At 36.6% G+C, this 72,089-nt stretch overlaps 1 protein-coding gene and 1 pseudogene across 1 annotated transcript; both read left to right on the top strand.

Moving 5' to 3' along the window:
• The first annotated feature begins 6,155 nt into the window (after nt 1-6,155).
• LOC110107572 (ABC transporter C family member 4) lies at nt 6,156-52,982 on the top strand. Its single transcript, XM_020837845.2, has 11 exons — nt 6,156-8,403; nt 26,090-26,410; nt 47,764-47,850; nt 48,347-48,970; nt 49,115-49,279; nt 49,367-49,661; nt 50,332-50,546; nt 50,654-50,959; nt 51,056-51,119; nt 52,172-52,411; nt 52,539-52,982. The coding sequence occupies exons 1-11, from the start codon at nt 6,214-6,216 to the stop codon at nt 52,637-52,639; spliced, it is 4,608 nt and encodes a 1,535-aa protein (XP_020693504.1). The 5' UTR covers nt 6,156-6,213; the 3' UTR covers nt 52,640-52,982.
• On the top strand, nt 31,171-36,760 carry LOC114580866 (annotated as a pseudogene).
• Nucleotides 52,983-72,089: the final 19,107 nt, after the last annotated feature.

Consider the following 72,089-nt stretch of genomic DNA (forward strand, 5'->3'; position numbering starts at 1 on the left):
AGGGTTCCATGTTAGTCATCTGAGTGAAATTTTGTGTAGTAATGCCGAAAGTAGACCGTTGATTCATTGAGCTTGGAACAAGAAGTAGAGGAGGTATGGAATTGACGGGAGACGGCTGTTGGTTATGCGGAATGTGTTGACGTTGTTTGAACGGGAAATAGAGTTCGTTGAAGCGAACGTGGCGGGAAATGTAAATTTTGTTCGACTGTATGTCAAGACATTTGTAGCCTTTCTGAAACGGTGAGTAACCAATGAAGACACATTCGGTGGATCTTGGATCGAGTTTGGTAGAAGCGTAGGGACGAAGCCAGGGAAAACATTGACAGCCGAAGATATGAAGATGATCATAGGCAGGTGTGCGACCATAAAGACGGTAGAATGGCGTTTCTTGGTTGATCGACGATGATGGGAGCCGATTAATAAGATAATTAGCCATGGAGATCGCCTCTGCCCAGAGTTTAGCGGGAGAACCGGAGTCGTGAAGGAGTCTCCGAGTGAGATACAACAAATGTCTATGCTTCCGTTCTGCTAATCCATTTTGCTCAGGTGTATGCGGGCATGTAAGGTGTCGTTGTATCCCGAGCTGATTCATGTATGAATGGAATTTGTTGCTGATGTACTCACCACCTCCATCTGATCGGAGAACTTTCGGTGTTTTGTTATGCTGAGTTTGCACAAATTGACAGAAAATTTTAAATTTAGAAAGAGTATCATTTTTAGATTTCATTAGATACATCCACGAAAATCTTGTATAGTCATCAATAAAGACTACATAATACCGAAACCCATCGATGGATTGGGTGGGTGCTGGACCCCAAACGTCGGAATGCACAAGATCAAAAGGGGAAGCAGAGATAGAACTAGTTTTATTAAAAGGCAGTTTATAACATTTAGCAATGTTACAAGAATTGCAAAAGAAAGAAGATGAAATGCTGCCCAGTTGCGGAATCGTGTGAGCGAAAGATTTAAGCAGATTGTGATGCGGATGTCCGAGACATTTGTGCCACAGGTTCTCCTGATTGAGACGAGTGTGAAGAGCCGTGGTGGTAGTAGCGGTCGGACATGGAAGATGATACAGACCGTCACGAAGATGCCCACGAAGAAGTGGAGTTCGGTCCTTGAGATCCTTAATTTCACAACCGTTAGCATCAAAAATTATAAAAATTGGATTATCTGTGGTTAGATTAGAAACGGAAAGAAGATTGTGAGATAAATTTGGTACGTGAAGAAGTTTTCGTAGAAGGAGCTTACGGGGCGTGTCAGGTAGAAGGAGAAGGCCTTGGCCAGAATGAAGTACCGGGAGTTGAGAACCATTTGCAATGGAGACGCTCTCCTGTCCTTGATAGGTAGTCGGGTGGCGCAAAGTATGGATGTCAGGCGTCAGATGGTTTGATGCTCTTGAGTCTATGATCCAGTCTTGATTTGACGATGAGTTTTGCTGGGCAAGAAACACTGGTATTGATCTTGGATTGGTGGGAGCGAACTTCGGATTGTTCCGGTGCCAGCAATTGAGAGCAATGTGGCCCAATTTATTGCGAATTTGGCATGTTGGTCTCGGTCCGTTAGAGGATGGAGCACTAACGGTTTGAGTAGGAGTAGCAGAGTTTGCCGTGTTGTCCGCCGAGAACTTATTCTTGTTGAATCTGCGAGATGACTGACCACAATTTTGAGTGATGGATGTCGTATAGAGAGCAGTTGCACCGGCAGTTGTATTGTTGTCACGAGCCAGTTCTTGAAGAACATTTATCTCTTCGCTGCAAAGAAGAGAATACAAGTTATCAAGATCTAAAGAGGTTGGATAGGTTTGGATGGCCGCCTTGAACGAATTGTAGGTTGACGGTAGGCCATTAAGAATGTGTAGAATGATGTCCTCCGCGTCGACGTGCGATCCTGATGCTGCAATGTTATCAACGATCGTTTTAACCTGAGATAGATATTGTTGCATCGTGAGGTCGAGCATTTGAATGTGATGCAGCTCGTTCTTGAGCTGGATGACACGCGAACGACAAGTTGGTTGCAGCCGGCGTTCGAGGATATTCCAGACATCTTGAGCAGTGGTAGAAGAAATAACATATGGCAAGATGGCGGGAGAGATTGTGGAAAAGAGGCGGATAGAAGATTATTATCGATGAGATGCCATTTGAGCGCTTCGGAGGAGGACTCGTCGGAGGGACAAGAACTGATGCCAGTGAGGTGTCCAGCATAACCGTTTGCGGTGAATTGTTGGAGGAGTTGGATTCTCCAAATTGCGTAGTTGTCGGCGGTGAGCGCATTCGGAACGTGGTTCTTGATGTTTGAGATTAGAAATTTGAGGGGTGCCGGAATGTGGAGCTTGGTTGTCGAATCGCCGGAGAGAACAGCAGAGGTGGGAGGGTGGGAATTTGCTGATTCTTGATCGGCCATGGGTAGGTTCCGGCTCATGATACCATGAAAGAAGATGAGCAGGGAGACGAGAAAGGTTGAGGAAGACGGAATGAAACAGAGGAATGAAAGTGATATTATTATCTCAAGTGAATAGTACATTACATTGTTAAATATATATAGCCTAAGTTACGGTAAAACAGTAAATAAACTGAATAATAAGAGTCATTCTTCACATAATCAAATTTAAATATATGGTGAAAAAATAAATTTTAATCCCTCATAATTTTTTTCATGAAATAAGTTGTTTAATAAAATAACATAATTTTTTTTTTTTTGAGAAATTTTGGGGCAAAGTCCTTTCATATATTAAAAAAGAATACAAGTAAAATAAGCAAAGAAACTACTGTAAAAATATGTTTTAGTCTTTGTAAAGATTCTTTTGACTCCCAGCAGAAACTTACCTGAAAAACATTGAGTTTTATTTTTGGTAGGTTACTGAAAAACTTTCTATTTTGATGTTTTGATCAAATTTTTATTTCGATGTTCTGATCAAATTCGAATCAAGATAAATATCTAAGTGATTATTTTTCTTATAAGATGTGCAATATATAAAAGTTGAATCAAAATTTGTCATTTTTCCTATAAAAAACTAATTAACTCAATTTTATATTCAAAGTTTAATCAGTATAATTGAATTAATTTCTCCTATCTAATTAAATTTATTCATGTTTGATATCAATTTGTTTTATCAAATTGATTAGATCATTGCCAAAGTATTTTTTTAATTCTAGATCATTCCATTGGTTATTCACAATGAGGTCTTTAACCCGAACCAAGCTGCCATCATGTGGAGTAACAAATGTTGGCCATTTGTTTATAGATTTGTCCATAATCCATGTGTCTTCAAAAGCATCTATTGATTCTCCATTAGCTATCTTCCATCTTACAATTGGTTTTAGCATTTTGAGCCCTTCTTTCAGTATTTTAAAAGCTGTGGATCTACAGCAATTTGAATATCCTCTTTCCAGTTTTTCACCATATTTTGAAGCCATGATCATATGTAACAAGGAATGCTTATTATTAATGAATCTCCAGGCAATTCATGCTCTCAAAGCCGAAGTTTTAGAGATGTTAGGTTGTAAACCGCGGCCTCCGAATTCAACAGGTTTACACAAATCTGGCCAGCTAATGTAATGCAATCCTTTTCTACCATTCTTCTTGTTCCAGATGAAATTCTTGCAAATTCTATCAAGTTCTTCCAGCAGCATTTTTGGAATTAAAGAGTGAGTAGCATGATAAGAAGGAAGAGCTAATAAAACTGATTTTACCAAAGTAATCTCCAAGAATAGAAAGGTTTTTATTCCCTTGTTGATTGTTTCTCATGGATTTATCAATAATGAATTGGAAATCCTCTCTTCTCAGGCTTCTTAGTGTCAACTTTATCCCGAGATAATTGAACTCCTTCACTTGTTTAAAGCCCATGATATTAGATATTTTTTTCTTTAATTTCTTTTCTTTCATGCTTCCCAAATAAACACATAGATTTTTCATAATTAATTTTTTGTCCTGTCCATTCACATAACTTATGTAGAATTTGCTTTACTTCCACCACTTCTTTTCTATTAGCTTTAGAGAAATGACCACGTCATCAGCATATAATAAAATGGGAAATTCTAGGACCATTCGAATTTACCTTGAATACCACATGAGCTTTGATGAAATGCATTGGATAGGAGTTGAGAGCATAGAATAAATAGGATGGGGGATAATGAACATCCTTGAGACGAAATCCATTTTTAGCTAAAATCCAATTTGTGCATTTTCCATTGATGTGATAGAGAATTTGGGGATCTTCTACACAATCCATTATTAATTTAGAAAATCTGAGAGAGAAAGTTGAAGTACTCTAATATCCTTTCTTAAGTGAAGACCAAGCCATGGAATCATAAGCTTGTTCATGTCCACTTTGAAATAAACAAAGCCTTTGGAAGCTTTAGAAACCACGAAGCTTATGAAAAACTTCTTGAAGCCACTAAGATATGATCAGATAGAGATCTCCCTTTGATGAAAGCTGTTTGCTCCATAGAAATAAGATTTGGAATAACCAATTTTATTCTATTCAAAATAATTCTAGCCACCACTTTGGTAGATCGTATTGCATAGACTTATAGGTCTATAGTTAGAAGGTATCATGGGGTTATCCACCTTTGGAATTAACAAATAAGCTTAGAAGACAATTTGGAATTGGATAAAATAGAAAATTCTGGATTGACAATTCCAGGATTAATCTGTAAAGCCGAAGCTGAACAGTTAGAAGATGATTTAAAATGGAGATGGATCATTAAAGCTAATCTGAACAATAGGGTGGAGTTTTTCTGGTGGAGGTTGAACAGAAATGCCATTCCAACTCTCCATTTTCTTTGCTACAGAGGATTAATCCAGAATTCAAATTGCCCAAGGGGTTGTGATGCTAGAGAAGATGTAGAACACTTAATCTGTGGCTGCAGCAAAGTGAAGGAAATTATCCAGATTTTAAATAATTGGGGATTCTACATTCCTTCATTTGAAGTAGAGAATCAATGTATTAACTGGATTGAATCCAACATTACGAAGAAAGGATTAATGGTGAGCTTATATTGTAATATTGTGTTTCTTGCTTGGAAAAGTAGAAACAAGTTTATTCATGATGGAGTTGAAGATAATTCAACTTTCTTAGCTTCTAATGTTATTTGCCAATCCATGGTCTCTCTGAAATTTAATCAATTCAACTTGGGCTATTGGGATGTTAATCAGTCGGCAAGACTGTCTAAAACTTGGCATCCTCCTCCACCCAATTGGCTAAAGGTTAACGTTGATGCATCTCTTTTATCCTCTTACAAAGCTGGAATTGCCGCTGTATTTCGTGATAGCTATGGAAGATTCTTATTTGCTTATGGAAAAACTATTCAACATTATGATATAGCTCAATTGGAAATGCTTGCCATTCATTCTCTAAAGGAGGAAATAAAAGATTGGATGTTCAAATACAAAGGAATTATCATAGAAGGGGATAATTCAAATATCATATCCTACTTCAAAAATGCTTGGAAAACAGGAAGATTCAAAGACGATGAATTTGCACTGTTAGCTTTCAAATTGTTTTGGAAAACAAAAATAAGTGCAGATTTTTCATCGTTTTATCTTCCAAATTGTCTTGCATTTGGGAAGAAGATGATTCATTGGGACATAACACAGCGGGAAATGGGATCAATTCTTTCAGTCAAGGATTATGTCAAAAGCTGGATGCGGGACTATAAAGGGGTGATTGTGGAAAGTGATAGTTATCACCTACATTCAAAACTCCTTGAAGCAAAATAAAGGGATTATGGACTTCAAATCGGTAAGGGATTCTTTATTTGTGAATGATTTCAATAAAGTTGTCTTTTTACATGCTTATAGGAAATGTAATAAGGTAGCCAACTTCTGTGCTACTATGACTTTAGAGAATAGTTTCTATTTTGATAGCTTTTCTTTTGATGATATCCCTCCCTTGATGGTTAATTTAATCAAGGAAGAATATCATCCTTTTGATGTTTGTAACTAGTTCTTTTTTTCTCAATAATGCATATTGCATTTCTTCAAAAAAAAAATTAAATTTATTCAAGATATAGATCTTTTTCTGTTGCAAATTCATTCAGATGGAATGAAATCGGTATATCTATTAAGTTAATAATTGGAATGAAATCGGTATATCTATTAAGTTAATAACAGTACTTGACATTACCAACACAGCTTTATAATCGAAGTCCGCACAGAATTATTTCTCGTTGTCCACGTCTTCTAGAATACCAATTGCATTGCGCCTCTCTAATGAAATCTCCGAATCTGTTTTCCTCCAACACATTAATTTATCATCGTCGATCTTCTCCTCTTACGGTGGGACGGAGTGCGCTGCAACCGGAGAACCCCTCGACGGCTAGCATGTCGTGGCTCACCTATCTTGCCTGCTCCCCTCCGAAAGGAGCTGGCGTCGGCGAGTGGCTCTCCTTCACCTTCCTTTCGCCATGTGCACAACGTGTCGTCTTCTCATTGATTGACCTCCTCTTCCTCATATCCCTCCTAGTCTTCGTTGTCCTGAAGCTCCTCAGCAGCCACCGACGCCCCAAAAAATCGATCTCCGACGCCACTAAACCTTTCCTTCCTGATTCCTTCACATCCTCTGACGTTCGAACAACCTGGCGCTTCAACCTCCCTCTTGCCCTCTCCGCCCTACTTGGCGTTGCCTTCTTTGTCCTTTCCATTCTCGGTATCCTCGACGCCTCCTCCCCCCTCTCCTTGCGCCTCGTTCAATCCATTACCCTCTTCCTCCAATTCCTCTCAAACGTCGCAGCCGTGGCCATCATCGCCCACGAGAAGCGCTTCCACGCCATTTCACACCCATTAACACTCCGCCTTTACTGGATCGCCTCCTTTATCATCTCTCTTCCTCTATCCAGCACCGCCATCATTCGCCTATCCTTCTCCTCATCCTCCTCCATTCTGCCTGACGACATCGTCTCCGTCATCTTCGTCCTCTTCTTCGCGGCTCTCCTCGTCTTTGCCATCTCCCCTTCTACCGGCATCCATCCTCTTCCATCATCCCCTGTCTCTTCGTCAACTGCAGAAATCTACAACTCCCAAAACAAAACCAATGTAACTGGCTACAGCACTGCTTCCATCTTCTCTCGACTCACCTGGAGCTGGATGAATCCCCTTCTAACCAAGGGCTACAAAACCCCTCTCAAGCTCGAGGACGTTCCATCCCTCTCGTGGAACCACCGTGCAGAGCGGCTGTACAACCTCTTCGCCTCAAAGTGGCCTAATCCCGCTATCAAATCCAACCACCCTGTCCGCGCAACACTCCTCCGATGCTTCTGGCCGCAGCTCCTCCACACCGCTTCTCTGGCCGTCGTACGCCTCTGCGTGATGTACATCGGCCCTACCTTAATCAGTCGCTTCGTTGACTTCGCCTCCGGCCAACGCTCTTACATCTACGAGGGGTACTACCTCTGCCTTGCACTCCTTTCCGCCAAGTTCGTCGAGGTCCTCTGTTCCCACCAATACAACTTCCACTCCCAGAAGACGGGAATGCTTATCCGCTCCACCCTCATCACTGCCCTGTACCGCAAGGGCCTCCGTCTCTCATGCTCTGCACGCCAATCTCACGGCCTCGGCATGATCGTTAACTACATGGCTGTCGACGCCCAGCAGCTCTCCGACATGATGCTCCAAATCCACTACATCTGGCTAATGCCCTTACAAGTTGGCGTCGCCCTCTCCCTTCTCTATGCTTATCTTGGTCTCTCAGTCACCTCCGCTGTAGTTGGTATAATCGCTATAATGGTCTTCGTCGTTTTCGGCACCAAGCGCAACAACCGCTGCCAGTTCTTCCTCATGGGCATGCGCGACAAGCGCATGAAGGCCACCAACGAAATGCTCAACTACATGCGCGTCATCAAGTTCCAGGCCTGGGAAGAGCATTTCAACAAACGGATACAGGGCTTCCGCTCCGAGGAATTCGGCTGGCTTTCCCGCTTCTTGTACTCCGTCGCCTCGAACATTATCGTGCTCTGGAGCGCGCCTGTGATCCTCTCTTCCCTCGTTTTCGGCACCTGCGTGGCCTTCGGTGCCCGCCTTGATGCTGGCATTGTCTTTACAGCCACTTCTTTATTCAAGATCTTGCAGGAACCGATGCGCAACTTCCCACAAGCGCTGATATCGGCCTCGCAGGCCATGATCTCGCTGGAGCGACTGGATTCCTATATGACAAGCAGCGAAATCCAGGATGCCGCCGTAGAAAAAGTGACTGGCTGCAACGCCGTCGACGCCCCAGCTGTGGAGGTCTGCGACGGCATGTTCGCTTGGGACGACGATATCGCTGAAGCCGATGCGGCGGTTCTAAAGGGTGTGAACGTCCGGATCCGCCGCGGCTCCCTCGCTGCCGTCGTTGGCACCGTCGGATCCGGCAAGTCATCCTTCCTCTCTTGCCTCCTCGGCGAATTGCGACGCATCTCGGGAAAGGTAAAACCGCTCCTGTTTCTCTCTGTCCCTCAAGTAGTTTTTGGACGTTTGCTGGTACAACGGTACTCAAAGGCTGATTGGTTGGGAGGAATAAGATTTAAATAAGTAGCATTTATGCAGGTTTATAAATTTTATATGGATTGAATTAAAAAAATTATTTAGCGTTATAAATATTATATTTAATTAAACTGAAATTATTTGAAATTCTTTGAAATTCATATAATTGAACTATTTTCTTATAACTATTTTATTTTTATTTTAATATGTTTAATTAAATATCATAAATAATAATACTTATTTATTTATTTATTTATTTTTAAACAAATTAATTTGATATGATAATAATGTCAAGTGTTTATCTCACTATGTGAGATTGGCTACATGCCTACATGAAATTTTTTTTTTCTTTTTGTCATTTCCTTTTAAGGTCAAATTGTTATTTAAATCTAGTTAAAAAAATTATTTTTACTAACTTTTAACCAGGTCTATCTAGGTCTATATTTATCTTTCTTAACATAAATTAGATCTAATAAGTCTTTTAATCGAGTTATTGAAAGGTTGATATTTTCATATGACCAAATCATCTCTAAAACGACTCTATCTAATCTTATCTCCCACTAGAGCTACTCCAACTTTATAAGATATAAACTCATTTTGCATTATGTCTCTAAGAGCAAAATCATTTATTCACCTAAGCATCCTCATCTCTATATCCCTTCATTTTATCAATCTCTTGTAATGGCCAACATTAAAATATAATATTCATTAACTTAAGATAATAATTTTAATTAACTTATATTAATTGTTAAAATTAATTTTTTTTTTAATTAACACATATCTATATATATCATCATTATATGCTTGAATATTTGCTGTAATAGAAAGATATAGAGTTTAACATCATAGTTTTGCATAAAGATCTGGTACACACATATAAGAAAGGATCTCATGAACGGTAAGAGACAAGAGATTTTTAATGTATGAAATTTAAGAAAGGGAAAAATCATAGGATCTGACATGTTAAAAATGATTCAACTACTATTTATCATTGATTACAAATGATGAACTTCCTTTAGAGAAGATATTCATACAATGCAAAGAACATACTATAATATTGATGTTGAAAGAGTCTTTTAGTAGAAATCCAATATAAATAGAAGTGTGAATGAGAGTTGATGTCGATGGTATACATCGATCCTATAAGTGATGGTATATGTTTGCATTATTTTTGATAGTAGGTAAAGAAGCCATTAGGCGTTGGAGTAATCAGGTGATAATAGCCAAAATATTATAAGCTAAAGGGATGCAATTGGCTGGCGACAAAGGTCAGAAGATCGTAGTTGGCTTGTGAAGTATGTCAAAAGTATTATTGTTGGTTAATGACAACGGTGGAGGACCACAGTCAATAGGCGAAAAGGTCAAAGCATGGTAATCAGTGATCAAGGTCGAAACACCATAGTCGATGGGTGATAATGGTTGTAAGGATTGTAGTTCAGTGACGATGGTCGAAGAATTATAGTCTGATGATGGTGGATCAAGTATCAAAGTTTGACAATGGTGTTCTAAGGATCATAGTCGGCAGGCGATGAAGGTTGAAAAGATTATTATCGGACACTGGTGATTGGAGGATCCTTGTTAAGTAATAGTTGTTCAAGGACTGTAGTCGATGGATGATTAAGGTCAAAGAAACTTATTTAGTAACATGGCCAATAAATAGGTGGAAGATCAAGGGTAAGTTTGGAGTTGTTTGAATAAACAGTCGATATTATGTGAAACTCTTCAAGTAAAAGAAAGCTAACTTTTAAATATTGAGGTGCCTTTTGGTGTAATGACTAGAATTTTTGTAAGAAACTTCGTAGTTAAGCAAGCTCATCTCAGAGCAATTCTAGGATGAATGACCTACTAGGAAGTTATACCAACATGATAAAATCATGAGGCTCTTTAGCTAAAGAGAATAATATCGCAATAGTTCAAAGTTTGGGTTGTTACAAATGGTATCAGAGCAATACACTTGCTGGAAGATGGGAGCTAAGTGTCATACAAGATAAAGTGCTACGCCATGGGAGCCACCTCTTGAATCATTTATGAGAAAAAGTGCTACATGATGGAAGCCACCATTTGAACTTGTAGGAGTCACCTCGAGAGTCCAATCTGCCAGGTAGATGATTCTGGGATACAAATGCTGACGAGAATGTCAGTTACTTAAGTGGGGGAGATTGTGAAACTCCTTAAGTAAAAGAAATCTAACTCTTAAACATCAAGGCGCCTTTGGTGTAATAGTTAAATTTTTTGTAAGAAACCCCGTAATTAAGCATGCTCTTCCTAGAGTAATTCTATATGGGTGATCTACCGAGAAGTTATACCAACAAAATAAAATCATGAGGCTCTTTGGCCAAAACAGACAATATCTCGATAGTTAAGACTTTGGGATGTTACATATTGATCCCCTTGATCATTAACTATTTATTGGGCATTTGAATATCTTAATTATAATAGAATTTGATGATCTTTGGCTCATTGGATTTGTCTCATTGAGCTGCTCGAATTGATTATAAGCATGTCACTTTTGAAATTTGTTTGTTAATCCAAATTATGGTTTGAACCTTCCAAAGGCATTTTGGGTCTTCGATTTTGGACCCATTTGGGTTCGGATTGAGTCAAATTTGGTGTCGTTGGGTTCATATTTTCTAAACGTTCAATTCAATTGTAAGTTTGTTGAAATCGAATTTTGGATGGTCTCAGATTTAATTTCGAAAGTTTTCAACTTAACTTTTCCTCGAGATTCATACCCAATCAAGATAATTTCTTTATGATATATAGATTGCCTCTTTTTTTTTAATGTCGAAACCCCAGAAGTGTGAAAATACATATCACAACTTTTCAAATTATTTGAATCACAAAATTATAATTTTTTTAAAATTAAGAGTGTTCACTCCCTCGACATCAGCGTGGATCTTTTAATGTGGCCATAAATCAAGTAAAATATCTTTAATTGTAAATGTTAGATGTCCTAAAGTATTGGTCGAAGCAATAATTATTAAAAAAAATAACTCTCTGAAATATTTAAAATTACTTGAATTTTATTATAAAGGCTCTGTTGAACTTTGAAAGTGCTAAAATAGGATTCAGAAAGTCAAAAAATGGTTCCATAAATCCCAAAAATGTCTAATTCAGACTATACAGTTATGGTGATTAGAGGGACAGTAATCGGCGGGACACGGTAATAAAAGGAACCATAGTCGATGGTCGAAGGGACCGTAGTTAGCAGGCGACGGTGGTTGGAGAGACCGTAGACGGTGGGCGATGGCGGTCAGAGGTAACATAGTTGGTGGGTAGTTGTGGATGGAGGTAATGTAGTCGACGAGTAATGGTGGTCAAGGCTCCATGTCAACCGATGCTAGTGGTCGATGGGACCATAGTCATCTGGCGATGGTGATCAGAGGGACCATAGTTTGTAGGCGACTATGGTAAGCGGGATAATTTTCTTCAGACGATGGTAGTTTGAGGTCTACCCAACGGTGGTGGCTTGACAGAGGTCCAACAACGATGATTTGGTGGAGGTTCAACAGTGATGGCTAGTCGGCGAGGGTTAGCCGACGATGTTGTTGGGGTGGAGCTTTGCGATTCTTCAAGCCTAATAGCTTTCTTGATCTCTTGCCCAAGGTCTAAGCCTCCTTTAATGTGGGAAGAAAGTGTTTATTTATAGATCTTGAGATTTTCATGCTTCGTAAATATGGAGAAGATCTAGGTTAAATTAGGAGTGTTATATCAGACAACCTATAATGATTCACTTGATAATAGAATATCTTCAAAGCATTTATAATAAAAAAAATCTAGTTGCAAATAACATTTTTCACCATAGAAATAGGCAAAATGTTGTGAGAAAGTTGCAATAAAATAAAAGCCAAACAAAATTGTGATGGTTGTCGAAATGTAAACCAGTGAGAAAAAATTTCCAAATAGAACCTAAGTGTGGATAAGCTAACTAGCTGGTATTTAAAAATATTTATTGTTGCGGGATAGAATATATGTGGCGATAAAGTTAAAAAATTTTCGTCTAAGCGTTGTACAGATATCTAGCACACAAATAGAACTGAAAAAGAAACACTAGGATTTTTACGTGGAAAAGCCTGAAAAGGGAAAAAACCACGGGGCCACGCCCAGTTGAAATAATTCCACTATTTTTTTATTTGAGATACAAGAGACTGATTTGTCCGTCAAGTTAGGATGATCAGATTACAGTGAGTTTCTTCTGAATTGAAATTCAGTTACAAAGTCGAGCAGAGTTCCGACGTCACTAAGGAAATTAGGCAGAATTCAGGTGTCATCTGGAAGTCGTACTGAAATCCAACGTCGCACAGGACTTTTATATTACTTGGGAAGAATTCTTGCGTCACTCGAGTGTTTGGCCGAACTCCAGCATTGTTGAGGCAACGGGAAGAATTCCGGCGGTGGTCGAGGAGGAGCTATTCCCTCCTATGCTTCTCTTCTCTCCTTCTCTTCTTCTTCTCTCTTTCTTGCTTGGGTCCCCTCTCATGAGAAATGAGGGGTCTATTTATAGATTTTTTGGAGTGGCATAGCTCGTAAATTGGTGTGAGATCAGAGGCAAAGAGGGAGTAGTTGAATGGACGGTTGATATTGAATCCCTTGATCATGCACCGTTCGTTAGACATATGAAGTTCTTAATGATGTTAAAATTTGATAATCTTGGGCTCGTTGGATTCGTCTCGTCGAGCCGTTCAATTTGACTATAAGCTCGTTAAAATCGGAGACCATTTTGTAACTCAAATTGTGTTATGAACTTTTCAACAGCATTTTGGGTGCTTGATTTAGGCTCATTTGGGCTCGGATTGAGTTGAGTTTGGTGTTATTGGGTTCGTATTTCTAAGACGCTCAGTTTGACCATAAGCTCGCTAAAATCAGAGTTCAGGTGCTCCCTAATTTAATTTTTGAAGTTTCATGCTTGATATTGCCTCGAGATTCATGCTCGATCAAAATAATTTTTTGAGAATATATCTGTTGCCCCCTATTTTTGGATGTCATAGCTTCAGGAGTCCGAAAATATGTGTCACAAAGTTTGAAAAAAAAAATTCGAGTGAGTCAGAATCAAACTTGTGCGTAGGAGCCTCAAATGGCTCTGAAAGTGACAAAATTGAGTCCGGAACGTCGAAAAATGGTCCAAGGGACCCCAAAAACGTCCGATTTGGTCTTCCCGGAGGGAAAAATTGGACCCGGAATGGACTGAGTAGCCGAACCATCGTTTTTAGCAATTTTTTGCTCGTAAAAAATTCTAAAAAAAAATCAAAAAAATTTAGAAAAACTTTGGAAATTCAAAAATGTCTTAAACTGCCTTCTTCTCCCATAAAGACTATAAATAGACCGCCAAGGCCTATAGAAAAATTGCACCTTCTCTTCTTCTCCCTCTGGCTCTCTGACAGTTGAGGTTTTCCACTTTTTTTGAGTAGGTGACTTTCCCTACTCGACTCAGCGCCCCTCCTATTGTACATAAGTTGTATACTTCTCCTCCTCTTCTTTCTTTCTCCCCCATTTTCTTTCTACTCTAGAGGCTTTCTGCTATCTTTCGTATGTGATTTTCCCTACTCAGATTTGTGCCCCTCTTTAGTAAAAGAATTGAAATGGGTGATCACGCATCCACAAAAAAATCCTCCCGCCACAGAAGATTGTCCTGTCGCCCGATCTAAGGGTGCGAAGAAGACTCACAAGGCATCGAAGATTGATAATGTTATCTCCACCATCACTGATGATTCCTTTATTTCTTTTAGAAAAAAAATTCTATTTTCCTAATGTTCTGGTGATGAAGGTGCTGGCAAAATCTGATCATGTCTGCTTTCCTCCCTCATGATATGTGACGGTGTACGAATTCAGTTTGTGAGCGGGGCTGCGGTTTTCACCATCTCTTGAATTAGTTGACATTCTGACATTCTATGGAGTGAGTTTATCTCAATTCTCCTACAGGGCCATGTCGATCGTAATGGGCCTGATTATGCTTTTAAGAGATCGTGGAGTGGTGTTTTCTTCATAATGTCTTTCTCGGATGGGGCGTAGCTTTATGATACGCAGGGTTATATCTCATTCAGTTCCAAGTGGTTGGATATTCGCACTCGAGACCCGTCGAAAGATTGGATTAGCGACTTCTTTTTTGTGCAAAATGATTGGAGCCTTCAAGAAAAATGGAGAAAGTTGAAGGAGTTACCCGCCCCCCTTCATATTGGAGTGAAAGATTTATTGAAGATTCTAATGCTTCCTGATATTGATGCCCTACGTTATGAGGTGTGTTATTTGAGCATATACATAGATGAAGATTACTTGTTCAAGATGAGATTATATAGTCAAGCAGAAATATCACATGCACAATTGCTGAAGAAATATGTGAAAGTTCCAGAGGCCTAAAAAGGTCAATCCAAGCGACTAGAGAGTGAGGAAGATTTGCAGGCGTTAAAGAAGAAGAAGGCGGATGAAATTTTGACAGTCGCCAACAAAGGTCCTCGTTTCTCTCCATCTAAGATACACATTCTAGAAAATGTTTTGAAACATAAGTGTATTGATCATCGACGAGTTGATGAGTTGGTGAGTTCACTCTTCCTCCTTTTCTTTTGTATATATATATCCTCCTTGGATATCTTGACCTATCCGAGATTGTTAATCAAAGCATTTACTTGATGATTTTAACCTGTATGGAAGAGGTCGGACCAGATCCCCCTGGGATTGGTCGTCTAGTGATTGAGATACAATATTAATTGTGTATTTCTCGAATCACTGAGAAAAGAGTTTGAGGAGAAGAGATAATATCACGATAAGGTGAACACCACATTATTGTCTTATATAAGACAAAATAATAATTCCCTAATAAGACTTAGGGATACAGAAAAAGCGTTCTTCTATAATAGAAACATAATGGGTGTACGAAAAACTTGAAAGATACAAAGCATAACTACTTGAGGGGACATAACGCAAGACAAACACTATGAACAACACAACACCAAATAAATAGTAATATCAATTCCTACTGATAGTACTTACGAAGGTTGCCCACATTCCAAGTTCGGGGGAGCATTTTTCCACTAGCATCCTTCAATTTGAAGGTTCCAGGCTCGACCATAACCACCACCAAATAAGGACCCTCCCAGAGGGGGGAGAGCTTATTACGCTGAGGGCCTTTTCCAACGGCTTTGATGCTTCACAGAACTAAATTCCCGATTGTAGTGACGAGCGATTCTTTGGTGGTGCGCAGCAATTCTGAGTGAGGCTTCATCTCTTACTTAATGGAGGAGATCTAAATTTGTCCTGAGCCTCTCCTTGTTATTATTGAAGTTAAAAGTCTGAACTTTGTTGCTCGGGACTACAATATCAATCGGTATGATTGCTTCTGAATTGAAACAGAGGTTATATGGGGTTTCTCCTGTAGGAGTTCTGGTAGTGGTCCGATAAGCACAGAGGACATTAGGGAGTTCTTCAGCTCATTGCCCCCCAGCCTTACCTAGGTTTGTCTTCAACCTTTTCAGAATTGTTCGATTTGTAATCTCCATTTGCCCATTTTCTTGAGGATGGGCGATAGCTGTGTGGACGAGCTGAATATGAAAATCTTTATAAAAAGATGTAAATATATTTCTAGTAAACTGTGTCCCGTTGTCAGTGATGACTGTTGTAGGAATTCCAAAGCGAAAGATTATATTCTTTCAAAAGAATTGCTTAACATTTGCTTCAGTAATTTTTGCCAAAGGTTCTGCCTCCACCCATTTGGTGAAGTAATCTATAGCCAAGATAATGAATTTTCGTTGTTCAGTGGCTATAGGTAAGGGTCCCATTATATTAATTCCTCATTGAGCAAAAGGCCAAGGGTTCTGAAGTGATGCAAGTTCCAGAGCAAGTGTATGAGTGAGATTGGAAAGTAACTGGCAGTTTTCACACTTTTGTACAAACTCAAGTGCAACCTGTTTCATTATAGGCCAATAGAATCACTGTCTCATAATTTTGTAAGTCAATGCTCTTCCTTCCATATGTTCTCTGCATACTATTGGATGAACTTCTCAGAGTGCGTAATCAGCTTCTGAAGGTGGGAGACACTTGAGACACGGTCCAGTAAAGGAGCGTTTATACAACTCATCACCAATAATGGTAAAATTTCCTGCTTGTCTTTGAAGTCGTGTTGCAGCCATGGGTTCTTCAAGTAGTAGTCCATCCTAAAGAAAAGATTAGATGGGATTGATCCAAGAAGCTTCTCTTGATTTATCGATTGATTATATGGCCCATGGATCTTGAATACTTGGGAAGTGGATCTCCTCGATACATCTTCTTTTATAAACATCTCCCGTTGTTAATGTTGTAAGTTTTGAAAGAGCATCTGCTCTCGCATTTTACTCTCAGAGGATATGCATGCTTATGCGGGCTAAGAGTAACTTCACAATGCTACAATACTGGGCCAGTTGTGGATTGTGGATATCAAACTCTCCCTTCACCTGAGAGGCGACTAGTTGAGAATCAGTGTAGACTACTAGTTCTGCACCTCACAATCAATTGCTAGTCTTAATCCAGCAATAAGGGCCTCGTATTCTATTGTGTTGTTTGTTGATGGAAACTTGAGTCGGAGCCCATATTCAAGAGTAACTTTCTGTGGAGAGATCAATAAAATCCCAGCCCCAGCGCCGAAACTTTCAGAAGCTCCATCGACATACAACGTTCATCATGGAGGAAAAGACAAAGTACTTGGTTGAACATCAAATATTGGGATGGTGCACTCAACTACAAAATCTGCAAAGTGCTTGAGACATGATATCGGGCCTAAGCAAGTTAGTGGATGTCAAATTCTCCCAGCTCTACAAACCACTTAACGATCCTACCCGATGCTTCTGGTTTCTGCAAAATACTTTTTAGTGGCAGATTTATGTAAATCCCAATCGAATGGGATTAAAAGTAGGTGCGTAGTTTTCTGGCAGAATAAACTAACACCAATGTTGTTTTATCTGTAGGGGATAACGTCCATCTGTTTCAGATAGAATCTTACTGACATAGTAGATGATGCGTTGCACAGTATTTTCCTCTCGTATTAGAACTGAACTAATAGCTTGGGTAGAAATAGCTAGGTACAAATACAATCTTTCTCCTAACGTTGGTTTAGAAAGTAGTGGTGGGGAAGCCAAATACTTTCTTAGCTGTTCAAAGGCTTCTTGAAATTCATCTATCCATTAGAACCCAGAGCTACGAGGCCTCTAAGTACCTTGAGGAAGATATGTGTCTCCTAAACGTGCCAAGAAATGAGATAGTGCTGTAAATCTCCCATTTAATCTTTGGACCTCCTTGATATTTTCTTGTGGCACCATATCCTTCAGCGCCTTGATCTTTTTGGGATTGACTTCAATCCCTCTATGGGTTACCATAAACCCCAAAAACTTTCCAAAAGCGGCTCCAAAAGCGCATTTAGCAGGGTTGAGTCGCATATTGTAATGCCTCAGTAAGTGGAAGCACTGCTTCAAGTCAGGATATGTTGAGATTTTTTGAGACTTTTTACCAGCTTATCATCTACGTACACCTCCATAGTGCACCCAATAAGGTTTTTGAATACTTTATTCATAAGGCGCTGATAAGTTACTCCAACATTTTTGAGCCCGAAGGGCATCACCCGATAACAGTATAGCCCTTTGTCTATCTGAAAGGCTGTCGCTTCTTCATCAACATGATTCATCTTTATTTGATTATAGCCGGAGTAGGCGTTCATAAAGCTTAACATCTGATGTCCAGAAGTGGTATCGACTAACTGGTCAATACGAGGAAGCAGAAAGCTATCTTTCGGGTAGGCTTTATTGAGATCTATATAATCTATACACATTCTCCATGCACTACTTTCCTTTCGAACCATGACAATATTTGTTAACCAGATAGGATAGTGTACCTCCCGTATAAATCCAGATTCCAAGAATTTATCCACTTCTTATTCGATTACTTACTGACGATCCGGCATAAAGTTTCGTTTCTTCTGGATAATTGGTTTGTACGTCGGATTGATTTTGAGGGAGTGTACAATTACTTCAGGGTTAATTTCGGGCATATCTGTCGGACACCATGCAAAAATATCCTTATTTTCTCATAGAAAATCTGTGAATTTTTTCTTCTCATTGTCTGAGAGAAGTGATCCAATCTGCACCGTCCTCAAAGGATGTTCTTCATAGATAGGTATAGTAGTAAGGTCTTATACAGGGAAAGCTCTCTGAGGGATATCCTCATTCTGGAGATGAAAGTCATCGATGCTCAAGATAACCATTGCACGTGACTTAACCTGCCTGAGATAACAAATTTGTGCTATTTGTTGTCTCCACATATCACACTAACTCCTGTCAGGATATGGAACTTTAGCTTGAGGTGAGGTATAGAGGCAACAATCACAAAAATTGACTGAAGCGGCCTCCCAAAGATAGCATTGTAAGCCGATTCTGACTTTACAACGATGAATTGAATGGAGTGTGTAGACTATCGAGGAAATTCTCCAAGTATAATTGGGAGACTGATTATCCTTTCTGCTCGTACAGGTCGATTACCAAATCTATACAAAGGACCTGCAACAGGTTGAAGCTTTTCTCTTGAGAGACCCATGTTGAAAAAAGTGGAGCAGAACAGGACATCTATGGAGCTTCCATTATCCACAAGAATTCTTTTGACATTGTAACATGGGTCACCTGTGCCTGCATTGATAACAAGCAGATCTTAATGAGGGGTTTTTACTAGCTCTAAATCAGAATCGTCAAAGGTGATAGAGTGATCTATACGAGCCTTCTTTGGAGTTAGATTTTCATTTTCAGCCAAAAAGACTTGATCAGATAATAAGGGGCCTCTAATGATTATCTCAATTTCACCAACTGCTATTCGATTATTCATCGGTGGCCTCTGTTGTTGATTTTTTCCCCCAGCAGGACGAGTTTTCTCTCGGGTAGGTGAATCCTGAATAAACTGTCGAAGATAGTCTTGATGGATAAGTCTTTCAATCTCCTCTTTTAGTTTCCTACAGGCTTCAGTAGTGTGGCCACGACTACGATAAAAGTGACAGTACTGATCCTTATTTCCTATGTTCGGCTTCAAAAGATGTGGTCATTTCACTGTATCTTGATCTCGAACAGCCATTAATACATTTGCTCGAGATATATTGAGAGGAGTGTACTCCTTCTCCTGTCAAGGTTCTCGTCGTGGCAATGGAGGCCTAGGAGGTAGATTGTTCCTCCCTTGCTTCTTTTGTTGTGAGGATGAATTACTTGTCACAGGTGAACCCTTGCGCTTCCCATTAGTTTGCTCAAATTATTTTATATGGGAATTTATGGCTTCATCTGCCGAGGTTTGAGCTTCTACACGATGAATCAAATCAGCATATGAATGAACGAAGTCACGCATGAATGCCGAATATAAGGCGCTAGGGCGAAGGGCTCTAAGAAAGACCCTTCTCAATAGTTCAGGATCTACTCCTGAAATTTGTCGAGCTTCAGTGCAAAATCATTGAAAATACTCCTTCAACGATTCTCCTTCATTTTGACGGATCCCGGAGAGGTGGGAATAATCTTTAGCTATCCTTCGATTGGCTACGAACTGCTCGACGAAAACTTTGGCCAATTTGACAAATGAGGGGATCATTCTGGATGGAAGCAAATAGAATCACGTTCGAGCATGTCCTTTAAGGGTGGCAGGAAAGACCTGGCAGAGGAGGGTGTCCGAGGCTCGCTGAATATGCATGATGGTTCTATAGTGATCGATATGCTCATACAGGTTAGATGTCTCATCATAAGACTCGATGCTGGGTACTTTGAATCCATCCGGAATGGGATGTTGAAGTATGGCCTCAGTTAGAGGTGATGACTCCTAGAAGTCCCTCTGTCGAAGAGTTTGCCTCACATCTTCTTAGGAGAATTCTTACAATACAAATCTCCGCAGTTCATGACGTAGGGCATTGTGAGGGAGCCTAGTAACTTGTGGCTGGGCTGAGTTTTCTGGGAGATCTGGAAGAACGTGAGGTTGTCGACCGGAGGTGAGGGATGAGTAGAACTTGTTGTATCAACAAGTTCGTTATTCTGATGTATCTACCTTCTTGGCAGAGGAAGAGGAATCTCTGCTTGAAGATGCTCGAATTGAACATCTTCAACCTGTGGTGGATCTCGAGGGAGAAGGACTTCCTCTCGTTGTTCCAGTTCAGGTTGTCGAGTCTCTTGCAGGAATTGAAGGATCTCATTCTGAGATTCTTTCATCTTTCAGATTCTCTCTTCTAAAGAAGGTCCTGAGGTTCCTTCTCTAACGGCATTTTCCCCCCCGGGGTAGAAGGAGGCAGACATCAGGCGTCTATGATTTATAGACTGATTTTTGGACTAACGAGAGTTGGAGCGAGAAGCACTAATAATACAACAGCTGTGCCTGTTGACTATCATAGTAATAATTGAAGTTGTGGGATAATGTTTCACACAGACAGTGCCAAACTGTTGCGGGCTAGAATATACGCGGCGATAAAGTAAAAAAATTTCCATTCCAGCATTATACGGATATCCAGCACACAAATAGAACAGAAAAAGAAACACCATGATTTTTACGTGGAAAACCCTGAAAGACGAAAACCACGGGGCCACGCCCAGTTGAAATAATTCCACTAGTATTTTCTTCGAGATACAAGAGACTGATTCGTCCACTAAGTTAGGACGATCATATTACAGTGAGTTTCTTCTGAATTGAAATTCAATTACAAAGTCGAGCAGAGTTCCGACGTCACTAAGGAAATTGGGCAGAATTCAGGTGTCGTGCGGAAGTCGTACTGAAATCCAACATCGAGCAGGACTTTTATATTGCTTGGGAAGAATTACGGCATCACTCGAGTGTCTGACCGAACTCCGGTGTTGTTCAGGCGGCGGGAAGAATTTCGATGGTGGTCGAGGAGGAGCTATTCCCTCCTATGCTTCTCTTATCTTCTTCTCTTCTTCTTCTCTCCTTCTTGCTTGGGTCCCCTCTCATGAAAAATAAGAGGCCTATTTATAGATTTTTTGGAGTGGCATAGCTCGTAAATAGGTGTGAGATCTGGGGCAGATAGGAAGTGGTCGAATGGACGGTTGATATTGAATCCCTTGATCATGCACCATTTGTCAGACATTTGGTCTTAATGATGTCGGAATTTCGGAGATCTTGAACTTGTTGGATTCGTCTCGTCGAGCCATTCGATTCGACTATAAGCTTGTTAAAATCGGAGACTGTTTGGTAACTCAAATTGTGGTATAAACTTTCTAACAACATTTTGGGTGCTTGATTTGGACTCATTTGGGCTCGGATTGAGTTGAGTTTGGTGTCGTTGGATTTGTATTTCCGAGACGCTCAGTTTGACTATAAGCTCATTGAAATTGGAATTTAGGTGCTCCCGGATTTAATTTTTGAAGTTCGGCTTGATATTGCCTCGAGATTCGTGCTCGATCAAAATAATTTTTTGAGAATATATCATTTATATTTTTAGGACAATCAGGCTAATTAAGGCAAACTTAGACACATATCATATATGCAAGACTCTAATCAAAGACCTTTTAGTTGGTAGCCAAAGCTCCAAACCAAACAGACCAACAAGAATTGCATATATTTAAATATTTAAAATGCTAAAATAATATTTAAATTAGATTATTAAAACAGGAACAAAATAAAAAGATAAAAGGTTTTTTTATTTTCTTATTCTCTATTTAATGCCAATAAACTCTTATAAAAATTTAACTGTAAAGAAAATTAGGCGATTTAAATAAATGCAAATTTTATTGTGGTGTTCAATAAATTTCGTTTTCTATGAAGTCTAAATCATTTAAAATGTGAGAAAATGGCAGATTTACAATTCAATGAATATAGGCAAACACACACATGACACAATTAGTAAGATTCAAATGGATTCTTAATTTTTTTTTTTTGGAGAAAATGCAAAATTGCATTGATTAAAAAAGAAAAGACAACCTAATACAAACTAGGTAAAAGAAACTAATGGTTCCTTTTTTAATGTAAAAAAAGGACCTTATTGAACATAAATTTGTTAATTTAAACTTATTATAAATGATATGAAACCCACTATTTCCTATTTTGAAACTGTTGAGAAGTAGGGGATACCAAAAAATTAAACAACTCGATGGTTGATTAGTATCCCAGAGTTCCCATCCAGTTAGAGAATAAGAGTCAGTAATGATCCCATAATCAAATAGAAGAAGTCTAAAAGAACAAACTTGAAGAAAAAAGAAGCAACAAAAGCTAAACAGGAAAATACATTTTAACAAAGAATACCAAAAATCACTTAAGAATATCATAGATAGATATTCCATAAGCTTTTTCGAACTTCCAAAGTCATGACTCTATGATAGCATTACTCCAAACCTTTTGATAATTTGCTTCAACTTCAAGTATCTATCCACTTTCAAAGCTTAATTCTTAATTGATAATCAAAGAGAGCTGCGTATTTCAAAGCTGAATTCTTAATTTCAAAGCTTAATTCTTAACTAATTAATAAAGAATTCTTAATTGATAATCAAAGCTTTCAAACATAATAAGGAGAGCTGCGTATGGCTTATTTAATGAACATAACATGAACATGCTGATCATTCTGCCCAACTTGGTGACGTAATATTCATACTGTTGTTGGTGATTCCTGCTAGCTAGTTGTTGTGATGATGCAACTCTTTGGGCTTTTTCGTAGCAGCATTTCAGCAGGATTTATCTAAGATTTAAGTTAAATCTTGTCAAATAGTAGAAAAAAAAGGTAGAAAAAGTCATTTCAATTTCTACAGTTTTCTAAATTCAATTTTAACTCTTTTCTCCTTAAATCCTGGCTTTATTTAGTCTAAGCATTAGGCAGATCGAACTTAAATTTGCACATCTCATGATCTCCTCTTATTTTTTACATGTGATGATCTCATCAATGTTTTTACTAGTGATATCTTGCACAAGTTCCGCGATTGTTGTTATTAAGGGTTTTGGGTAGGAGCCAAAAGGGGAGAAAGGCAAGGATTTCGAATATTAGGTACACTGCTAAAAATTTATATTTTTCGCAGCCTTTTAATATTGGCGGTTTTGAATATCGCTACAATATGATGTAATTGAAACAATGCTAAAAACCTAAAACCTACTGCCTCCCGCGCGCTATCCTGATTCCCCTTTATTGGCCCTGTTTGATGCCCTAGCCGATCCCGATCTCTCCTCTCGGCCAATGATCCACAGGCCCGTTCGTCCTTCTCTCACGCAAGCTCCACTCCTACCCTTTGTTCACATTCCTTTTATATAGCTTTTGATCAACAAGATTTTAAAAGGGTTCTAGAGTTTTTTTTTGCGGAAGTTGTAGATATTGAGAGCGAGTTTGTTTGCGATGCATTCCCATGAGCTATTGTGGGATTGAACGCCAATCTAATGAGCCGCTATATTGAGTCTGTCGCTGATCGCTTCTCGGAGCTCTGGGTTATGACAAGTTGTATGGTGTATCAAAAAGCTGCGAAAGTCTGATTCTTTACTAGTGATATGCCTAAGTAAATTTTTTCTTGGATCAGGTAGGAGAGATATGTTTATTTGGATTATGTAGGAGATATTAGTTTATAATTAATTGCAAAATTTAAAAATCAATTAGAATATTTAATATCAATTAACTAAAATGATATTATGTTACATAAATTAATATTATTTATAATTTAATTTGATTAAATAGATGCTTTAAGAATTAATCACTCTTATAAATGGCTAATTAGTGATTAATTAACATGTTATTTTATTCTAATTATAATTTAATTATTTAAATAAGAAGTGATGATAAATTACGAATATTAAATCTAGCAAATTAGATATGATATTTTATTAAAAAATTATACAGTCATAATAATTGATATTAATTAATTGAACAAATATTAACTTAAGTAAAATTTTTTATATAATTTGACTAAAGAAGTTATTGTTTAATTAGCTTATTAAATTATTAATTAAAATGCTATCTTATGATAATTATGTTTTAATTAATTTAGGTAAGATTTATATTGCATAAGTTAAAAAAACAATATATATATATATATATATATATATATATATCAAAGCTAGATAAATTTTTAAATCATAAAGTAATCAAATAATTTATTTGAATTTTATAATATTCAACATCAATTATATATATCAAATTTTTGGGGATTGACCCATATAGAATTTATTAAAATCGAATTTACTAAATCTTACGTCTAAATCCAACTTGCAACAAAACATCTCCAAGGATTGATATATGGAGAAAAAGGCAAGATATGAGTAAGGAATGGATTTTGTGTCCTTTTTAAACGGATGTCATATTTCTCTTGAGCTGTACGCTTGTTTCTTCTATGGAAAATCGGTTTGTCAATTTCTCCAGCTGAAAACGTTTTAAGGTACGGTAGTTTCAGGTTTCCATACTCGCCAGAATGATATAGAGCATAATCACTCTATGAAAGACGCCAGACGGCGGAAACATTTAGCTTATCTCGACTAAACGAAGCATTTTCATTAGTTTTTTTAATGAGTGGGTGTCTTCTTTAGGATTATGGGCTTTTATCTAGAAAATCAGGCTTTGTTTGATCCAGTTGGGAAAAAATGTGCTAGTACCTCTTAACAAAAAGACGCATCTTCTCCAAAAGGAGAAATTATTGTGTGCGGAATCCGAAATCATCGCGTGCATGCCACGTCACCGGATGCAGTATGGGGCCCAGTGCATTCAATGATGTGGTGTATGATGATTAGAATCCGAATGCATTCGAATTCCGCACGCAATAATTTCTCCAAAAGAGGGGGGAGGGTGCGGGCTTAACTTAACGCATTACATGTGTCGTAATAGTAAACATGGATATTAAATAGGTGACATCTACAAAGAAAAAAGAAGACAATTTACCATACAGAATACATTTTATTTTACTGAAACATATGACATGCTACGAAAATATAAAATATTACTTAATTCCTATAAAACATCGTCTCACAGCACAATATTCGAAGTCTAACGAACCCAACATAATACTTTGTTTTTTTCTTTGAGGTAATGATACTTTATATATATATATATATATATATATATAAAGTTATGCAGATGTTAACATAACTATTGAGCGTGAAATAATATTATTAAATTATCATGCAAATTAGGAGTTGTGTCTGTGCAAAGTTGGAATTTTTTAAGCACTTTTCTCAGTAATTAAATTATTCTTTTAATTTAAATAGTATAAAGCTTAAGATTGAAACCACTTATTAAAAGTTTCCCAAAAAAATTTGTTTAAGAACTGTTCATGATTTTTTAGCATGGTCTGATTTATGCTTCGTTTGGAACCGTCTTTTTACTGCTTTTTTTTAATGTAGCTTTTAATACCGTTAATTTTTTAAACTAATAATTTGTTTACTTAGGCTTTTTGATTCCTTCTAGCAAGCCCGCCAAATTGTGTAAATCTGTTTTTTTGGTAGTTGTGTTAAAAAAAAAATACCCTATATATCGCGAAGCACGTTCACATAAGGATAAGAACTTTTTTCCCTTTTAAAAAAAGCCATATATTTTTCTGATTCTTTCGGTTTCATAATTGGTGTTGAAGCAGTCCGAACTACTTCTCCATGCTGTTTTCTTATTTTCTTTTCATCAAAATCATAAATTATCTCCCTCATGTTGGGATATGACCACCTCTTCTTGCATGCTCTCTCTATATCTCAGGTCAGGGTATGTGGAAGCACAGCTTATGTGGCACAGACAGCATGGATACAGAATGGAACTATACAGGAAAATATTTTGTTTGGTCAGCCCTTAAATCAGTACAAATACAAGGAAGTGATCCGTGTTTGTTGTTTAGAGAAGGACTTGGAGATGATGGAGTTTGGGGATTTGACTGAGATTGGAGAGAGAGGAATTAATCTTAGCGGCGGCCAAAAGCAACGTATACAACTAGCTAGGGCACTTTATCAAGATTCCGATATATACCTCCTTGACGATGTCTTCAGTGCTGTCGATGCTCACACTGGCTCAGAGATCTTTAAGGTATGATTTAAGTGATTGTTGCTTCACTAGACTAGTATGTTTAAGCTATGTTCTTACCTTTACTACTTCAATTATTAAGATGTGGTAGCCTGGGATAAGTGAAAATAGAATGAAGACATAATCCTCAATTTATCTATGCTAAGAGGATTATTTGATGTTCATCAACGGGCCCATTAATTTGGTTCCGTAAAACCAGAAAAGACATTTAATTTGAGAATGGGTGAATTTATTGGATTGTCATTTGGTTGGATTTAGCCAGAAATCAATGTTAGTTTTAAACTCAAAGAACACTTTCAGAATATCTAAAATGTTATATATAATTTCATTTTAACACATGTAATGAGTGAAAATGAAATTATCATTTTCTAAAACATTTTTAACATAAGAGAAAGTTGGAAATGGCGACTTCCTATATTTTATTCATTTAGTTGGAAAGTAGTTCTAAGTACGAATACCTTCAATGTATCTCAAATGCGACGATTTCATTTTTTTACACATAAAATGAGAGTAAGAAAAATTCTAATTTTCTAAGCTTTAGGGTTTATATCTATAAGCAATCAATCAAGTCCCTTTCTGATAATTGATTGACCATGCATTCAACGGTTTATGTATATTGATACAGAACGTCCCTCGCAAGATCGATCCCTTGCGTGGATGAACCCACGGGGGCTGTTATACGACTGGACAGGCCACCTGTAGCGAATTAGCCCAACTCTAGCTTGAGCAGATACTCCAGCTACAGACGACCAAGTTTCTTACACTCACCCTCTATCTCACCACCTAAGCAACATTCATGATGCAAAAAACAAGAGTTGAATGCCGAAACTAAATTCTTTATTCAATTCTCAAAATTACAAGAGTAATTGCACCTATTTATACAAAAGTTTGGTTACAAAACGGCTACACCAAATATAGACTAGCAACTACACAACCAACAAACTCCAATAAATAAAACCTTCGTCGTCATTCTACTAGGGTGGGGGAAACAACAAGGTCATAGTGAGGAGTTAAATCTGCTACATCGAATACAACAGAGACATTGTAATCACCAAGAAGGTCGATTTGATAAGCATTATTACTGCAGGGAAAATTGGTATTTCCGACAGAAAAAAGCTGTCAAAAATGAAAGCCATTGAAAAGGGAATGCTTTCCATCACAAATATTGAATTTCCAATGGATTTCCAACAAAAAATGGGTCAAATATAAAATGAGCATCTGAAACACTTTTTTGATGGAAATTAGACCGACAAAAATATTTCTAGTGGATTTACCAGTGTTTTTCTGGTGGAAATATTGTCTCAAAAAATGACGGTTCCATATCCTTTTTTTCGGGAGGAATTTATGCCGGAAATATTGGCGGTTAGGCCGCCGGTTATTTTTGCCGAGATAACCAACGGGTAGCACCAACGGAGTATCTGTCGAAAGTTCCGGCGAGAAGTTATTGTAAAAATGCTATAACATTCATTATATCATAGTTACAGTCGTATCATAGTCACTGAGTAATAGGAATATTATTCTCCATATTAATCAAGTGCTATGCATTTAGTTTTGAGGAGCATAAATCCTTAAAAACGATGCTTAGCTCGATCAAAGGCTTTTAAGTTATATTTGGAAAAAAAATGAAGACAATTGGTAGTAGACATTGCATGAAGATATGATAATCATAATTTTTCAATCCAAATAATTTCCCCAATCTCATGTCCACGCATCTACTAAGACTGGAAGAATATCCATCAAGTATCTTTAGAATCTGCACCCATTCACAAACTGCTCGTCTTTGCTCTAAAGTCGAGTTGAATGATGCTTTTAGTTTTAGAAGTTTTTCATTTCCACCATGTGTTAATGCCTCCATGCTTCAAAGTGACTAACTTAGTAAATTTCTTGCAATAAGAAAAAGCTAACTTCCGAGAAGTGTTTTAACCTAAAATTATACCATATATATGAAAGTCACTAATTGTCTAAAGTAATATTGACCTCATTATGAAGTTAAGTTTGGTGGAGATATCATATATACTTGAATTATGTCTTGATGCTTAACATTTTCACAATAATATATAACATTGAGTGAGTGGTGCATCCCTTCCAAATTGGTTACTGAGCAGCATGTAACAAATCAAAGAGGTAATGTGCCTCCTTATTTGGTACTCTAATGTATATTATTCAAATAGTGTCCTATTTACATCATAAACCAAATCCTCTAGTGTGCGGATATTTTTTCCTCATCTATATTAGAACTTATAAACGGGCCACATCGAGAATTGAAATATGGCTCATACTCACCATGAGAACTCTCATACCGATAATCATGCATGAATCCTCTGCGATATAGATCATTAATTACCTCATCTTATGTGAGGTTCACTTCATCATTACGTTTAGGATATAGACAATGAACCCTTCCATTTGAGAGAAAGCTAAGCAGTTGACAGGCTATGTGGATGGAAAAATTCATCCCATTAATAAACTCATTTGTTAATATCTTTCATCCTTACATCAAACAGTTATATATCCAACTTCTATGATTCTTAATATCCATAATACTAAGAATTTATCCTACGCATGCATAGTATGTCATTAAAAGCAGCATAAATCCAATCTTTCCTTGAATCTAAGCATTTCTTAATATATCCTTCCTAATTTTTCCAAATATCTATCTTGACATTCTCATTTATATTATGCTCAATTTATTCATCTACATAGTTTTTATTGCTCAGCACTCAAAATCATATAGCATCGTTGACCGAATTACAACATTATAAAATTATATATAAGTTTCCATGACACTCTTCTATCACATAATACTTCTAAGGAACTTTTATATTTCAAACACCTACACTTAATTATACATGTTAAATTGTTATCTATATCTCCATTTTTAATTTTTTTAACTTGCATAAATTTAAACCTAGCACATCAAGGTGTTGTTTTATATTCTATAACCCCATTCTTTTGATAAAATCCATGAACTTGCAAATGCAAAATTGTTAAGAAAATAGTGATAAACGGAACATTTTCACTACAAGAACCAAAATTATACAAGCCATCAGAGAACCATTATAAATAAGAACTACAAGAATCATATTAGTGAGAAAGAAATTTTCTAGAGCTAAGATAGGACTATGATGAAAACCTTGAAATTAATAATGGGTTGTAGTAGACGAGACGACGAATGGATACACCATGATAAGGCGATGAACGATGGGGAACTGTTATATATAACATGACAAGCTGGCGGATAACATGAACATGGGCGTCAAACCATGAGTGGCAACACAGGAGAACGATAGCGACAAATGGGAGCAAGAGAGGAAATACAAGGGAAAGGAAAAAATACGGGCGGGCGAGCACAAATGGATGGAAATAGGGCTTTGTCAGACAAAAAATTTTATGGAGTTTCTGCTAGAAATAAATCCTCTGGTTTAAGTAACCTGGCATATATTATGCTAGAAGTTTCTCCAGAAAGTTTATGATGCAATTTCATTGATAAATTTTGTCGTCAAAAAATTACTAGCGCCCGCCTATGGATTAGCCACTGAAAACTTACCGGCGATAAGTTTGCTTGAATATTTTTGACAAAAAACTTCTCGATTTATCTAATGATATGTTTGGCGGACATATGTCCATTGAAAGTGATGCAAAACCTTTTGGCTATTCATGTAATGTATCATTTATATTTTGAATAACTCAAAAGGGGTTGTCGACTTTTGGTTTAAGCATTTCAAATGGCCTTGGAGGACATTGTTCCGTCCATCAAGAAATTCCAGACGAGAATCCTTCCTTGAATTTAACTAATTTCTTGTGTTGATTAGACTGTGCTTGATACTTAGCATTCTGCTTGGCAGTTTTCTCTTGGACTTGTTTGTGCAAATCATTTTTTTTTATTTATGAACTCCATTATGCTTCCTCGGTATTGTAAGTGATGGTTTTTACTATTAGAATTAAATCAAGAGGGGTTAAAGGATTATTGAATGGGGCGATGGAGTAACTTAAATAATTTAGGGGCTTTATCAATATCTAAATAATGCTTAATTTTTTTTTTGATATAAAAATTATAAAATCTCACTTAATATATGAAAGTATGTGTGTCAAATCAAGTAATATAGTGATATAATAGAGTATCAATTCCATGAGAAATAATTTTACTTGTAAATACTAATACCGTATACTTCAACTACAATAATTATTTTATTCAATTAAAACAAGTATTGATGGAGATTCAATCATTGAATTTAAAATAAAAAAATAATTAAATGTAACACTATTTGGATAAATAGTTTTAGATTGATGGAATATAAATACAACATGTTTCCTAATGATTTTCTTTTATAATGATGCTATTCAGAGTATGTACATCACCAACCGCTCAATTAAGCGTGAGGATATAAAGGACATAATAAACCCTTCTAACCTTAATACCACTCTAAACTCCCATAGTTTGTCACCATATAAAAATCTTAAAAAAAGTAAGTAAAACATGTATTATTAAAAACATCTCATGATAATTCATCTCTATAAATTTGATACAATGCAAGTACTGTCTATGCTTGCATCATACCAATCCAACATACTTGGTTGTGCCTTCTTTTGTATTCATAGGCTTTACATTACACTTGATATTAATTACACATATGGCCACTCTGTGCATTAAATGAAAACATCATCCCATTTGCAAAAATTTCTCTTACACATTGATAATACAGCAAGAGGTTCCTTATAGAAAAGTTCCCAATCTCGATTCAGTATCAATTGCATTACTTTCCTTCTTTGGTTTTGAGAACCATGCTTAGGGATTAATTTCTTGTTTACCACCAATGCTCCATACCTTGACTTGGCCTCACCAGAGATGAATCTTCTCTTATCATATGATGATGAAGCACGCTTTTTGATACCAAAGAATTTTGTGGTCATTTCACATAAAAACTCAAATAATGGATGTATAAAATATGGAGAAAAATAGAAGAAAGAATGCAATGAAATTTCTTTTTAACGGACACCCTATACAGAAACATTACGAGTGATGTGAGCTCAAGAGAGTAGCGCTATTGCACTTTAAAACATACAAAATGACAAAGAAACTGATAGAAGCTGCAATGGGATGAGACATGGGTGATGCGGCGTAGACATTGAAAGCGAAGTGCCAGCTTTTTGACTAGGAAAATGCAACGTTGGTTGGCACATGCAAGCCCTGCGACACTTACAAAGACAAATGTTGACCCCTGCACATATAACCACATATAAAATATGCGAAACCGGCGAATCAAACAAATTCACACAACCGTCCCTCTCCCACTTCTGCCTTCGCTTGTAGCCCCATTCGCAGATAACTCATACGCCTGCTCTCTCCTCCTTGCTTGGAGATGACCTTGAAGCTCCAACTGTCAAGGAGGTCGGGGATGGCAACCTTAACTTCGTCTACATCGTCATCAGCTCCTCTGGAGGATCCATCGTTATCAAGCAGTTGCAGAATATCGTGGAATTGTTGAACCCCTCACTGAACATGTTGTATTTTCGGATCCATACAAGATTTCTTAGTGTAACCGTTGGACATCTCCTTACCTTGATCAAGATGCTGAGACTATTCGGGAAGATATCTTAAAGCTTGAAGTTGCTGGGCTGAAATCCATGTTCTTCTGGAGAGCCCAAGCTCTCATACATGGAGATCTTCATACCGGGTCAACCTTGGTGACCACAGATTCTACTCAAGTTATAGATCCAGAATCCTTTTATGGGTGTAGAAACTTAAATCAGAGGAAGAAGCACTTTTCTTGAGTTTTTTGAGGAGGAGGGAGGGAAGAGAGGGAAGAGGAGAGGGAAAACACTAAATTAGAAATTTTATTTCTTAACCATACTATTACATTCTATAGTGTTTCTATTTATAGACATAAAGGCTATACAACAATCTACAAATTTAAATTTAAGATCAATATCTAACAATTTTCACTTTGATCCTAGATTTACACAAAAAGATAACTGTTATCCACAAAAAATAGCTCTGTCTTCCCTTGTGAACGGTTAATAATTTTCTCAAGAATTGCTCCATCATCTTCTTGAATTTCCTGCATCACAAGCTTCAGCTCCACCTCCTGACAGGTCTTCACCCGTCCATCCCACACAATCAATTCCCGAGCACCCTGTATGCCTCGCTTCCGCACCCTGTGCTCCGTGCCCGCACCTGAGCCTCCAACTCCGCTCCCGCATCTTGCACTCATTTGATCTAACGCCCAGCACATCCTGCGCGTATCCACCGAGTCCAACATTCGACTTCAACTTGTCCGCCACCGTAACCACTCTCAGAAGCTTGTCATCACCAAATAAATGTTATAGAACTCAGGCGCTGGTTCTTGATTGTTCTTTTGCAAAGACCGGATTCCATTCCATCCTGCTTTTCAAACCATTTCCAACATGGATATAGCCCAAAAAACGCCACAGCAAAATCATCTTCACTGAATCCTTCCTCTTTGTTACAGATCACACCAAGACCCTTCCTATAAGAAGAGGACGTAATATTCATCACGATCACCCTTTGACCTCTCCTCGGTGGACTCTGCGGCAGAAAACTCGCCATCGCTGATTCCGTCGCCGCCATATAGTTCGGCGCCGACCTCATCTGCAAACTCCGAGTGCTCGATGGCAACGGAGTCGAAGGAGATAAAGAAGCTTGGTGGTGTCTTGGTCCAGTATCGACCTCTATATAGTGTCTTGATGCCTCAAGCAAATACCCCATTAAAATCTTGCACGCTCAGGTATGGATCAAAAAATCAAGAAGCACCCAAGTGTCTTCAATCTGTTTTCTCTTTCTTCAAAAGTGTCACAAAAAAGTGTCACAAAATGAGATATTATTAAAAAAATATCACAAAAAAGTGTCAATCTGTTTTCTCTTTCATCAAAAGTGTCACAAAACTAAGGCTTCGTTTGATTCGGTTTATGCTTACATAAAAAGGAGTTTTAAAAAAGAAGGTTGAGAAAAAGTCGTTCAATAAAATAGAGTTTCAGTAATGAGATATGTTTGAATAATATTTTTAAAAGTGCTTATTAATACTTGAAAGTAAATTTAAATTGTTTGTTTAAGAGTTCTGCTTTTGAGATTTTATTATAAAAGACATAATTGCCCATGAAATTTATGTACACGTAATTAATATATATATATATATATATATATATATATATACAAATCTTTCTAAGAAAAATTTAATTATCTACTAATTTATAATCTCAAAAGTTTTCATTTTTAACTCATAATTTTTTAACATACAACATAATTTTTTACTGCAAATAAGATAAAATTTAAATCATATTAATTTATTATTATACTTACAATTAATTCTTCTATAAAAAAACTCAACTTAAATAAAAAAATATTTTAATGTTAGAAAATTAATTTATTTTCTTATCAAATAATAGATTTACGATGGGGGTCATGTCGGTAGGGCTTGATCCGACATTTTACTTTTGAAACTCCGTTTTGTGACTGAATAAGCAGAAACAAAAAAAATTTTGCGACCACCGAAAAAATGGAGTTTGGCGAAAAGGAATTATGGTTAAGCTTTTATTCCAAACAGTTAGGGTAACTAATTTCTGCTTATTCAGATGGAGAAAGGAGAAAATAAGCCTAGTCAATCCAAGTGATCAGCCAAAAAACCTATCAAAGATTTCGCCTCCGGCTTCCGTCAGAAGAAAGAAATCCCATTGGCAAGAAAGTCTTTCGTCCGTCCGCCGCAACTGGACCGACCTCGGCACCTCCTGTCCGACTCGCTCGGCTTCGCTCCGTTCTACGACAAGGGCACGCCCGCCTCTGCCCGGTGCTCAATCGCCCAACCTGCGCAATCTCCCTCGCGAGCTTCAGATCACGACACCAGGCCGCTTTCGGCGCGACCAATGCCTTCGGCCCGCGTCTGCACGAGGTCTGCCTGCCTGACCGACGATCCGAGGCCAGCACGTCCAAGCTCGCCTCCTTCTGAATCGATTTCTTTAGACAAGAAACCGGTCTCTCCTCCATCTCGAGTCGCCACCACAGTGGCTTTGATACCACTTGTACAAATCTAAATCGAAAATCAATATCTAATAATAGGCCTATGGGGTTTGATATAGGAGCCCTTGAAGGGAATTTGATTTCAGCATTTCCTTTTTACAAAATGGACATGCTGATAATGGAAAAGATCGTACGGCATATAAACAGTATATTCTTAAGACAAAGAAAACACTTGGAATTTTTTTTTTTTCATAAGAAATTCATTTCCTTATGAAATGAACACAAAGACAGGAATGGCGAGGCCTACCTTGCAGATGTATACAAGAAGCCAGAACTTCGGTTTCTTATCCAGGAAAAGTATATAAAAGATTTATTTCATGATTCTCTTGGATTTGGTGCTGCCAAAATGATCAGAAGGATAGTTGAGGTAGCTCATTTTGAGGATTTAAGGATGGCAGAGGGATCTCTAGCAATTGAAATGGAGCTGGAACTTCACTGTGTTAAAGCTTTGTTATCTTCTTTTTCTGGGATTGTTGATTCACACGCATTCATGCTTTCTTTGGTGGGGGAAGCTGAAAAAACTTTGGAATTACAATTTCCTACAATACTATAGTTATAGGGGGGAGGCAAGTTGAGGATAATTCCCTGCATCTCCAAGTTTCAGAAAGCAAGGACCTTGAAAATCATGTAGGGGAATCTACGACTCAGCCTCAACTTGTTATCATTCCCAAGATCGTGATCAACTCTGCAGTCACTTAATTTATCCAATAACAGAAGATGGTGGCCTTGGAGTGCATGTTACATTGGACCTCAATGGTCTGATGTTGAACGGATTGATGATGTGGGTGATGTATCCAGCTTCTTGAATTGGTTGGACTATTTCGTGAACTCAGATTGATCAAGCAGGTTTTATCCTGAAATAAGAACGTATTTTCCTAATCTAAGAAATGGATCACTAGAACAAGGATACTCAGGAATCCGACCAAAGCTCTCTGGGCGAGGACAACTTCTTTCTGACTCCGTTATCCAGTGAGTATTATAATGAGTTGCTCACAAAAAAAAAGTGGGAAAAATGTATTTTAGTACATTTTGTAACTTATACATTTGTGTGTATATCTATCCACTGCCGTCATCGCCACGTCACGCAGGTATGATCCACCCAAACTTAAAAATCCTTTTTCGGTGCTTGCATTGTGACGAACCACCCATGCGTGTTTTTTTTAGAATGGTGAGAGGAAATTTATTGCAGTGCTCGCGATGAGACGGGTAATCCCCAAAAAATTTGTTTTCAGCCTTTACAGCACGTCAATGGACCCCATATGCATGATTTTCTTAGCGTGGTGGAAGGAAACTAGGAATGGTGCTTACGGTGAGACAAACAATCTTTGTGCGTGCTTTTCTTAGGACGGCAGGGCAAAATATAAGTACCTTTAAGTGCTCGCGTAACGTGGCGTGGGCAAATTGCATCTTTAAACATGTACTTTCGAAGACCCATGCACACCTTTCTTGGCGTGGTGTGAACGAAGACTACGACCGTGGTGTCCCTTCACATCGATCGTGCACATCTTTCTTGACATGGCGGGCATGCTATGACTCTTGAAATTTCCGCTAAATGGGGGAGACACCGGGGGGAGGATGCCAAAATTTGGAGCAAATACAGGGAACTTGACTTGAACTCAAATGAATTGAACATGTGATTTGTATGGATAGGAGGGAACATATTTCAAAACTTAAATGACTAACAACAAAATTTGAACTTAAATGATAAAGAACTCAAACTTAATTAAACCAAGTGTAATGGGCATAAGCTCGAGCTTAATTAAATGATAATAAACTATATTTAATTTGAATTGAACAACCCATAAGAATTTGATTTGAATGACAACACAAGGAATTTGAATGAATCATAAAGGACCTAGACTTTAATGAACCATATGAAATCAAGCCTAAATTAAGATGCTTTGACCCAAGTTTAATTCAAATAACAAAGCCTTTGCAAATGCATTTCAAGGGACTATAGTTGGATTCAAACCTAAACAAATAGCAAGGAATTGAACTTTCGATGCTTAATCGAGCATGAAAATGCAAATGCCAATTTAAGCTACGAATTTTTTGATTAATACCAACAAGCACCTTATGGCCAGCATTAATACATAATCATCTATATGGAGTCTTTTTCTCAAAGCTGACCAACTTGCAAGCAAGTACAGTAGTCCATCAAAGGAAGTCAACATTGAATGAGTTGTAAATACAATGGATTCTCTACAAATATAACTAGGAAGTGTGCAACAATTGTAATAACCCCACACAGTCAATCTTAATTTGCAAACAAATACATCAAAATCCCTCTAAGCCATGATGATCAAAAGGGAGTATTTGTAAAGGTGCTCTCGCAATCAACGTATAGAAAGAGAGTAATGACAAATGAAAATCCCCACAAACAGTTAAGGGAGACCTGTCATATGTTCAACACACTGTCTATAAATGAAATTAGGAAGACTATTGATGAATATCAGTACCTACGAGCCATTGTAGGAGATTCCTCATCGACATAATAGTCTACCTATATAGGGAAACAAGTAAAATGCAGGACTACAACAATCTCGTATGAGCTCTTATAAACCATTGTAGGGTGGTCCTTCATCCATACGAAAGACAACCTATAAATGAGGATTGGTAACATGCAACCAATACTAGAATCCCTTACAAACTATATATAGTATAGCGTACGATAAATGCTAATACTTGTTGAAGATAATGGGATGTTTTTCCTATGCACAACAATAACGATATGTAACAAGCAATAAATGTTGTCGTAGCCCTTTATTAATAACTTGTCCATGGTCAACGAATACATTGATGTGCTACGAGCAGAAGGGTTCAACAACACTGTAAAAGACCCATTCCACATTCAACATGTCAGTTGCAACCAAAAGGATTCAATATGCAGTGAAAACAATGATGTGATACATCTAGATGTATTCAAGTGAATGTCAACATATAATGTATTGTGCCCACTAGAGTTAGTGATTAATATTTGACAAATGGCTGTTAAAGATTAATGTAAAGCTTGATGACCTAAACTCACAATTATAAGAAGAAAATACACTTACTATTCCAATCATCACAAGGATTGTAATAATTATTTTAGGAATGGATTCCTCATATATCTTCAATCGTTGCAGTTGTCAGTTCAAGGTAGTGCCACTAATTTTGAAGTATAGGACATCAGAAAGGACGCATTCATTTAAGGTTGAAATGATTGATTCTTTGTTTAGGCCAACAACATAAAATGATAATGATGGTGTACCTAGGAAGTTGCTTATTGATTCCTATACGAGCAATGGGAAGAGAAAGCAGGTCAAATCATTATTTTCAGGGATGAAGCGAGTGAGTTTCTGTTCAACCAGGTTCTGAACATTGAGTTGAATAGGATTATTGAGGCTTGCAAGTGTCATGATGAACGAGTGGTTCTCTAAGCTTATGCTGATGATTGCACATAACTCACAAGCAAAGGTAAAAAATATATAGCATATATAAGTGCCAACAAGCCATTGTAAAAGGCCCATTGCGCATTCATCATGTCATCTATGGGCAAACACAGAAGGGCTACGACAAATACAAGCCTCTACAAGTTACCGTAGACCTGTCAAATGTCCCAAAAATGCCTCCACACATGTGGACTACGATAGGTATACATAAAAGTACAGAAATACTTATACAATGATACACCCGCATGGGCCCCAACGAACGTGTCGTATTTATGTACTTGACGTATGAGGATGCTACGTGGGTCCGGAAATGAACAACCTGTTATGGATATGATCATTTGTCGACTAGTAGATAGAGTTAACATGGATCAATAAATAAAATATAATAGCCCATAAACTACCCCGATGATGATCGTGTTAAATGCAAATCTCAACCGAAGGGGTTAATTCCAATATTCAAAAATAAAATTCCAAAAAGCCCATAAAAGCCAAAACTCCAAAAAAAATAGCAAAAAACCTAAATGTTTAAAATTGAAATTCAACAATTAAACACTTAAAGCAAAACCTATTCACACTCCACAACAGTTTATCAAGGTGGACAAATCTAAATATTACTTTAGCTCATAAAGAGCTAATGTCTGGTCAAGAATATCACTAGGATTCATTCTCAAATAGTTTTCTTCCAATAAAGATGTGGCACGTGTCCTATAACTGACTGTTTTGCATCAAATGGCACCGTAGATATATAATTATGACCAGGTTCCTCTGAATCAAGTGGTTTGCCACCAAATGGCACCACTAAATTACGTTCATGGCTAGAGCTCGTATGATCCCCAATGACATTAAATCATTAAGATATGAATCAATATAATATAATTGATAGGGCGTAAAGCTCTCTATTACTTAAGGTGGATTCAAATTTATCTTTTTAGAAAACATCTACTCCAGGTCTATAAGGTACCCTTGGACGAAGCAACCCATGGATGCCAACAATGATCCTTCTGTCAGGTTGAGTTGACTACCTCCTTTAACTAAGTAGACCAGGGATCATGATGGCCCGGGATGATGGAACCATGGGATCTTGATCGGGTCCATCATCTATTTCTCCACTATCTGCTTTAAGGCACGATGGTGAAATTTCCATTTTAAATATCAACCTCTGAACCCTTGCTACTACTATATGCCCTATAACACGTATTTTCTACGTATCAGATCGATAACTAGCCTTAATCGACAGTTCTATCTCGTTATCGGGAAGGTAATAAACTATACGGCTTGCGATATAGGAAACTAGAACTTAGATCATATAAGCCTCGCAAAATGAGAGCAAAATCTCTGGGTAGTGTCTTATCTATATGATCCCGATATGCCTTCCCAAAATTTACCTCGAAATTTAATTCATTAAAACTCCTTCGAAAGTAGAGGGGAAGACGGGGCGCCAATTTTCGAAGCCACAACCAACGATGTGGCACTTTAACTGACATAATAATAATTTTGATATAATGCTGTGGCGCTAGCAACAGTGATGCATCGCACAATGATGTGTCATAATGTAAAGTTATGAACGTTTATTTGAGTGCACCAACATCATCACTATAGAGATAATGGACTAATGCTGCAACACTTGAGATGGTAGCGCCGAGGTGCTTGATAAGGCAAAATAGCGCTACAATGTTTAATGACAAAGTGCAACAAAGTTGCAATCAAATAAATTTTCTTGAGAATTTAACACTAAAATGTTATTTTTGAATGCCGCAAAGCTTTGTTTCCAAGCACCACATTACTACGTTATTTCAATTTTAAGCACATCAAATTTTTCTCAAGAAACTTTTCATAACTTTGTCAAAATCAATATTAATACTTTTATAAATAATACATCACACACATAACATAAAAATAAAAAGTAAAAATAAGAAATAAAGTATACAAACACAAAACAAAAGTGGGTTGCCTTTTAATACAATGCTAAATTTATAGTGTTAAGCCGGAATTGCCTTAGATTGATCATATTTACTATAATTAATCACCCCCACTTCTCAAGTGATCTCCATTATGATATTTATCTTTTCTTTTTTTGGATTAAGTTCAGTATTACTTGAGAAAGTTTCATGAGATCTACTACTAAAAGAAATTGCAAGCTAACCTATTTGATTTTCTAAATTTTTGATGGAAGTGGTCTGACTTTGCAATTAGGTTCCTAACTAAAGTAGAACCTCTTCCAAAGATAATTTTCTCTCTCTGAATCAATTATTTTTGGTTAGATTGACCAACATTCTACTAATTGTTACAACCAATATTATTATTTGACTAACTAAAATTAGAGTGATTCCTCCAACCTAGATTATAAGTATTGAAATATAAATTATTTTATCTTTCAATCAAATTTACATTCTCAATCCCTTGCATTATTATTATCCATTAAATTTAAATTATATCTTCCAATTGCATAGATGATCCTGATCCTGAATTAACTCTAATAGTGTCTAACATTTTAAAAATTACAATAACCTGTTAGTTCAAAATAGATACTGCATCTGATTCATACACACCAGTTATTATCTTATGATTCACCCTATCAAAAGGCCACTCAAAATTATTTATAGCAATTTTCTCAATTAGGTCATATACTTTCTCAACTAATTTATACATTAAAGATCATTCAGCTGCTGCATTTATGATTGACCTAAGGGTTTCTACCAATTGATTGTAAAAAGTTTGAATAACTAACCAATGGGGTAAAATATGATGAGGGCATTTGCTAAGTATATTCTTAAATCTTTTCCAACTTTTATGAATTGACTCTCCCTTAAAATGGATAAAAGTTGTCACATCATTTCTAAGCTTAACAATTTGTCAAGGTGGGAAATATTTAGCTAGGAATTTATGTGCCAACTCATTCCAAGTGATTATATAGCCTGGGTGCAAGGAATTCAACTACATCTTAGTTTTGTCCCATTGAGAAATGGGAACAATCAAAGTCTAACACCATCATCGCTAATACCTTTATATTTGAATGATGCATAGATTTCTAAGAAGATAGCTATGTATAGGTTAGGATCCTCAATAGAAGTTTCGACAAACTAGGAATTTTGAACCATTTGGGTTATGGTGGGTTTCAGTTCAAAATTATTGGCTTGGATAGCAGATCTATTAATACTCTAATGGATTCCTCATATTAAAGGACTAGCATACTCTATAAGAGGTCTAAGATGATCTTAATATTATATCAGTTCAGACATCTCTAAAATGTTTTTATTTTCTTAAATTTTTATATGGATCTTTTCTATCTCAAAATCAAATAAGAAGGGCTCTTTACTAAATCTATTGAGCTTTTAACAAGGCTAAAATAAAAATAAGGATCACAAATTAAACAATTAACAAAATAAATTTTTTTGTTTTTTTAAAGTTTAACAAACAAAATAAAAATATAAATACATAATACAAGTAGCCCTAAATATATACTTGTTTCAACAACAATTTAAAATTGTAATGCATGTTACTTCTCAGACAACAACATAAAAAACTTGATGTGACTGTATGTGCGGTTGCCTGGTTTGTGTTGGACTTGAGCTATGAAATTAAAATATGCTTAGATTTTTTTCATATGGAAATAATAAAAGCCCACTAAAAATATAAGTATATGTGTTGAATCAAGTAATAATGTGATAGAGAAGATTGTCGATCCCACGAGGAAGTGTTCTGCTTAATTGCAATTAAACTATTACTATTTAATTTAAATGCATAATTTATCCTACTGAATGTAAAACGAATATTTTTAAGTATTTTCCACTTAATGGAGACATGTAAGCAAATTTGATACTAACAAAAATAAAATATTTTGGACTAATAAATATAAAATAACATAGGTTTCCTAATAAGACTCTTAATTTTAGATGTGAATTAGATCATATATATCCCTAGATTTCTGTCAAGCTTGTAGGGGTGAAAAGGAAGGTTTATGGTCTTCCTACAATTATACTATCTCCATTGAACCTAGATAGTTTATCATCTTATGTCTAGGTATGCCAATATTCTATTTCAGTACCCCTATTTGTTCCAATATTTCTCCATCGAGATTATACATCACATTAGCTATTAACTACGTACATGATCATTATATGCATTAAATGAAGAATGGGAGATATTGAAAACATCCATAAGTACTTCAAAGAACAAAAGTCTACATTAGTAATTACTATGTATTTACATTATTAGCTTAAAACTCAGAGATTTAACCAAATATGAATAACACACAAAGCAAACTCATTTTCATTTCATTCATATAAAAAATATAGAAGAATGAGTAGGATAAATGTCACTCAAAAGAATCAATTGATGTTTTCTACACTCTTTCTTCCTCCAACAATAGATTTGATAATACAATATAGGCTAAAATCTCTCAAGTGAAAGTATCTTACACTTTCCTAGCCTCCCGTAGACTTTACTCTAAGGGGGAACAAAAGGAAGACACTGTAAAGGACAAGACTCTATTGAAATGACAAAACACCCCAAATAAAAGAACTGAAAAACTTTTTATACAAATATAGGAATGAGCTCAGGCATCGTGATGCTCAACATGGTGGCATCGCGGCGGTATAGCATGAACAAGTGGTTCACCGTTATAATGCTTTCTCCGTTGTGATGTTGGGCTGACCAATACACGATTAATGGTCAAACCAGCACATCTTTTGGCTAAGTTGGTGTAGATCCTAATTTTGGAAACTGCTCCTCCGTGGTGCTATAAAAGCTATGCATTATTATGCTATAAAAGCTATGCATTATGATGCTTGTATTCCTAGCAAGGGTTTTTTGGTTCTGTCTTTCAACTCTTTTTTTTTTTTTTATCAACTCTAATCCTCTTGAACTCTTGTTTTACATATCAATGAAATTTATGTATGTGTATTCTCTGTGAAAATGAACTTTCATGGATAGTTTCTCCTTTTGAAATTGTTATTTGATATGGTGTTATATGTAGTGTAGATTAGATCTATGCTTTAACCTTGTAATAAAATTATTTTATGTTTCTCCAAGCTTGTATGCTAGCCATTCAAAACCCTAAAACCTAATATGATCTATAGCCTCGATGGTGGTATAGTGGAATAACCAGAGAAGCATGAAAATATATTGAAAACAAAAAACATATGAATTTTTCAGGTTTTTAGATCATTAAAGAGATATGTTTCAAGCAATGAAAAGTATGATTAACAATGTTTAATTATATCTTAACTAGAATCTCAACTAGCACGTGCCATTACGTAATACTATTACTGGGGTGAGTATAGAAACAACCACATTGATTTTATAAAAAATAAAAAATAAAAATAATGCTAATGAAACTCCTTATGTCAATAAGGATGCTACCAATTTAGTAATTGGTGACTAGAGTGGTGACCACGTGGCATCATTGAAAGGGTTTTGACTAATTGATTTATTTGTTAGTTGTAGGTGATTGGGGAAATTGCTACTATTGTCACTTAAGACATGCCCCTCGATATCTCATGACTCTACCTACTCAAAGGATGTCAAATATACAATGGTAATATGGATTAGACTAGTGGAATCATTCTCTTGGTCTTCTATAGGTGCTTTCCATGCGCTCTTGTCTATTATGTATGCTGAGTTTATTTTCATCTTATTAGTGTGAGTTTCCTAGCGGTGGCTAGGGTTTGTAGGAGAGCCAATCTACTTATTGAATAGTAGATCAATTGTATCTTTTGTTATTAGTTGAAGAAGAAGTAAAAAATTAGCCCTTATATTTGTGTTCTTGCATTTCTTCTTCTCTATTTTGCTATTTTTGCTTTCAGGACGCATCAAATTGGTATTAGAGCGAGGATTTGGAGAGATGATTGTAAAGAAGGTGGATGCATTGGAAGGAAAAGTGGAGCAAATCAAATCCCGGATGGAGGAGAAGTTCTTAACCATCGAATGAAGGTTTTTCTCCATGGAGGATCGGATGGAGAGACGATTTGGAGGGTTGGAGGAGATGATGAGAAAGCAAATGGAGATGCAATCCAAAACTCCACCGACGATTTTAATTGCTAACCCTAACTAAAATTTGATTGGAATTCCCTTGGAAAAATCTAAGGGAAAGGAGATTAGATCCACCGCTTGGGCTCTGATAAGGGGCGGATCAAGATTTTTGGATGGGGGAAAAACAACGAGGGAATTTTGTGGTGGAGATGGTGGGTTGTCCGACCATTATGGGAGGCATTTCAAGCAAGGGGAGTGGGAAACCGGAGTTGGAAGGGGTCTAACTGAGCTATGGGGATCAGATCATACAAGGAGGGTGGAAGAAAAGTGGGATTGTCAGCCTCGATACAAGGGGGAAACTTGGAAGGATCATGAAAATCGCTACAATGGAGGAGAAAGAAGCTATTGGGTCGGTGACGATCCTAAGGTGAGAAAATTGAAGATGTGAAGGATTAAAGAGAAGAAAAGTGAGAGTTCAATAAGTGATACAAAAGTACGTTCCAAGGATAAACAGATCGTCAAAGCAAAAGATGTGAATGAAGAGGGGAAAGAAAAAAACTTGCAAAACCAAGCTGATGGAGTTGATCAAAATCTCTAAGTCTTGTGCAATGTGATTCTATCAAAACATCCACTTCCCAAGAACTTGTGTTTTCATAATCCAAAAATGAAGATGGGAAAGACACTGAAATGAAGTCAGTGTCTAAGAATGAAAGAAAATCAGTGGAAGCATCTTTGGTTTCTACTTGTATGGGTATTTCTGAAGATGGATATATTGAGGGTCAAATACATAATGCGGCTAATATAGAGTTCTCAAAGGATAAACATGACATTTTAATTGATTAAGCCGAAAAATTCAAAGGATGAAATTCAGGTAGAAAGAATTTCTTATCATCTTCAAAGCCCATAGAATCGGACTATGGTCTTAGAAGGAAACAATGAGATTATAGACAAGAAGGATCTAGCAGATCATGATATGGAAGAACTTCATTGTTCATTTCGACAAGGAATCAAATGTCAATTGATTATTTTGAGTAATCAAATTAAAATCTTGAAAAAACAAATCCAAGTTACATAATAAGAGCTTGAAGAGAAGCGTTATAAAGTAGTAAACATGAGATTAGTAGTTTCATCCTGAAGCAATTTTTGGTTGAATTGACTAAAAAGAATTTGTTTCTCTCATTAGATTGTGGAATGTACGTGGAAAATTTGAAGCATGCATAAAATTTCTTTTTCGAACTCAAATAGAAATGGGTCACTTAGGAAAGGAAGCTAATTACACTGCTAGACCAAAATGTGAAACTTTGGAAGGAATTGATTTGATGATGAAAACATATGATACTAAGAAGATTTGTGAGTCATACGGTGCTAATGATCGTGAGATTTCAAATGGTTGTTATGATAATATTTTGCAGATTATTTTATGAATTACACGGAGTGGAAGCATAAAGAACCCGAGAAACAAACTTGACATCTAAAATACAGGTATCAATTGACGAATGCAGATCCAATAAAGTAGAAGCTGCCAAGTTCCTACATAACCTTCATGTTTCAGCATTCATAGAATTGATATTTAAGGAGAAGTTCTTTGAGTTGATGCAGACAATTAAGGGTCTTAGAGCAACTAATATTGTGCAAATGAAGTTTATAGTTGAAGAGATATCTTGCGACAATATTTTAGAAGAATATTTAAAAGAAAATGTTGAAGTGCTTGGAAAAGAAAATAAGGGGTTGAAGGCACAACTGAATGCTTATGCTTCCTTTTTTGCTCCATTGGAAAATGAGATTGCACCTCTAGAGGAACACACCCTCTATTGATAAATATTAATACTCTAAATAGTAAGAGAAAACTGCCTAAAATTTTTAGTCAGGTACAAGGTAAACATCACAGCTCACAAAGTTTAAGAGCATCAGCTAGAATCTTGGAGATAAGAAAGTTGTGTTCAAAGGTTAAGGTGGTTCAGAATGTAGTAGCTAATACGGAAGGACTTCTAGAGAAAGCAGAAGTTATTTCTGGTACCAATGTGGATGATGAAGCAAGAAAATCAAAGCACAAAAGTCAAATAGAAGCATAAGACATGATCTAATATAAAGTGAAGGCATTAGGAAAGATGTTAAACTATTGAAAGATGGCATATTCTTTTGAGTGAAGCACGAGCAGACAATGAAGGATATAGAACTTGATCATATGCTAAGTGATTCTCGACATGAAACATATTTTGTTGTTGAAACAGATGATCAGGAGACAGTTCTCATCCTTCCACGTTGAGGATAAGGTGTATCATTGGAGGGGAGTATTGATACATCAGGGGGCCCACAATCAAGATAGAGGAGCTATTATTCATTAGGTAAGGAATCAAGGTGAAGTTGTTTAGTAAGGTTTTTATTGTGGAAGGTTTTAATTTAGGAAAGTTTTAATATTTTAGGAATGTTTTTATTGTGGAAAGATTTAATATTTTAGCAAGGTTTTTATTGTAGAATATTTTATTTTAGGGAGGTTTTAATTGTGGAAGGTTATAATATTTTAAGAAGGTTTTAATTTTGGAAGCTTTAATATTTTAGGAAGGTTTTAATTGTGTGTTAGGGCTATTTAAGGAGTTTTGTCTAGGGTTTTAATATTATATATACTGAGTTTATTTTACTCTTGTTGGTGTGAGTTTCCTAGCTGTGGCTAGAGTTTATGGGAGAGCCGATCTACCCATCAAATAGTAGATCAATTGTATCTTTCATTATTTGTTGACAGAATAATAAAAAATCAGCCCCTATTTTTGTGTTCTTGCTGCACTTATTCTGTATTTTGTTGTTTTTTGTTTACAAGATGCATCAAGTGCCCCCATCATCTCTATATGAGCAAGCTGCATGTGGTGCCTCCATTTGTGGGGGTGGTTGATCTTGCTTTACAAAGTGGTCTTGCTAGCACGAGATCCCTTTGCTAGCTTTGATTATAGCAATCCTAAGCATTCCGCGTGCCCTCCATGTCGGCCCATGGGCAGCTCCTATCATGCCCATAATTTTGGTGTCAATCTGCCTTGATAGTAGCTCATTTAGGAGAGTGGCTAAGAAAGATTCTACCATGCTATTATATTATACTTTAATTAAATGGCTATTCGTGAGTTCCAAAAACTAGCCGATGTACACGATTGTTGTAGTTTGAGAACATATCTGAATGATTCTTCTCATAATTTTTGAGTTAATGCAACCTACATGACTGTCAGTCCAAGTCTTTGGATTCTATCATTTATCTCTGGAACCTAATGATGAAGCCTCTCAATAACTCGCCAGGTTCGTGTCACATTTTAGAAAAAAGCTTGCTAGCTCTTGAGTGGCCTTTGAGTGCTCAAAAATTGAGTGATGTGTATCCTATTGAACTTACAGAAGGATGTATGATGCCTAGCAGCAAGTGGAAAAACCATCAACAGGTAGAGTGTTTGTAGGTAAGAATAGTCAACACTTCAGCGCATCATCGATATCTATCAGTGATATTGCCAACTCTAAATATGTAGTGCGGTCAATAGGTTCAAATCTACCGTGGTACAATTCTAGGTGGGCATTTTAAACTAAGCAAGTACACGAATTTATTTTTTATCTTCAATTGTTTCCAGTACAATCATTATTCTCTAAAATTTGTTTTCTATCCACAAGAAACTAATCAACCCTTAGCTGATTGAGAGCACATTCAGCATTCCACTATTGCGTAAAAGTGCTATATAGTGCATAACATTATAATAATAATTTGATATATCATTCTTTATATCCTGTCTATGCTGTTTTTATTTTTTATTTTTTTAAATAAGAAATACCACTTTAATGTTGCTGTATCTCCGTTGTTTAGGATGTTTATTCACAGGTTGAAATATAATATCAAGTCATCCTACACCGCAAAGAGAATTTTATTATGAACATAATAATTTCATATCCTTGTGCAGGAGTGCATAAGGGGTGCACTGAAGGGCAAGACAATTGTGCTTGTCACCAACCAAGTTGATTTTTTGCACAATGTTGATCTCATCCTGGTATGTGATACAGTCCGCTCATGCAATATCTTCAAGGGATGTTGGCCTAATTAGAATATATTGTGAAACCTTTTCCAATGCAAACTAATAATGTTGTAGGTCTTTATGGCATTTATCTTTTTTTTTTTTTTTTTTTTTTTTGAACTTTTCATGGGATTGGATGATCCCAAGAATGATATTACAAATGTTACCGTCACAAGAAACTAGGCTTTGCTGTATTATCAGATTTCACTACAAACATATAGATAATGTATTGCTAAATGTGCATGTCAGCAGCTTAGTTTACTTTTTCTTGTTACTTCATTAATTTGCTGGCATGGACCGGCAAAGGTATGCCAACCTTATGCTTATAGTTTATAACAAACAATACCATCTTCATGGTTCTTATAAAAACAATTAATCAGCATGACTTGCGACTTATAAATTTAATCATAAAGGCCAATCATAGTTTATATCTGCTGCTTTATTCTCGCTGATATGACTATTAACATACCAGGTTATGCGGGATGGGATGCTCATCCAATCTGGAAAGTATGACGAACTACTTAATGCTGGTACTGATTTTGCATCATTAGTTGCTGCACACCAAAATTCTATGGAGCTACTAGAGCACAGTGCACCCACACACGAAAGCATGAATGATCCATCTAAAGCATCGAATAAATCCATCACAAATCAAGATAAATCTAATGGTGACACCGCAGTATCACCTAAGGCTGAAAAGGGCTCTTCTAAGCTCATCAAGGATGAGGAGAGGGCAACTGGCCAAGTCAGTTTGAATGTATACAAAACCTACCTCACTGAGGCCTGGGGCTGGTGGGGAGTCATTGGTGTGTTGCTTGTCTCACTGCTGTGGCACGGCTCTCTAATGGCGTGTGATTATTGGTTGTCATTTACTATTTCAGCAGATAATGCTGCTTCATTCAGTTCATCACGTTTTATTGGAGTTTATGCCGTTATAGCTCTAGTTTCAATTATCCTTATCACAGGGAGGGCCTTTCTTGTCACACGCTGGGGGCTAGAGACCGCCCAGATATTTTTCAAGCAGATTCTGAAAAGCATCTTGCACGCACCCATGTCGTTTGTTGATACCACTCCTTCCGGAAGAATCCTTAGTCGAGTACTCCTCTCTCCACCTTCCGATTTCTCCATCTTTCATTAATTTTCTTTTATATCATGAGTGATGTATTTAAATGGCTCTTTCATGCCATTTCTTTCTTGATTAATTAATTTTTACTTGAATTGATTGGATTGCTTTTGTTAGGCATCATCGGATCAAACCAATGTGGATGTCTTACTCCCTTTCTTCATGGGGTTAGCTATTTCAACGTACATTACAGTTCTTAGCATTCTTACCGTCATCATTCAGGTTGCTTGGCCAACTCTTATTTTCATAATTCCACTGGGATGGCTCAACATTTGGTACAGGGTGCGCTTTTACCAGTTTATAGAAGAGCTTCGATGATCCATCAATCTAATTAATTACACCTCATAATGCTAAATCATTTTAATGCAGGGTTACTTTATTGCAACATCTCGGGAGCTAAGTCGGCTTGGTTCAATTACTAAAGCGCCTGTAATCCATCACTTCTCAGAGACCATTCAGGGTGTCATGACAATCAGGTGTTTCAAAAAGGAAGAAAGGTTCTTCCAGGGAAATATCCACAAAGTTGATGCAAGCTTAACTATGGATTTTCACAACAATGGTTCCAATGAGTGGATGGGATTTCGGTTGGAGTTGATAGGAATTTTCGTTTTATGCATATCTGCGTTACTAATGGTTATGCTTCCCAGCAGTATCATCAAACCCGGTTAGGAACATTTAAGTGCAATTTTGTTCTGAACAGACCTATCTTTCTTATACGAAATTCTGCTAAAAAGCACTTCTACTTTTTATCTTTTTGCTGAAGAAGATATTTGGCTTTGAATATGATTTGATGATTGAAAATATCTCAATGATTTCGTAGTTTTTTTGTTCCGATTGCTTAATCAATGAGTTGAATAATGGCCAAAACTGTCAGAATTGAGTATGCATTGATCAAATCGAGCTAACTCAAGATTGCTTCAAAAATATCCATGCATGTATTTTTGAGTGGATAGATTAGTTTTTATATTCATCATATGTGCATTTGTACATCTATATCTGTATGTGATGGATGTGCATATGTATAAATATATGTTTGATGAGAACGCCTTAGAAGATTGAATTTGTTTTGAGGTCTGATTTAAACATGCTATTACTATACTTGGCTCAGCGCAAAATAGGAACACATAACTTTAATCTGATTTTCAGAATGGGTCAACTGAGCTTGAGATCAAATTGTTAATAGTCCTACTTAGATATTTAGAATTTTGCTTGAAAGATTTCCGTTTGCTGTCAATCATACCTAACTAATGCCTTAAAGTAGTTCAAGTAAACCGTAATATAGATTAAAAAAATAGAACTTTCTATGCTTACATTTCTTTCACTCTGTAATGCAGAATATGTTGGGTTATCTCTATCCTATGGTCTCTCTCTCAACGCCGTGCTATTTTTTGCCATTTTGGTCAGTTGCTTCTTAGAGAACAGGATGGTTTCTGTAGAGAGGATAAAGCAATTCAGTGTAATTCCCCCAGAAGCACCATGGAGGATTGAAGGTTGTCTGCCTTCACCAAACTGGCCAACCGATGGAGAAATTTCTGTAATAGATCTCAAGGTTAGGATCTTCTAAAACTGCAGGGTACTTACTTTTTTTTTAGGGCATACGGTTATCAACTCTTTTAGCACTGTTACTCAAAAAGATTGCTGCATTACTTCTTACAGGTTAGATATCGACCGAATACTCCTCTTGTTTTGAATGGCATCACATTTAACATTAATGCTGGTGAGAAGATCGGAGTTGTTGGTCGGACAGGGAGTGGAAAATCAACCCTGATTCAAGCTCTTTTCAGAATTGTAGAACCTTCCGGAGGGAAGATAATCATTGATGGAGTGGACATTTGCATTTTGGGTCTTCATGATCTCAGGTCACGTCTCGGCATTATTCCTCAAGAGCCGGTTCTCTTTGATGGGACTGTGAGGAGCAATGTTGATCCAATTGGACGGCATACTGATGATGAAATATGGCAGGTGGGAATCGATACTGTTGAGTTTCTATTTCATCTATTACTGAAGTCAAACTTCTATATGTTGAATATATTTTGTTGCATGATCTTATCCTTGAAGAGCCTAGAACGATGCCAGCTCAAACAAGTTGTGGCTGCAAAACCTGAGAAGCTTGATTCTCTAGGTACCATGAACTTATTTAATTATCTTTATATTTTGATTGATTAATTCAAGCGTTTGAGTTCATGCTGTTTGTAGCTACTATTTACCTTAGCAGACAAATATAGTTTAATATTTTTCGCTGTATGCTATTAACAAAGTTTCAACATGGTTCCATCGACGACCATTTGAGCGTTTATGGCAGACTTGTGAGGGTGGTTGAGTAGTCCACATCCGAATTGAGGCAAGGTCTTTCTTTCCTAATAAATTTGTGGTTGCATTTTTCATGAGTTTTGCAGTGATAGATGTCTGTTGGCTGTGACCCTGGGTGCTGAATACCACCGACAAATAATATGAGAGTTGATGATTCATTTGATATAATGCAATTCATGTAATCTGTGTTATACGTCTTTCCGGTTTTTATTATGATTGAAAAAAAAATGCAAATATTGATGCTTATTCTTGCACTTAAGCAGTTTAATATTCCTACATTGGAAGTAAAATAAGTAGTTTGGCTTTTCTACTAAGTTTTTTTGATTAATATATGTTTATCAATCGGTGCTGTTGGATTCAATTTTTTCTGTAGATCATATTCGGCCCCTACTAGCAGGTGAACTCTATGACTGGACAATTTTATTTCTCGTTTTTTCTGAAGTGTAGCATCCCTTGGTGGTAAATAGAGGCTTTTCTCTTTTGTTTAGAGTGTGAGAATGGTGTAAGAGAGAATAGAAGCAAGGAGAGAGAAAGAAGAGGAGAGAGAGAAGAGAGATCTATACTTATTTCTCCCAATTTTCATAGTGGATTTCTTTGTACGGTGTGGCTCTATGGGTTTTTCCTGATTTCGGATCTTTCCACGCTAAATCTTTGTGTCCTTCACTTTCCATTGCATTATATTTTTTCTTGTTTGTTTCGTTATGTTGTTTACTTCTACCCCCAACAGTTAGATATATTTGATGAAACCTGAACTTGGGTGATGGACACCCAAACTGCATCGAAAATTTGAAATTCAGCAACTCTTTGATTAAACCAACATAAATATTTCTTTCTTTTAATTTAAGCATCTCTCAATTTCTTCAGTGGTTGATAATGGAGAGAACTGGAGTGTTGGTCAGAGGCAGCTTTTCTGTTTGGGTCGTGTTCTGCTGAAGAAAAGCAGAATTTTGTTCATGGATGAGGCAACTGCTTCTGTGGATTCTCAGACGGACGGATTAATCCAGAAGATCATTCGTGAAGACTTCTCGGGCTGTACAATTATGAGCATTGCTCATAGAATTCCCACTGTTATGGACTGCGATAGAGTGCTGGTTGTAGATTCTGGTATGCAATTCTAAAGTTCTGAACTGTTGGCACTTTAATTATACCTTAGTTTTTTGTCTATGGGAGCAATAATGCTTCACTTTGTGATTTTATTAAATTATGGACTCGATCCTTCCATTTTCCACAGGACTAGCAAAGGAATTTGACTCGCCGGCCAATCTAATCAACCATCCTTCGCTTTTTGGCGCATTAGTTCAGGAGTATGCCAAGCGTTCGTCAGCTTTCTGAAAAAAAAGAAAAAGAAAAAAACATGAATGTCTTCTCTAAGAATAATGCTGAGAAGAAGAATGCAAGTTTCTCTCTGCTTCTGCTCGTTCAACATATTACTATTTCAGAAGTACATGGGGTGAGATCAAGAGGAATAATTTAAGAGTAACCGAGTCAGCATGTTCAGTTTTAAATAAAATGGGGAATATGGTTATTTATTCTTGATTTGAGAGTTATATGTTCAGGGTGTTGCAGGATATCAATCCTGAGGTTGTATCCGAAGTTCATCTATTATGTACACTGTACAGTATACACTATCGATATTTTGATCTCATTCAATGTAGCAGTGTGCTTTTTCTTTTAAGACTTCCTTGTATGAAAGGAATCTATCTATTTTAATGCTCATCCTGTGCTTGAAGTTACAAATCAATTTGTTGAAAATTGTTAAATAATTTGATTGAAATGTAATTAGCCATTGAAACTTTACAAAATCTTCTCTTAAACTCTCATTAAAAAATGATAATTTAATTTCACACCCAGAAAGGGAGGAATGTGAAATAATCACATTTCTAGTTACAAGCAACCAAATAAGATCGCAGATCTTCATTTCGTGAGTTGTCGGAAAAAGAAAAACCAGTTCTTAAATTAGAACAATGGTATCCAATTTCAAACTTTCATTTTATATGGTAAAATTGAAGGAAAAATGTTTTTTTTTTTTACTATGGGTCGCCTCGCCCACTTTAAAGACTGGTTCTTAAATAATTTTCAAAAGAATTCTCTTACATTTTAAATTTTTTTGGAATTTACTTAAATTTTAGTTGTGAAATAAGTGCTACTTCTGCAGCATAGTTTTTGCATGTTTATATTAGGAGCTATTAATTGTGCATTATCCATTTTTTTTCATTTGAGTTTCTGTGAGTTTTTGTGTGTTGTAATTAAGCAAAACTGATTTATACGCTAGTGCATATACAATTCAATTAATAAAAAAGTGAGTTGAGTTTCCATCCAATGAGGACTTATATTATCCTAATACTTCCCTAATACTATCTATTTGAACCACAATATTTATCCTACCAGTTCGAATGAAAATGAGTTTTCCAATGTTCCTTTTTCAAATGCTGAATTGAAAAGTTCAATAGATGAATGTGTTTTGAACCTATGATGGTGAAGAAATACATGTTTGCTTAACTTTGACTTCTCTAATGTGTGCTATGAATCAGAGAAAAATCCCTTTTAGATTTCAATCGAATATGTAAGAGTTTGGAGTAAAGTTTTCACTTCACTACAATTATTTTATCTCCTTAGAATCCAAAACCCTAGCCATCATATGTCTATGCATAATAATGCTTCATTTTAATTCTCCCATTTTTTCTCTTATTCCTCAGGAAAGGCAATAATTCACACTAGGTTTTAGGCATGTCATAGCCTATGTAATAATTAAATTAAGATTGAGAGAATTGAAAACATCATTGAACATTGCAAGCAGTAGATTCTACTTAAGTAAATCATGCTTTCCCACACATCACAAGTTCAGAATAAGTAAATTTGTCACCAGTGGACTTGAAAATACCTAAAATAGTTTTACATAAATAATAAAAATAAAGTACAAAAGAGGAGTTTATAAGATATCACCTTGAAGCGCCTTTACAAATGATTACAAATATCTTTAGCTCTCCGAATTGTCTTCCTTGAAGCCCTCTCACTCATATACTCTCTATAGACTCTCTCGCACTATTTTGCATCATAAAAAAAATGGTCAGCCCTCACAATTAGGCCAAAATACTATTTATATTAAACACACTAGCTGACACTAGTGCCACAACATCATAAAAAATGACACTGCAGCGTTGTTATTTTGAGTTAGCATTACAACATTTTTTAACCTCTTCATTTTGGCACTGGGTCTAAATTGATGTGTCATTTAACCATGTAACTGTGGGCTCCAAAAATTCCAAATACCTTTAGCTCTCCGAATTGTTTTTCTTGAAGCCCTCTCACTCATTCACTCTCTATAGACTCTCTCGCACTATTTTGCATAATAAAAAAATAGTCAGCCCTTAAACACACTATCTGACACTAGTGCCAAAACATTATAAAAAAATGACACTGCAGCGTTGTTATTTTGAGCTAGCATTGCAGCATTTTTTAACCTCTCCATTATGGCACTGGGTCTAAATTGATGGGTCATTTAACCATGTAATCGTGGGCTCCAAAAATTCCATGAAGTTGCGCCCCGGCCTCTCCGCGTTGGTCTTTCTCTTTTCTTTTTTTTTTTTGTTGTTGTTAACGATAGAGAGTTTTAACGAGCTTAGGTTCCAGGTGAATTTTTATAAGGTAGATTGTGCTTTAGATAAGACACTACTCAGAGATTTTTTCCTCATTTTGTGAGGACTTTTTGATCTGATTTCTAGTTTCCTATAGGCGCAAGTCCCTATAGTTAATTACCCCTCTTGATAATAAGAGAGAACTTTCGATTAAGGCTAGTAATTAAAGAGGTATAGGTTATAAATACAACAAATAATAGCAACACTTTTAGGGTTTGGATTTGGGATATGTATTTTGGAGTTTGAGACTTAAGATTTATCATCGTAAATTATTTTATTAAATTAACTGCACTGGGCTACATGGCTTGATCCAGGCCATCAGATCCGATTGACAAAAATTTTTTTTAGGGTGGGGGGGGGGGGGGGGGTTGGTACGTGGCAGTATAGGAGCATTCATAGTCAAAAAGCCAGACATTGATGGCCTATGTCTACGTTGTGGAAATCATTGCTAGATGCAGTGCCATGGTTCCATGAGCCACTTATTCGAGTTAGTAAGGCTTCGGTGCTATTTGATTGGGTGCAGTTTGAGATGGAGCGTGGAGATTGAGTCGAATAAAGCTCTCTATAATTAGCATATTCTATAATTAAAAAAAAATGACTCAATCCGAGCTATTGATTAAAAGATCAGTGGGTCGGATTAAATGCAACGAACACACGTAGCGGGTATTATCCGATCCATTGCTATTCCAAATCAAGGGCTCAAATTGGGTTGCACATAGGATTTAATTGTGGGATCAGATCCATAATGAAACCAAGTTGCAGAATGGCTCAATCTAAGCTGTTGATCATGATATTAGTGGCCTAGAAAATGTACACTAAGCATACATTATAATAGAACACTATAGATGGTTTTTTGCCTCGTTTGCTCGATTAGCTGGACCAAATTGAATGAAATTTTAAAGTTAAGCTAACTGCATGAACATAAATTATTCACATCTATTTTCAAAATAGAATTTTGATGATTGCAAACACTTTTGTTTTACTTCGACTGCCTTGCCTACTAATATTTTAGGAACACATGATTAAGACTATAATTTAAACCAGCTCAAGATTGGATAGTTTAGGTATGAGTCAAATTGTAATGTATTTTTCCCCTTTCTTGAGTCAATTGTAATCTTTATGGTGCCTGATCCTAAGTAACACTATACACACACTTGAATGATTTTTTCTCTATCTGAATTAGAGTTTTTTGATTTTGCTCACATCGTCCGGGACAATCCCAAAATCATCCTAAATGATCGGTCAAAAATAAAAACCTTAATTAGGACATTCTGGTTAAGGAAACCGTCATTAAGCATATCGTCATGGATGATTTTTGTATCATCTTGGACAAAAGGCTCATATTAGAAAGAATCAGCCGCCTGATCAATTTAGAAAGCTTTATTTTTTAATTATCATCCAGGATATTGGCTTGGACGATGCAACACAATTATGCCAAAATAGATCTAGAGATTAAGGAAAGTAATTATGATTGATTGATATGATCATATCATCTTAGACGATCGCATGATCGACCAGGACGTTCAGTTCAAAAACCTTGATTTCTCCTAGACGACCAATGCTTGTTTAAAGCGTTGTTCTAGACAATTTGGGCAAATTTTGAACTAATCAGTCAGGACAATCAAGAGATTGGCCTGGATGATCAAGTAATTTTATTTTTGTCCAGACTCCCGTTCAGAGCGATGGTATGGATGATATTCCTCGATTTGAACTAATCATACAGGACGATAGATATAATATCATCCTGGATGATATGAATAAAAATCTTCTAATCCTCCTAAGTCATTCGGGCTGATTGAGCTTAATTTGTACTGATCGTATAGGACGATAGGAATATCGTCATGGACGAAAAATTCTGTTCTTGAAAATCTATTTAAAGGACTCGTGTTTTCTCAAGTCTAAGCATCTTTTGCTGCTGTCTTGACCTGAGGGAACCAAGAGGAGAGGGAGAGAGAGGGAGAGAAAGGGAGGAACTTGTGAGGGAGAGTTTGTGAGAGGGTTCATAAGGGTTGATCCAAGCATGGTTCCAAGTTGTCTTCTCCGATCATCATCCCTTATCCTTGGGGGGTTCTAGGAAGTTCTACTTTAGCAATTGGTCTAGGTTCTCTGCCTGCTTCAAGAGGAAGCATAAGGAGTCAGGTCTCTACAATATCGGGGTTGGTGAGAAGAAGCATTTTTGCAAGGGCTTCTTCGCCTAGCTGTGGGGGCTAAAGGAGAGAAACAAGTTAGTGCAATACTCAGAGGGTGCCTCTAAGGAGTGGATGTAGGTCAATATTTAACCGAACCACTATAAATTTGGTGTGTTCTTTATTTATTTTTTTCTTATGCATTTAATTTCCACACTCTAGTTTTATTGTGGTGAATTATGTTTTGATTTAAGATTCGTGATTTGTTTGAAAAGTTTTTAAAATACCAATTCACCCCCCTTGGTTAGCCTCAGGACTAGTTCATAAGGGTTTAACATCCCTAACGAACTTTCAAGTGGTATCAAAGCGGGATTCATAAAAACAAAATTTTGAAAGCTTTTGAATTTCGATATATGGCTAATTTTGGTAATCATAATACTGTGGAAGGGTATTCTATTACCCGACCACCTTTGTTTGATAATATTCCATTTGATTTTTGGAAAACTTGTATGTCTACATTTTTGCAATCGATTGACTATCGCATGTGGATGCTCATTAAGGATGGTTATACACCTTTGACTGGTAAACTTAATGGTGTTAATGTTCCACTTTCTTTTTTTGAATGGAGTCTTGATGATAGGGATTTAGCACAAGTTAATACAAAATATTTGAACTATTTTTTCTGTATTTTAAAATCTAAAGACTACATGCGTGTTTCAACTTGTACAAATGGTAAAGAGATTTATTGTGTATTACTTATGAAGGAACTAAAGAAGTCAAGCAATATCGATTAAATATTTTGTTGCATGATTATGAAAATTTTTATATGAAACCATCTGAATCAATTTTTGAAATGTATACAAGGTTTACTCAAATTGTTACATTTTTGCATGCCTTAGGAAAAGAACTCACTAACTATGAAAAAGTGAATTTTTTTTTAAGACATTTGCCTTCCTCTTTTGATGCTAAAATTACTACAATTTTTAAATATAAAGATTTAAATACCTATTCGATAGATAACTTACTTGGTTCACTCATTGCTTATGATCAAGGGATGAACCAAAGAAATCTTGGTGCAGGTGAGAGGAAGAAGGAGAAAATGGTGGCACTTAAGGTGCATGACTCGGACACTAACTCTTTCAGGTCTGAAAGCGATACTGTTGCCTTAATCACGAGGCAATTTAAGAGCTTTCTAAGGAAGAAGTACAAGAATCATCAAAAGTGGAATAAAGGTAAGAGCAGCAAAAATTTTAAAAATTCTAATGAGATAATTTGTTTTGAATGTAGGAAGCCTGAACACGTTAAAGCTGATTGTCCTATGCTTAAGGCTCACCCAAGAAAGGAGAAGGGTGAGGAGAAATTAAACTTTAAAAAGTACAAGAACAAGAAGAGGTTCCAAAAGGCATTTTGGGTGTACTATACATCGAACTCCTCTAAGACTGTGACCAAGAAGAGGTATATAAACTAACATATGAGCAATCATTTGAAATTTCTGAACAAACTCATTCATCATATAGGAAACTTAAGAAAACACATGCTAGCTTAAAATTAGAATTTTTAAAATTACAAAAAGAGCATGAAAATCTTCTTAAAGTCATTCCCAAATTGATAGTAATCACATGTCTTTACTTGATGAGTTTGATGCATTAAACAAAAAGCATAATGAATTATTTGATGCATACGATTTCTTAAAGTCATCTCATGCTGAGTTAGAAAAAGAATTAGCAAGTCTCAAAGCTTTTGAAAATAAATCATTCCATGCTTTTCAAAACTTTAAAAGGAAGCACTACTACCTGAACATATTAAGAAATCCTTTTCCTGATGTTAGATGTTTTTCTTATGGCATGATATGACACATTTCACACACTTGCACTATTCAGCATAGAACACATTAGGTGTGGAAACCCAAACTGCATGATTCACAGCATAACACACATACATTGCATTCAATTTTCCATAAGAAGGGACCCAATCTTGTTTGGGTTCCTAAATCTGATATTTGATGATTTTGTAGGCTTGCTCTCACAAAAGGTCTTATGAGAGCATGTGGTACCTGGACATCGAATGCTCACAACATATGACTGGAGATGCTAATCAATTTGTTTTGTTGGAGGCCAGGGCTGGAGGCAAGGTGACTCTTAGAGACAATACCACCAAAAAAGTGGTGGGTGCAGGTATAATTGGAAACTCCAAGAACCTTTTGATTGAAAATATTTTGCTTGTAGATGGATTGAAATACAACCTGCTCAGCATCAGTCATAAAGGCTTCATCATTAAATTCATGGCTAACTCTTGCATCATAAGCTTAATAATAACACTATTTTGTAGGGAAAGCGGATCAATAACGTTTATATGCTTGATTTAAATAACATTGAATGTACTGCTTCATTTTGCTTAAAAACTTCTGCTAATGATTCATGGTTGTGACATAGGAATTATGTCATGCCAATATAAAAACCCTTAGGAAAGTGACCCAAAAAGACTTAGTTAGAGGTGTCCCGAAGCTTAAGTTTTCAAAAGACCACCTTTGTGATGCCTGCCAATTATGAAAGAAAGTCCACTCCACTTTTCACTCCATTAAGGACATTAACATCTCTAGACCTTTAGAAGTCTTTCACATGGATTTGTTTGAAACCATTAGCAATGCCAGCTTAGGAGGGAAAGGCTATGGTTTTGTGATTGTCGATGACTACTCAAGGTTTACTTTGATTAGATTTTTGTCCCATAAGAATGAGTCTTTTGATGAGTTTAGAGCCTTCTTCACTTGGATTTAGAGAAAGTTAGGGTGTGAGATCTTGACCATCCATAGTAACCATGGGGGAGAGTTTGAAAATAAAAGATTTGGAGACTTCTGTGAGGATAAAGGGATTAGCCACAACTTCTCAGCTTCTAGGACTCCTCAACAGAATGGGGTAGCTAAAAGGAAGAACAAGACCTTAGTGGAAACCGCTAGAGTCATGCTTGCTGAGTATTCACTTCCAAAATACTTTTGGGCTGAAGTGGTTAACACATCTTGTTATGTGTTGAATAGGGTGAATTTTAGAGCCAAACTTAATAAGATACTCTATGAGATCCTTAAGGGTAGAACACCCAATCCCACCTTTACGTCTTTGGTTAGAAGGTTTTTATTTATAACAATGGGAAGTCTCACTTAGAAAAGTTTGACCCAAAATATGATGGAGTGTTCTTATGATATTATAGTATTATAAAGTCTTTTAGGGAGTTTAATAAGAGGACTTTGGTGGTAGAGGAGACTACTCATGTAGTATTTGATGAATTCGATCCTAGGAAGTCTAGAATTGAGGAGGAAGATGAAGTTGGAGAGAATACCACTGGAGGTGAAAACTTGGAGAAGAGAGTAGTACCCCAAAATATTGAAGGAGTAGGCGAGATTATCTAAGGAATAAAAAATATAGATATAGAGGAAAGGGTTGAAACTAAGTACACCTTGCCTAGAGATTGGAGATACTCTTCGAGTCACCCCAAAGAATTGATCTTAAGAGACCCTTCTAAAGGAGTTAGGACTAGGCATTGACTTAGGAAGGAAGTGAACCACTCTGCCTTTTTCTCAATGTATGAACCCACCAACATCAATCAAGCCCTTTCTGATAAGTTTTGGATCTTAGCCATGCAAGAGGAGTTGAACCAATTTGTTAGGAATGATGTTTGGGAGCTTGCAGAAAGACCAAAGGGACAAAGTGTAGTTGAAACCAAATGGGTCTTTAAGAATAAGGTGAATGATTATGGAGTGGTGATTTGGAATAAGGCAAGATTAGTGGCTAAGGGGTATAACAAAATAGAAGGGATAGACTTTGAGTAGACCTTTGCCCCTGTAGCTAGATTTGAAGCCATTAGAGTGCTATTAGTCTTTGCCTGCTATAAGGGATTTAAACTTTTTCAAATGGACGTTAAGAGTGCCTTTTTAAATGGGGTAATAAGAGAGGATGTGTTTGTAGAACAACCCCCAGGTTTTGAGAGTAATTAATTTCAAAATCATGTTTTCAAATTAAAAAAGAACTTATATGGATTAAAGTAGGCACCCAGAGCTTGGTATGAGAGGCTTAGCACATTTTTATTAGAAAAGGAGTTTGTTAAGGGGAGCGTATACACCACCCTTTTCCTGAGGAAAGTAGGAGATGATTTACTCATTGTTTAGATCTATGTCGATGATATACTTTTTGGATCTTTTGATAAAAAGCTATGTGATAATTTTTCTAAAATAATGAGTAAGGAGTTTGAGATGAGTATGATGGGAGAGTTGTCATACTTTTTGGGGTTTAGCATAAGACAATTGGATGATGGAGCCTTTTTGAATTAATCAAAGTACATAATGGGCATCTTGAAGAAATATAAAATAGATAAAGCTAAGCCAATTAATACTCCCATGACCTCAAGTGTTCAGTTGGATAAGGACCCTAATGGAAAATCAGTTGATCAAAAGAAGTACAGAGGGATGATTGGATCTTTACTTTACCTGACTGTTAGCAGACCTGATATGAAGACACCACCCTTTTACCTGACTGTTTAGTGTTTGTCTCTGTGCTAGATTTCAAGCTGATCCTAAGGAATCCCACCATAATGTAGTTAGGAGAATTCTTAGATACCTTTTAAGGACCCAAAAATTAGGAATCTGGTACCCTAGGCACAACACTTCTTTTGAGATTATTTAATTTTCTGATTCTGACTCTGTTGGATGTAAGGTGGATAAAAAAAGCACTTCAGGGACTTGCCAATTCATAGGATAATCTTTAGTCTCCTGGTCTAGTAGAAAGCAAAACTCTATTGCACTTTCTACTGCTGAAGCTGAGTATAATGCTTTAGGAAGTTATGTGGCCCAAGTCCTTTGGTTGAAACAGCAAGTTTTGAATTTAGGATTACCTGTAGGCACAATTCCAATTCTTTGTGACAACACTAATACCATATGAATTTCTAAGAATCCAATCCAACATTCAAGGACCAAGCACATAGACATAAGAAATCACTTCATTAGAGACCATGTGACCAAGGGAGACATTGAGTTACACCATGTGGCAACTAAAAATCAACTGGCTGACATCTTTACTAAACCACTATCCTTTGACACTTTCAATACTTTAAGGACCAGATTGGGTGTGATTGACATAAATGCATGAACTTGATTCATACTGATTTCTGATCTATTTTCTGTTGTTTATTTTTTTTCTTCTGTTGTTTAACTTTTTCTTGCTATTTTTACTGCATTTTTCTTTGTTGCTTTATATTTTTGTTTACTTTTAAATTAAAAAAAATTATCACTGAAATTGATATTTTATGCCTTCTTTTTTATTTTGAAATTTTGTGAGTCAATGTTTTTACATCTCTCAATCTGTTAAATGGTGAAAACACTGTTGATTGTGTCTATTTCTCTAACCTCTTTAGTGGTGTAATCTTCTTCTTTAAATAAAAATCTATTTCAAATTAACAAATGGTTTTTGAATCCGATATCTTTTCAATCTTACTATAGTAATCTATTTTATAAATATAATGTTCAAAGTCTTTATTTTACTTTCAGATTTTTGTAATCCTGTCATTAAAATTATCTTATGATTTTTTATTCTGCTTTGTGATTCATTCTTTTCTATATTAGAGAGTGAGTTTTTCTTCTCTAATATCTAGAAGATATAATCACAACTAAGGATATTTAAGAATTTTTGAAAGGGATCTAGCTTGCATAAAAGTTAATGAAAAAAAAGTGATCAATGATGCCAAAAATAAAAGATGCACATTGACGTCAAATTAATACACATACACACACACACACACTCACTCACACACACACACACACACAAAGTATATAAAAAATCAAAAGATGCGCAAAGCGCCAATCAATCTGACAAGAGGCATAAAATGAGCCCACTAAAAGCAAGCTTCTTCTCTTTTAAAATTTTTTAAATCTTAAAAGACATCATATGTCACTTGATATTTTTCAAAGACTTGATTTCAAATTTTTAATTGTAACTAATTACTTTGATATATTCTTCTATAAAATATTTTTTTTGGAAATAAGTTTTTGAACGGATCTCCTTTTCTAAACAAATTAGTTTTTCTGATTTAGATTTTTATTTTTAGAAGATGGTTTACCGTGAAGAAGGCTGAGTTAGGGTTAATAGGATCGATTGTTCTAACTATTTTTTGGATTTTGGCAATGTTAACTCATTGATCTTTACAAAAATTTTAAAATCAATCACATGGAGACTATGTCATATTCATGCCTTGATAAAAAAATCCTTATTTTTGTTCATTTTTATGTTTTTTTGTATCTTATTTTTATCATTTCACTTGATTTTGATGCTTTTTGGGCCTTGTCTGATCATCTCCATCCATCCTCTGATTTAAACTTCTGTGTACATCATCTTGAACAATATTTAGATCATCCTGGATGATCAGTTCAATTCACTTTTAAAAAATCCATCTATTGATAATTTTGACCTTTATGCTCTTTATCGTCCTAGACGATTAATTATCATCCTGTATGATCTGATCGTCTTCTGCTTCAATTATCTTTGATCATCCTGTACGATCCTCTTTCCTTCTGGACGATGCTTTCATTCATTGCTCAATTTTTGGTCATCGTCCCATACGATCCACCTATTCATCCTAGATGATACACCTGGACATACGTTTAATAAGCCTTAAATTTGGCTGGTATGATCCATTATTGGAGAATAATACCGACCGATCCACCTGTTCGTCCTGAACGATACACGTGGCAGTACCTTTAAACATTTTAAATTTAGCTGGTATGATCCATTATTGCTCATCGTCCTGGATGATCCATATATTATCTGGGACAATCTTCTTTTTCAACGATCATCCATATTGTAGCCTCGGGATGATTGCCTATGTCTTATCATCCCGGATGATATCTGATCGGCCTGGATGATATGATTGCCTTTCGTCCAGCTGCAATTATTGTACCAGATCATCCTGGACAATCCTACGATCATTCTAGATGATCTGGCTGGTTCTTTAAATTCAGAGCCCTCCAGCCATTGTTTCTCACACTTTCTTCCTCTTTAAGCTTCCTACTTCATATTTTCTTGCTTTCTAGTGATCATGATAGGAGGGAAGCGCTCTTGCTAAGTTTTAGAAAGTTCCTCGAGGGCCACCTTGAACCCTCGCTTCATGGAGGCGGATGATCAAGCCACCTATCATCACTTTAAAATGGACAGCATCACTATGTCTCGGTCAATTAATCCCAACCATCTCTCTTATCCAGTACTGAACCTTTTCATTGACACCTCTCTCTATTTTATTCTAACGCTCCCAATCCCCTTCAATTATGAGCTTTTGTTTGAATTTTTTACGAGCCTTAGAATAAATTATGCATTCGCTTCTCTTGGCTCGTATGTGAATCGATGTCCTATCGAGATCACATACTAAGATTATGCAGATTTTTTACAACTCTCTATCATAGGAGATAAGCTTCACACTCTCTACTCCAATCTTGATTATGACTGGGCTCCGACCAATCACTTTCTTCAAAACACTATTGCGCACTTTCATATTGGAGAGACTTGATCTTTACTTAAAGATGCTAGGACTGTTCAATATGTCTTTTGCACCTCTATAATCCCAAAAGCTATTGATCGCGTCCACATTACTCCTCTTCTTTCGATCACCATCTTTTACATACTAGCCCATCACGAATTTATTGCAATCGATCTGATTTTTTGCTACATCGAATACCTGACGATAATTCAAGATCCAGGTCATAGGAGAAAGCCAAACCTAGCCCTTGGACATATCATCACTTATGTCTTAGAATCCAAATATAACCTCCAATATCTTGCTCCTCCAAATTTCCAGCCTGCCTTCTACTCCAATAACTCTTTGAATGTCCTTCATAGTACTCGTCTCCACCCAGGGGATGAGGAACCTTAGGGGGCCGAAGAGGATGAGGCTACCGCTCCTGTTTCTGCACCTGTTCTGATCCGCCAGCACTCTTTGATGGACCAGTTGGTGGAGTGCTTTGACCAGTGGGAGGCCCTATTTGACACTTATGTTGCTGCACAGGAGCAGCAACATGCTGAGGACTTAGCCGTTTTGACACCTACGTTGCACACTAGCAGCAGTAGCACAACCAAGACATGGCCTGGTTTGTTTCATAGTTTGCTACACTGTTGAGCTACTTTCAGCAGCCACCTCCACCACCACCTCCTCCTTATGATGATCAGGGTCCGTCATTTTACTAGTTGTTCTTATTATGCTATTTTTTCATTGTAGTTCTTTTCTATTTTCTATTCTTTAGTTTTCTACTTTGTTTCTATTCTACTTTCTTCCTCTTTTTTGAGATGTTAAAGGGGGAGTTGTGTGTTGAACTTATACTATTCTGTTCTAAAATTTAAATATGTTATGTTTTCTATGATTGCACTAATTCCAGTACACTGTTGACTTAAACTACTTAAATTTCTTCTTTGTGTGTTTGCAATCATCAAAAAGGTGGAGATTGTTGTGTATCTGTTTTCAGAAATAGAATTTTGATGATTGCAAACACTTATATTTTACTTTGACTGCATTGCCTACTAATATTTCAGGAACACAGGATCAAGACTGCAATTTGAACCAGCTCATGATTGGGTAGATTAGGTATGAGTCAGTTTATAATGTATTTTTTTCCCTTTGTTGAGTCAATTATAATCTTTGTTGTGCTTGATGCTAAGTAACCCTGCATGCACACACTTAAGGATTTTTTCTGTATCTGAATCTGATTTTGCTCATATTATCTGGGATGATCCAAAAATCATTATAGATGATTGGTCAAAAAATGAAACCCTAATTAGGGCATCCTGGTTAATGCAGCCGTCATCAAGCATATCGTCCTGGACAATTTTTGTATCATCCTGGATGATAGGCTCAATCAGAAAGAATCAACCGCCAGATCAATTTGGGAAGCTTTATTTTTTAATTATCATCCAGGACATTAGCTTGGACGATGCAGCATAATTATGCCTAAATTGATCTGGAGATTAAAGAAAGTAATTAATGTTAATTGATATGATCATATCATCCTCAACGATTGTAGGATCGGCCAGGATGATCAGTTCAAAAACCTTGATTTCTCCTGGATGACCAATGCCTGTTCAGAGCGATGTTATGGATGATTTGGGCAGATTTTGAACTAATCGGCAAGGATGATTAAGAGATCAGCCTAGGAAATCATGTCATTTGCTTTCGTCCAGACTCCCATTCAGAGTGATGGTCTGGATGATATTTTTTGATTTGAACTAATCGTACAGGATGATATAATATCATCCTGGATGATATGAACAAAAATCTTCTAATCGTCCTAAGTCATCCAAGTTGATTGAGCTTAATTTATACTGATTGTACAGGATGATAGGAATATCGTCCTTGACGATAAAGTCAGTTCTTGAAAATCTATTTAAAGGACTCATGTTTTCTCAAGTCCAAGCATCTTTTACTGCTGTCTTGACCTAAGAGAGCCAAGAGGAGAGGGAGAGAGAGGGAGAGAGAGGGAGGAACTTGTGAGGGGGAGTTTGTTAGAGGGTTCACAGGGGTTTCTCCAAGCAAGGTTCCAAGTCATCTTCTCCGATCGTTGTCCCTTATCCTTGGGGGGTTCTAGGTAGGTCTAGTTTAGCAATTGGTCTAGGTTCTCTGCCTTCTTCAAGAGGAAGCATAAGAAGTTGGTTCTCTGCTGCATCGTGGTTGGTGAAAAGGAGTGTTTTTGTAAGGGATTTTCTGCCTAGCTGTGGGGCTAAAGGAGAGACACAAGTTAGTGCAATACTTGGAGGGTGCCTCCGAGGAGTGAACGTAGGTTAAGGTTTGATCGAACCACTATATATCCGGTGTGTTTTTTCTTTATTTTTTACTTACACATTTAATTTTTTCACTCTAGTTTTATTATGGTGAATTATGTTTTGATTTAAGATTCGTGATTTGTTTGAAAAGTTTTTAAAATACCAATTCACCGCCCTCTTGGTTAGCCTCAGGACTAGTTCATAAGGGCTTAACATCTCTAACAAAATTTCATAAATAGTGGGGGTAATTTTTAACATATTAAAATACAGTAAAATAAAACCTATTTAATCCTAACTACAATGACCTAGGGCTAAAGTTTTTAAGAGTTTTTATAATTAAATCTTCAAGAAAATGATGCGATTAAGCTTGTAGACTATCATCATATAAGTTCCAAGTTGAAATCATGGTTTGTAATACACCAAATTGAGCTTGAGGAGCTTTGGATGGAAACACCTCGGTTATGAAAGTTTATTAGGGTTATTGAGCCCTTATGAAGTAGCCCGAGGCTAACCCAGAGGGGGGGGGGGGGGGGGGGGGGGGGTTGGAAGGGGGGGGGGGGTGAATTGGTAGTTTTAAAAATTCTTAAACAAGCAAAAAAAATCTTTTTGGAACCTTTTTGAATATTTTAAAATAAATAAAATCAAACCTTGATGCGAAAGCAATTAATAAAACAAATTAAAGATTTTCACTATATAATCAACCAAAGAAAATTAAAGTGTGGAAAATAATGTATGAAAAAGTAATAAGAAAGAACATAAGATTTATAGTGATTTGGTCAACTTGACCTATGACCACTCCTTGAAGACACCCTCTCTAAGTATTGCACTAAATCTTCTATGACTCTCCTTTTGCTTCCACAACAAGGTGGAGAAGCCCTTACATAATCTTTTCGCTGTCCTAGTGAGGCAGAGAACCTTGAATCCTTTTTTACCCTCCTGGTGAAGGCAGAGAACCTGGAATCCTTTTACTCTCTTCTGGAGTAGGCAGAGAACCTTGATATGATGCTGATGATTATCTCCCCTAGAGCCACCAAGGAATTAAGAATGAAGCTTGAAGAAGACAAACGAATCCTAGCTTGGAGCAACCTTTGTGAATTCCCTCACAATCTCCCCCTCACAAGATTCTCCCTCTCTCTCCCAAACTCTCCTTCTCCATCTCTAAGCTCCCTTAGGTTAGGACTTTGTCGAAAGATTATGTCGAAGGACAACTACTTCATCTTAAATAAAAGAGTTCCAAAAAAGCCCTAATTTTCAACTTGCCATCAAATATCATCTTGGATGATCTATCGATCATCCTATACGATTAGTGTAAAATAACCCTTCTAACCAGGACAATCTAAGTTGCTTTTACAATTAAACCAACAAGTTTATATTGATTTTTTAGGATGATTAGTATATCATCCTGTACAATTAGTTTAAAATAAAACTTTTTCATCCAGTAAATTATTTGAGACGTCCAAGATGATTAGAAGAAAAAACATATTGATCATCTCGACCTATCTTGAGATTGTCTTGGATAATTAGTTTAAATCATAAAAATCATCCAAAAAATCATTCAGGATATCCAGTTCATTTAGAAGAAAAAAAAATCATGTATCATCCTGGATGATATGATCGTTCAATCTAACCATACTTAGATCCCTAATTATAGGGTAAATTTAGGCATGATTAATACAAATCATACAGGACGATTAGGATCATTCTGTACGATTAGACTATATATTTCAATTATTAAATCTTGGCTAAATCATCATTGACAACTTAATTATTTGATTAATACCAATCATCCTATATGATTATAGGATCATTTAGGATGATTAGTATAATTAATCTTATATAACATATAAACAATAATTATGGTTTTGAGCTCAACATATCATCTAGGACGATCTAGAATTGTCCTGTATGATTTGTTCAAAAATTTAAAATATCCCTAACTTACTTACTCACTCTCTTGAGTGTGTGTGTACAATTTTACTCAGCTTCATGATCCATCAAATTACATTTGACTTAAGAAAAGGTAAAAAAATATTAAAAATAATCAGCTGACTGAATCCTAGTCTACCCAATCTTGAGCTAGCTTGCAAGTGAGCTTGTGTTCCTAAAATATTAGTCCGTAGCACAAAAAAAAAAAAAGAAGAAAAAAGTATTCAATAAATTTAATAAATAGGATTTAGCAAGGTAAGAAAAATAATAATGTTTGTTATTATCTAAATAACAATGCTTATCCTTAGATTTGAACCAGGTTCCCCAAAAATCTTTCCACCGCTATGACTTTAACGGTGGGTTTTTACTTGGAAATAAAGAAGATAATGAGGGGAGCTCAAAGGAAGTGAAGGGAGGCTCTAGGAAGTTGGAGGGAGTGAGAGAGTGTGAAAGTTGGAATAATAATCATTTTGAGTCATTTGGGTGATTTAAAACCTTAGGGCTCATTTTAGATGGCCCTGATCGATCATATGCCTTGCTCTGATGAGGGACAAGTGACCTAGGCCATTATATTGGCAGGGGAAAGCCTGGGTTGAGCTGGTTCACCATTAGTGGCTTTGGGCTTGAGAGGGGGGGGGAACCATTTCCCTTTTAGGTTAAACTAGCCCTTAGGCTTTGTTTAGGAGCTTCTAAGGGGGCTTTAGGACTTAAATGGAGTTCCCCCAGTAGTCATGATCCAAGGAAAAGTGAAACAGCATGTGAGTTTGACCACTTAAAAAGTTTTTGGGTATTTGTTGACCACTTTGACTAGTCAACTAGTTAAAGTGGGATGAGTAGGTATCTAATTGGCCTAGTGAGATAGCTTTAGCTACTGGAGTAATGTTTTGTTGAGTGGATTGGCTTAAGATAAGAAATTGAGCCATTTAAGGGTTTTTTGACCAAATTTTACCACTCTATAGTCTTGGTTTGATAATTTGACTGATCCCCATGCCACATAGCAGCCGAGGTAGCATGGGACGGTACCTTAGGTGCTGGAGTGACGAGTTGGAGATATTGCCAATATGAATTCAGGAATTATAATTTTGATGATAAAAAATAATTCTGACACTTCTATTTTTTGCGTCTACCTTTCCTACTAACGTTTCAGGTCCACAAGGCCAATTACAAATCAAGTCAGCTCAAGATTGGGTAGATTAGAACTGAGTTTATCTATAAACAGTCGTTAAGAATTTTTTACCTTTTCTTAAGTCAATTATAAACAAAGTGGGTCGTCATGCTAATTAACCTTGCACACACACATATTAGGAAAAAATTCTATCTATTTTTGATCACATCGTTCGGGATGATCCCAAATTTTCTTGGATGATATTTACATCGTCCTAGATGATAGGCTTAATTCAGAAAAAATTAGTCGCTAGATTTGTTTAGGCATGTTTTATTTTTGGACATGATGTCCTGGATGATGCATTGCAATTATGCCTAAATTAGTGTGGTAATTAAGGAAAGTAATTAAGATTTGGTTGCTTGATCATATCATCCTGGATGATCATAGCATCGTCCAGGATGATCAGTTAAACAAACCTTAGTTTCATTCTGGACTACCAGAATGATGTTCTAGATGATGTGTATTGATTTGTACTAATTGTCTGGGATGATCCTATATCATCCTGGATGATCAGTTATTTTTTCATCATCCAGAGATGTAATTGGGGTAATGTTTTGGATGATATTTGATATTTTGAACTAATCATCATGGACGATTAGTTTATTTTTCCATAATCTAGACATACGATCAGGGCAATATTCTAGACAATGCTCAATATTTTTAAACTAATTGAAAGTTTGTTAGGGATGTTAAGCCCTTATGAACTGGCCCAAGGCTAACAAAGAGAGAGGTGAATTGGATAACCTTAAAACCAAAGATAAAACTCAAACCAAAATCACCACAGAAAAACAAGTGAGGAAGAAAATAATGCGGAAGCAATAATAAGAAAAGAACACACCAAATTTATAGTGGTTCGGTCAAACCTTGACCTACGTCTACTCTTTGGAGGCACCGTCCAAGTATTGCACTAAACTAAGTGTCTCTCCTGTAGCCCCCACAGCTTGGCGGAGAAGCTCTTACAAAATCACTTCCACCTTCTCCGGTACGGCGGAGTCATCGGGTTCTTTGACATCAAAGAGTCCTTCTTCTTTGGTGAACTTACCTCGAGACAAGCCTTGAATCTAACGGTATTCAGGTGCGAGCTTGCTGTAGCAATCATGTGGAACCCCCTCCACACTCCCTTGAGTCCCCCCTCACAGGATCTTCTCCCTCTCTCAAACTCCACCCTTTCCTCACTCCCTTTCAAGCTTTCTCTTCAAGTTTCCCCCAAAAGAACATAGCTATAATGGCTGCCAAAGACACTAATCAAGTGTCATGTCATAACTTAAATAGAAGATCTCAAAACGAGCTCATTAATACAAGTTTCCAACTTTATCGTCCAGGACGATACTAATATCGTCCTGTACGATCAGTGCAAAATAAGCCCAATCAGCCAGGACAATTTGAGGCGATCAGAAGAAGTTTGTTCATATCATCATGGACGATAATATATTGTCCTGGACGATCAGAACAAATCATGGAATATCATCCTGAATATCGCCCTGAAAAATATCCATCTGATGTCCAATCGTCCAGCGTATCGGCCTGGACGATTTTGCGATCGTCTAGGACAATTTGATCGTGCAATCAAGTCATAATTTCTTTCCTTAAATTCTAGAGAAATTTTGGAAAAATTATCCTGGATCGTCCTGGATGATATTTTATAGTCCTGGACGATCCACCTGGACGATGTCCAAAAATAAGAAATTCCTAAATAGATCTGGCGGCAGATTCTTTCTATTTTGAGCCTATTGTCCTGGCCTATACAAAATCATCCAGGATGATGTTTTTTGCATAATAACGACTACTTTAATGAGGATGCCTTAATTAGGATTTCTGCTTTTGAACAGATCGTCCAGGCCAATATAAATATCATCCTAGATGATGTTACCAAAAACATAAACTCTAGGGAACTATCAGAAATCTTCCAAGTTACAAAGCATCAGGAGCCACATCAAATACAATAGACTCAAGAAAGGAAAAATGGTACAAACTGACTCAGACCTAGTTTACCCAATCTTGAGCTGGTTCCAAATTACAGTCTGATCATGTGGACCTGAAATGTCAGTAGATAAGGCAATCGTAGAAATAAGAGTGTTTTCTATCATCAAAATCATAAACCATGAAAACAGATCTGCAACACTAATCGTATAGGATGATGCCCTCTCATTC

Source organism: Dendrobium catenatum, unplaced genomic scaffold, assembly GCF_001605985.2.
Source record: "Dendrobium catenatum unplaced genomic scaffold, ASM160598v2 fragScaff_scaffold_1355, whole genome shotgun sequence".
Taxonomy (NCBI): domain Eukaryota; kingdom Viridiplantae; phylum Streptophyta; class Magnoliopsida; order Asparagales; family Orchidaceae; genus Dendrobium; species Dendrobium catenatum.

Bases quoted from the DNA above. Each gene is read 5' to 3' on its own strand.
- LOC110107572 (XM_020837845.2), top strand. From the start codon at position 6,214: ATGAAATCTCCGAATCTGTTTTCCTCCAACACATTAATTTATCATCGT. The intron at 8,404-26,089 runs GTAAAACCGCTC...TCTATATCTCAG, and splicing joins TGCGACGCATCTCGGGAAAG to GTCAGGGTATGTGGAAGCAC. The intron at 47,851-48,346 runs GTATGTGATACA...TTAACATACCAG, and splicing joins ACAATGTTGATCTCATCCTG to GTTATGCGGGATGGGATGCT.